The sequence below is a fragment of the Cetorhinus maximus genome, chromosome 6 (assembly GCF_964194155.1).
Source record: "Cetorhinus maximus chromosome 6, sCetMax3.hap1.1, whole genome shotgun sequence".
Taxonomy (NCBI): domain Eukaryota; kingdom Metazoa; phylum Chordata; class Chondrichthyes; order Lamniformes; family Cetorhinidae; genus Cetorhinus; species Cetorhinus maximus.
Genome location: NC_135884.1, coordinates 3321334 through 3392489, shown reverse-complemented (window position 1 = coordinate 3392489; position 71156 = coordinate 3321334). Strand labels below are relative to the sequence as shown.

At 46.9% G+C, this 71156-nt stretch overlaps 3 protein-coding genes across 3 annotated transcripts in view; 2 read left to right on the top strand and 1 right to left on the bottom strand.

The window, feature by feature from the left end:
- Positions 1-8495, top strand: part of tmem43 (transmembrane protein 43) — a 24347-nt gene extending 15852 nt beyond the window's left edge. Inside the window, exons 6-10 of the mRNA XM_078543003.1 lie at positions 2207-2328; positions 3763-3837; positions 5508-5609; positions 6624-6741; positions 7779-8495. Coding sequence (XP_078399129.1) covers positions 2207-2328; positions 3763-3837; positions 5508-5609; positions 6624-6741; positions 7779-7978 — 617 coding nt within the window. The 3' untranslated portion in view covers positions 7979-8495. The remainder of the gene's footprint in view (positions 1-2206; positions 2329-3762; positions 3838-5507; positions 5610-6623; positions 6742-7778) is intronic.
- Positions 8496-13164: 4669 nt separating this feature from the next.
- xpc (xeroderma pigmentosum, complementation group C) lies at positions 13165-47201 on the bottom strand. Its single transcript, XM_078543048.1, has 17 exons — positions 47137-47201; positions 46841-47037; positions 40400-40610; positions 39718-39809; positions 38532-38652; positions 37093-37177; positions 35041-35198; positions 33416-33536; positions 30764-30853; positions 27307-28314; positions 23430-23590; positions 21826-21907; positions 21217-21351; positions 20447-20616; positions 18300-18393; positions 16685-16774; positions 13165-15075 (listed from the first exon to the last, which is right to left on the bottom strand). Exons 1-17 carry the CDS (start codon positions 47184-47186, stop codon positions 14866-14868), a joined length of 3075 nt encoding a protein of 1024 aa, XP_078399174.1. The 5' UTR covers positions 47187-47201; the 3' UTR covers positions 13165-14865.
- Positions 45936-69373, top strand: lsm3 (LSM3 homolog, U6 small nuclear RNA and mRNA degradation associated). Its single transcript, XM_078543049.1, has 4 exons — positions 45936-47473; positions 60983-61093; positions 66331-66426; positions 69070-69373. The coding sequence occupies exons 1-4, from the start codon at positions 47453-47455 to the stop codon at positions 69148-69150; spliced, it is 309 nt and encodes a 102-aa protein (XP_078399175.1). The 5' UTR covers positions 45936-47452; the 3' UTR covers positions 69151-69373.
- The last annotated feature ends 1783 nt before the right edge of the window (positions 69374-71156 follow it).

Below are 71156 nucleotides of genomic sequence, written 5' to 3'. Positions count from 1 at the left end.
ACTCATTGGAGTTTAGAAGAATGAGAGGCGACCTTATTGAAACATATAAGATTCTTAGTGGGCTTGACAGGGTAGATGCTGAGAGGTTGTTTCCCCTTGTGGGAGAGTCTAGGACCAGGGAGCATAATCTCAGAGTAAGGGGTCACCCATTTAAAACAGATGAGGAGGAATTTCTTCTCTCAGAGGATAGTCAATCTGTGGAATTCTTTACTGCAGAGGGCTGTAAAGGCTGGGTCATTAAGTATATTCAAGGCTGAGATAGACAGATTTTTAATCATTAAGGGAATCAAGGGTTATGGGGATAAGGCAGGAAAGTGGAGTTGAGGATTATCAGATCAGCCATGATCTCATTGAATGGCGGAGCAGACTCAGTGGGCTGAATGGCCTACTTCTGCTCCTACGTCTTATGGTCTTATGGACAAAGCAGCCCCTTGATTGGCACCCCATCCACCGCCTTCGACATTCCCTCCCTCCACCACCGACGCACAGTAGCAGCAGTGTGTACCATCTACAAGATGCACTGCAGCAACTCACCAAGGCTCCTTCGATAGCACCTTCCAAACCCATGACCTCTACAACCTAGAAGGACAAGGGCAGCAAATGCATGGGAACACCACCACCTGGAAGTTCCCCTCCAAGCCATACACTATCCTGACTTGGAAATATATATCGCCGTTCCTTCACTGTCACTGGGTCAAAATCCTGGAACTCCCTCCCTAAAAGCACTGTGGGTGTCTCTACACCACATGGACTGCAGCGGTTCAAGAAGGCAGCTCACCACCACCTTCTCGAGAACAATTAGTTGTGGGCAATAAATGCTGGCACAGCCAGTGATGCCCGCATCCCATAATAAATTAAAAAAGCACTGTGGGACCTTGGTGTGTGACAATTGGCTGCCACTTACCCATCTGAAATACCCATTTGAAATGACTACATTTCAAAAGTACTTCATTGGCTGTAATGCACTTTGAGATGTCCTATGGTTGTGACAGGCACTTTATAAATGCAGTTCTTTCTTAACCAGAGGACACAGATTTAAGATAATTGGTAAGAGAACCAGAGGGGGAGATGGGGAGTGTTTTTTAAACAGATGAGTTGTTGTGATCTGGAAGGCGCTGCCTGAAAGGGTGGCGGAAGCAGATTCAATAGGAACTTTCCAAAGGGAATTGGAGAAATACTTGAGAAGAAAAAAATTGCGGATCTTATGGGAAGAGTGGGATTAATTGGATAGATCTTTCAGGGAGCCAGTACAAACTTGATGTGCCGAATGGCGGAGCAGGCTCGAGGGGCCAAATGGCCTCCTCCTGCTGCTCCTATTCCTTGTGTTCTGTAATACTGTTTTACGCTGATGTGGAGGTGGCAATGTAACTCGCGAGGCGGGTCCTAATCTGAGTCAGACAAGCTAAAGCTGATGCAGTGTCGCCTTCTAACGTTTCAAACATTTCCCTTCGAGAGGAATCCGGAACTCAGGGTCACAGTTTCAGATTAAGGGATCTCCGTGTATGATGGATATGAGGAGGAATCTCTTCTCTGAGAGTTGTTACTGTTCCCCAGAGAGCAGTGGAGGCTGAGTCATTGAATATATTCAAGGCTGAGTTAGACATCAACAAGAAAGTCAAGAGTTATGGGGGACAGGCAGGAACGTGGGGTTGAGGTTACATTCAGATCAGCCATGATCTTATTGAATGGCGGGGCAGGCTCGAGGGGCCGAATGGCCTCCTCCTGCTCCTATTTCTTACGTTCTTGTAAACGTTATTTAAATTTTATTCGGGACACTGCTAGTTGCCAGCACATGGGCTCTGGACTCTCCCCCGTGCTTTATAAACAGGCCACCCTGAAGACCGGAGCCTTGTTCTGTGAGCAGAGACTCAGACAGGTGCAGAATGAGGCCCATCTTGCTTGTGCCAGTGTGTGGGCCCATGGATCGTCACCTGAGGTGCAGCCAACAGTATAACTGCGATATGGCCATTGCATTCCATATCTGCTTATCTGGTGCTAGGTGGGTGCTCAGTGTCAGGGCTCAGTACATTGTGTGAACGGATTTCAACGTTTTTAAAATATGGTCAATGATGGTTTATGGGTCTCCAGTAATCAGTCTGGGGTCAATGGACCCGTAACCTCGTGGGTTTCTCAAGCCCCCATGTGAGTAGTTTGGGTTCCATGTTCTGAGCTTTACTTTGAGTCTCCCCTTTGTTTCTTTTTTAAGGTCTAATTGACAGAATCAGCACCTTTAAGAGGATCAGGCTGAACAAGTTTGAGGGCCCTCACACTGACATCATCGTCCAAGACGATTACTTTTATCATAGCAGCAACCCCAGGAACCCAGAGGTGAGCAACCCCCACCCATACTCATACCTGCGCTCTCTTTCATACCCTTCTCTCTGACATGCCCATCCCCTCTTAACCGTAGCTACATTTCAACAACAGCACTTAATTGGCTGTAAAGCACCTTGGCACATCCTGTGGTCATGCGGGCTCTGCGGAATGCAGGTTATTTGATTTCACAATGTGTTAATATCCATCTTTTAAAAATGGCTCCAAAACGTGGGCACCCATCAATCTACCGATCAGGTGAAGTGGGTGGGTTTGATTTGCGATGGCCTCGTGTGCTGCTAAAGGTAGGTGGTCAGAGCTGATACACAATAGCATCGGCTATGGCTCAGTGGGTAGCACCCTCGCCTCTTGGGTCAGAAGGTCGTGGGTTCAAGTCCACTTCAGAGACCTGATACAAAAACCGAGGCTAACACTGCAGTGCAGTTCTGAGGGAGTGCTGCACTGTCAGAGGTGCTATCTTTCGGATGAGATGTTAAATCGAGATCCTGCCTTCTTCCTCGGATGGACGTATAGGATTCTATGGCCACTATTTTGAAGGGAGCTGGGGAATTCTCCCCAGTGTCCTTGACAATATTTATCCCTCAATAAACATCTCAAAAATAGATTATCTGCTCATTGTCACATTACTGTTTGTGGGAGCTTGCTGTGTGCGATTTGGCTGCTTTGTTTCCTATACTTTGGAGTGACTTTACTTTATTGGGTATAAAGCGCTTAGACATCCTGTGGTGCTACAGAAAAGCAAGTTTATCTTTCTATTTAGAGCGGCGGAACAGGCTTGAAAGGCCCAAGGGGCCTCCTCTTGCATCTATAGGTTGAATCCTGACTGATGGACGTCCTTCACCCTGGCAGATTGTCACCAACTCCTCCCACGTAAACACCCCCATGCACAGCTCGCAGGCCATAGGCAGATCAAGAACAAGTTGGCAGTGCAACCTGAGAGTTCTCGGGGCCTCTCTGTGTGGGAGCCCTGGCCAGTAACCGTTGGAAGGATCCGCTCTCGCTGATGTCCTTGTTGAAGTGGAGAAGTGTAAGTGGGGTGATGGCAGAATTGGATGTGTTTCAGGAGAGATGGGTTGAGGGGGGTAGGGTGCGAATTGGTGAGAGGTTTTGACATGTGCCTCCTTGCCACACTCCTCTCTGTCTCTTCAAATCCCTGAACTCATCCGAGCTGCCCCACAAATGATGGGGGGGTTATGATCAATGTCCCCTCTAAGCTGCATGACCGCACACAAGTCCCTCCCTTTAAATTGCCGCACAGAAAAAATGTAAAGGGACTGCGCTCTGAATCGCCCACGTGCTTTGAGAAAAGTTAGAGGGAACCTTGGTTTTGCTCTGTCCGAAGGGACAGACTCCTAGTGCTGAGTGGCCTCTTGCTGTTCAGTTCAGTGGCACTTGCCGCTAACAATCTTTTAACCCTTGTTTTCCCAGGTTGGCGATCTCCGTGTTTCCTTCCATTATGCAGGGCTCAGCGGAGAATGGTCCTACCTGGGCCAGCCTGATGTGGTAGGTTCCATCTCTCATTCCTCTTTATTCCTTTCCTCTCTCTCTCTCACCCCCTTCCCTCTCTCTGCGACGTTGGCTCTTGGGGATACGGGCTCCATGGGCCCCAGTCTGGCCCATGCGAGTGGAGGGGTGAGTGCTAGCTTGGCTCAGTTGGTCACACTCATTGAGGGTTCACGTCCCACTGGAGGACTGGAACCCAGAATCTCAGCTGACTCTGAATCCCAACCACCCACTCCCTCTTGCCCTGGGGAAAAAAAACTCTCAGCCGAGTCATTTACAGTGACATTTGTTGAATTCCCAACTCTCTAGCCCTCGGCCCTCCATTAGCCTCAGTGCCTCTGATCTGTTCAATTGCATCCTCAGCTCCGTCTTTGTAATGTCCTTGTCCCTGAGGATGTTTTTTACACTCTCCTACCCCAGTCGCTGCTGACACGAGTCTAATCTTCATTCCCTCATGACCCTGAGCTGACCTGGCTCCATCTCCTCCCCATCCCCATCTTTAACACTGACCATCTCTGCCCCTGACTCAACTCATCTGCTCATCCGCGCTTTATTTACCGCCAGACATCATTCCAACATTCTCCTGGCCGGCCTGCCTTTTCCACCCTCCGTAAACTTCAGCTCATCTCAAACTCTGCTACCCGTGTCCTAATCTCACCAAGACCCATTCCCCACCTGCTGGACACCACCCAGTCCGCCCGCCCACCCCACCGTCCGTCCATCCACCCCACCGTACTCACTGACCTACATCGGCTCCTGGTCTGGCAACACCTCGATTATAAAACTCGAATCCTTGTGTTCAAATTCCTCAAACGGCTTCGTCCCCTCCCTATCTCCGTAACCACCTCCAGCCCCTACAACCCTCCCCACCTCGGGCATCACTCAGAGGGCAGTCAGAATGTAATGGGCTCAAGACCCACTCCAGAGACTTGAGCACATGATCCAGGCTGACGCTCCCAGTGCAGTATCGAGGCAGGAGGGATAACTTTCAACCGAGACATTAATCGGAGGCGCATCTGCCATCCTGAGTGGACACACAAGGTCCTATGGCTGTTAATTCAGAGAAGAGCAGGAGACTTTTTGCCAGCCTTGTGGCCAATATTTATCCCTCAATCTGTGTTACTAAAAGCAAATCCTTTGTTCATTATCACATTACTGTTTGTGGGATCTTGCTGTGTGCAAATTAGCTGCCAAATTTCCGACATTACAATGACTACATTTCGAAATTACTCCATTGTCTGTAAAATGCTTTGGGACGTCCTGAGGTTGTGAAAGGTGCTATAGAAATGCAAGTTTATTTTTCTTTCAACACTCAGCTCCACTGCTTATAACCTCTTGTGCATCTCCCTCCCTGTCCTCACCTCAACCCTGATAGCTGCACCTTCAGCTAGCTGACTGGGTGATCCGAGCTGATTCTATTGCCCCCTCGACTCACTGAGCTCGATTCTGGAACCTGGAGTGATGTCGTGGCCCAGACCGGAACATAACTTCTACAAACTCCAGCTCCCTGTGGTTTGGATGTTTCTCACCGTGGGATGGGGGTAAGGATGACCCCCTGGAGATTGTCCGTCTGAACCGGACACACACATGCAGAGAGAGAGCCTGTTAGAATTCCTGCTTTATGTTCAGGTGAGTTTGTTGACTGGTTGTGATATGGTTGCTCTCCGCAGGTCACCATTGTGGCTCGTCAGAAGGAGAACCAGCTGATTCCGTACCAGACACAATCCGGGAACGTTTTGGAAATATTGCACGAAGAGTCGCTGTCGGCAACGGTCAGTAGTGAAATGGTTAACAGACATGGGTTTAGCCGTTCTTGTTTCTGTTTCTCACCTGCTTTGGCACGGAGTGTGAGGCAAATACCACAGACCCCACAGTCCACACATCGAGTTCACAGGAACAGGCCATTTGGCCCATCTAGTCTATGCAGATGCTTATGCTCATTCAAGACTCCCACCCCTTTACGTCTAACATATGTCTATCAAAGAACAAAGAAAAGTACAGCACAGGAACAGGCCCTTTGGCCCTCCAAGCCTGCTCCGATCATATTGCCCATCAACTAAAACATTTTGCACTTCCGGAGTCCGTATCCCTCTATTCCCATCCTATTCATGTATTTGTCAAGCTGCCTCTTAAATACCACTATCGTACCTGCTTCCACCACCTCCTCTGGCAGCGAATTCCAGACACTCACTACCCTCTGTGTAAAAAAACTTGCCCCGCACATCTCCTCTATAGTTTTCTCCTCTCACCTTAAATCTATGTCCCCTAGTAATTGACTCTTCCACCCTGGGAAAAAGCTTCTGACTATCTAACCAGAATCCTTCTATTCCTATCTCCCTCATGTGTTTACCCAGCTTCCCCTTAAATGTATCCACACTATTCACCTCAACCACTCCCTGCGGGAGCGAGTTCCAAACTCTCCCCACTCTCTGGGTAAAGACGTTTCTCCTGAATTCCTGGCTGGATTTATTGGGGACCGCGTTATATTTATGGTCCCAGGTTTTGAATTGTACCCAGTAAGAATCGGTACCTTACCGTCCGGTGCCCTAGCGGGAGTGGGATGTGTTTGGTGGGCTCGGGAGGCCTGTACCTCAGCAGTGCAATCCGGACTGCAGGGAGACATGGGGGTACAGGCGGGGAGCAAGGGTGGGGGGTGGGGGGGGGTGGAAACGAGAGAGGAAATGCAACATAAAGAATTGGAGTTGGAGGCTCCTTAAACGGCTTATTATCAGTTTGTTAAATCCGCTGTCCAAATTGCTGACCGATTTCTCTCCCACACCCTGCAGGAAGTGTTTGAAAAGGAGCACGCTGCGAATTCTACGCTGACCTGGGCACTACGATTTGCTGGTTGGCTGCTGATGTTCGTTGGCGTGAAGCTCATGACGAAGATTTTCCACACACTGGGTGAGCCGGGATTTGCTCTCTCTGTTTTTGTCGCAGAACTTCCTCCTGTTGTGCCGATCCACCAGTTCACACAGATTGGTAATTCGATCCAGTCCCCACTGAAACCGGTGAGGGCTTGGAATTTTATTTATCCTCATGTCCTCTCACCTCCCTGCTTTAAAATTTGTCCTCTTGTCACTGAGTCACAGGAACCAAGAGGAGGCCTTTCAGCCCCTTGAACCTACTCCACCGTTCATGGCTGATCTCCATCCTAACTCGATTTACTTACCTTGGTTTTATATCCCTTGACGCTCTTGCCCAATAAAAATCGATCAGTCTCCATCCTGAAGAGAGTTCCTAGTTTCTATTCTCGGTACAGGGCAAGAATGTTTCTGGATGTTGTTCTGGAATATTCCTCAGCTCCGCAGAGTGTCCAGGTACGAGATTCTGAAAGTGTAGTTCTAATGCTCATCCCCATTGGGAACTGAGACAGCATTCTCTCTCTGTTTGCCCACTGGTAGGTGTGCGCATGCAGGCATTGACGAATATGCACCTGCCTTGGGCACTAATGCCAACTAAATACGCACATTTATAAACATTTGTGACAATCTGACTCAGGCCCCCAGTGGTTTATCGATTCGATGAGCCTGTTTTCAGCTTAAAGGTTATATACGCTAAGCTTTTTGGCAGTGCAGCATCTCATCTGGAATCTAGGCTGGTGCATCAGCCACATCATTACATCTCTGATTGGTAAATTTTAAAAATGGGTAATAGACGCTGGGTGCTGGTCATGTGATCTCAGTATTAATATTCGCACGGCCTTTGAATTTTAACCTGGTGCATTTGAAAGGTTAAATGGTCCTAGGACAAGACTGATACGTTTTGATCATTGTGAATGTTTTAGTCCTTGGCCCCTAATCTTGCTCCTGATTCGAGCGGGTGTGTGTGGCTGAAAGTGTCTCATTGCCACACCGGTGCTGGGATCTTCCAGGACTGGGCGGGGGGGTGAGTTTTGCTAGATTCAGTTTTAAACATTGTCACTTTTTTTCCTCCTGCAGTGGACTGGATCCCGATCGTCCGCAACTTGGTCAGCCTGGGCCTGACGGTTTTTGCCGCGTCCGTAGCCACCTCGCTGACCCTGCTGACCGTGGCCGTGGGCTGGATCTTCTACCGTCCCCTTGTGGCCCTCCTCCTGGGCGTCCTGGCTGCTGTCCCCGTCCTGATCGCAAGATCCCGTGACCGGCCGAAGATGCTCTGAGCTCTGCCGGAGGAACAATCCGTCCATGCGGGCGTGACCTTCCTTCCTGACCATCAGCCCGTCTCTCGCAGGATCCAGGCAGCCGGTTTGAAAAACCCAACGTTCTAGTTCACGTCGTTTCACCTACCTACGACAGGCCTGAGAGACATTGAAGTGAGTTTCCTGCGATGTTCCCCTTTCGCCGTCCTGTTTATTGTGGATGGCCCCGGCCACCTCCCTTTGAGCTCCTGGTTTAAACTGGTCAGACTCAGGTGCCTGAATCTTGGGTTTTGTGTGTGTACCTGCCCCCCTGGCACTAATTCTGAGTAAACGTGTTGAGTATTAAAATTTGAGACAACCTGAACGCTCGATGATTTATCGAGATGAGGCTATGATCAGTGCGAGGTCACCTGTGAGACACAATTTTGTTTTGACAATACAGGATCCAGTTGTGTTATTTTGATGGGGGCGGGGAAATGTGTTTCCCTGATGAACAAGTGTATTTTTAAATAAACAAAAAATATTCCCATGCAATCGCAGAAGGTGTATCACCTGTGCCTTTACCTCCTCCCTCCTCACCATCCAAGGCCCCAAACACTTCCTTCCAGGTGAAGCAGCGATTTATTTGCACATCTTTCCATTTAGTCCAGTGTTCATTGCTCACACTGCAGTCTCTACATTGGGAAGTCTGAACGTAGACTGGGCGACTGCTCTGTGGAACACCCTCGCTCGCTCAACGAGCGTGACCCCAGCCTTCCTGTCGCTGGCCATTTCAATTCACCATTTCGCCCCCGCGCCCACATTTCTGTCCTCGGTCTGCTGCAGTGTTCCACCGAAGATCAATGAAAACTGGAGGAACAGCACCTCATCTTCCCACTGGGTACTTTACAGCCTTCCGGGCTCAACACTGAATTCAACAACTTCAGACCAGGAACTCTGTCCACCATTTTGAAAAGCTCCACCCCCCTCAACTGCCAGTCTGTATCTTGTTCTCATGTTTTCCCTTTCACACAGCACTGACCCCTTTTTCTGCTATTAACATTCTGCTATTTTGCTTTAAGACAGCGCTGACCCATATTCTGCTATTAACACTTACTCTGGACCAAAGCTTTCATCCTTAATACTATAAATACCACTCCCGTTGTCTCGTGTTCCACTGACATCTTTGTCTTTTAATCTTCCCCTGCCCTCCAACCTGTCCCCCACCTTCTATTTTGCTCCACCTGACCCCCCTCCCCCTTTTTTTCAAAGCATAAAACCCATCACATTTCTGCCTCTCTTTTAGTTCTACACATTGGATTCAAAACATTAACTCTCTCCACAACTGGTGTCAGACCTGCTGAGTTTTTCCAGCATTTTTTTTTATATTTCAGATTTCCAGCATCTGCGGTATTTTGCTTCCGTTTAAGAAATCTACGTAACATTGGGTGATGTAGAGGATCACGGCAGGAGTTTAAAGGCGCTGCATAAATGCAGGTTGTTGTTGACTTCAACCATGGTATTATTCGTGTTGATTGAGCTCATTAACAATTTCATTTATATAGTGCCTTTAATATGGTAAAATGTCCCAAGATGCTTCACAGGAGGGTAATCAGACAAAAAGTTTACACGACCCAAAGGAGACAATCGGTCAGAAAGCTTGAGTCAAACTGGGACGTTTAAAGGAGCCTCTCCCATGGTGAGGCAGAGATGGTTAAGGGAGGATATTCCACGTATTTAGGTAGAGGTTTAGGGGAGGGAATTCCCTCGGTTTCAAGGGAATTGAGTGTATGTTTGAAAAGGAGGAAAAAGTACAGGGCTCTGGGGAGGGAAGGACGGGGGTGTGAGGCCACAGGTTAAGTGAGTGAGCAAAGATCTGGCAAATGGAGCAAAATGGGGCAAGTGTGAAATCGTCCATTTTGGCAGGATGAATAAAAAAGCATATTATCTAAATGGTGAGAGATTGCAGAGCTCTGAGACTCACAGGGATCTGAGTGTCCTAGTGCATGAATCACAAACATCACAGCAAGTAGTTAGGAAAGCTAATAGAATGTTACCACTTATTGTGAGGGGAATTGATTACAAAAGTAGGGAGGTTATGCTTCAGTTATACAGGGCACTGGTGAGACCACATCTGGAGTACAGTGTACAGTACTGGTCTCCTTATTTAAGGGAGGATGTAAATGCATTAGAAGCAGTTCAGAGAAGGTTTACTAGACCAGGAATACCAGGAATGGGTGGGTTGTCTTATGAGGAAAGGTTGGACAGGTTAGGCTTGTATCCACTGGAGTTTAGAAGAATAAGAGGCGACTTGATTGAAACCTTTAAGATCCTGAGGGGTCTTGACAGGGTGGATGTGGAGAGGATGTTTCCTCTTGTGGGAGAATCTAGAACTGGGGGTCACTGTTTATTAAAAAAAAGGGTTGCTCATTTAAGACAGAGATGAGGAGAAATTTTTTTCTCTGAGATGAGTCTTTGAAACTCTCTTCCTTTAAAGGCAGTGGAAGCAGAGTCTTTGAATATTTTTTAAGGCAGAGCTGGATAGATTCTTGACTAACAAGGGGGTGAAAGGTTATCGAGGGTAGGCAGGAGGTTACAATCAGATCAGCCATGATCCTATTGAATAGCGGAGCAGGTACAATGGGCCGAATGGCCTCCTGTATGATTCTGTGAGCAGGCCACCTGCTGACTGGAACTGGTTCCCCTCCCCCCACCGTGGTAGAGAAGGAAACTGGACAAGGATGCTGGCTTTGAGATGATAAGAACATAATGGATTTGGCTGTGTTTGGGATGGGTTGTTGCTACTGCGATCTATTATCAATATGGACGTGTCTCATGGATGAGGCCGGCTGGTGAGCACAGGGAAGGGGCAGGCACCCTTTGTGTGACAGAAGGAACATGCATTTCTATAGCGCCTTTCAAAACCTCAGGCAGTCCCAAAATCCAATGCAGTACTTTTGAAATGTAGTCAATCTTGCAATGTAGGAAATGCAGCAGCCAATTTTCACACAAGGCTCCCTCACAAACAGCAATGTGATAATGCCTGGATAAACTCATTTTTAGTGATGTTGGTTAAGGGATGAATATTGCCCAGGGAATCGGGGAGAACTCCCCTGTTCTACTTCAAATGGTACCACAGGAGCTTTTATGTCCAGCTGAGGGGGCAAACAGGGCCTCCATTTAACATTGTCAGAGATGCCATCTTTCTGGTACAGTGCAGCACTCCCTCAGTACTGACCCTCCGACAGTGCAGCACTCCCTCAGTACTGACCACCTTCCTGACAATGCAGCACTCTCAGTACTGACCCTCCGACAGTGCAGCACTCCCTCAGTACTGACCCTCCGACAGTGCAGCACTCCCTCAGTACTGACCCTCCGACAGTGCAGCACTCCCTCAGTACTGATCCTCCGACAGTGCAGCACTCCCTCAGTACTGACCCTCCGACAGTGCAGCACTCCCTCAGTACTGACCCTCCGACAATGCAGCACTCCCTCAGTACTGACCCTCCGACAGTGCAGCACTCCCTCAGTGCTGACCCTCCGACAGTGCAGCACTCCCTCAGTGCTGACCCTCCGACAGTGCAGCACTCCCTCAGTGCTGACCCTCCGACAGTGCAGCACTCCCTCAGTGCTGACCCTCTTCCTGACAGTGCAGCACTCCCTCAGTGCTGACCCCCTTCCTGACAGTGCAGCACTCCCTCAGTGCTGACCCCCTTCCTGACAGTGCAGCACTCCCTCAGTGCTGACCCCCTTCCTGACAGTGCAGCACTCCCTCAGTGCTGACCCCCTTCCTGACAGTGCAGCATTCCCTCAGTACTGACCCTCCGACAGTGCAGCACTCCCTCAGTACTGACCCTCCGACAGTGCAGCACTCCCTCAGTACTGACCCTCCGACAGTGCAGCACTCCCTCAGTACTGACCCTCCGACAGTGCAGCACTCCCTCAGTGCTGACCCCCTTCCTGACAGTGCAGCACTCCCTCAGTGCTGACCCCCTTCCTGACAGTGCAGCACTCCCTCAGTGCTGACCCCCTTCCTGACAGTGCAGCATTCCCTCAGTACTGACCCTCTGACAGTGCAGCACTCCCTCAGTACTGACCCTCTGACAGTGCAGCACTCCCTCAGTACTGACCCCACCGGACAGTGCGGCAGAGTTTTCTGCTATAAAATAGGTGGCAGGTTCCAGTTACAAACTCTGTAAAATGAAGACGCTGAGGGCCAGACTCAATACCAGTATATGGAGGGACTGACCTGTGTCTAATAAATACCTATTGATCTCCTGTATGAAAGGTGCAATTGTTCCTCACCACACCACTCAAAGAGTTCCACGTTTTCACTGACCTCACCCTGAATAGTCTGGCTCTAAGTTTAAGGTTACACCCCTTTCTCTGGACTCCCCACCAGAGGAAATAACTTCTTCACATCCACTGTATCACCCCTATCAATATCAAAACTACAGGGACTACTAACCAAATTTATGCAACTTGTCCTCAATATTTAACTCTTTAAACTTGGAATCTTTATGGTGAATCTGCATATCCCCTCAGCTTTCCAAGCCCAATATATCTTTTGCTTTGTATTTGGGTAGAGAGTTAATTCTCTTAGGCACTCAATCATTAACTGATCTAATTTAAAATGCAGATGTGGATATCCAACGTTGTTTTCTTTTCACTCAAGAAGCTCAACACCATCCAGGACAAAGTAACCTGTTTGATCCACCACCTTAAACATTCACTCAATCAACAGGGAGCAGATACGCACAATGCACTGCAGCAACTCACCAAGGCTCCTTCGGTAGCACCTTCCAAAACTGTGACCATCTAGAAGGACAAGGGCAGCAGATAGATGGGAACACCATCACCTGCAAGTTCCCCTCCAAGTCACTCACCATCCTGACTTGGAAATATATCGCCGTTCCTTCACTGTGGCTGGGTCAAAATCCTGGAACTCCCCAACAGCACTGTGGGTGTACCTACACCACATGGACTGCAGCGGTTCAAGAAGGCAGCTCACCACCACCTTCTCAAGGGGCAGTTAGGGATGGGCAATAAATGCTGGCCCAGCCAATGATGCCCACATTCCATGAAAGAATAAAAAAACCAGTGAATTGAAAATAACCAAACCTGATTACTCAGCCAAGAAACCATCATCCATCACACCTAAACTCCTGCCCCACCTACAGATCCTAACCAGGTAGATGTCTTTAGTTTGATTCAAGCACAGAAATGAGTTTCATTACAAATCAACACACTTTTATTTTCCATAAGAAATCAATAGTACAGAATATACACAGATCCCAAACTGGATTTGGTAATACTTGAAGAGGTATCAGATCAGACGGAGCCTGCAATATTTTTACGGGAGGGGGAGGGGGAGAGGAGGGGCACGGTGGAGTTTTGTTTTAAATTAAAAAACATGATCTTGCAAGAACTGGTTAACTTGCGGGCTAAGAAATAAACTTTGGTCCGTGTGTGGTTATCGAATCTCTTGTCTGGCTGTGACAGAACTTTAGCCCCTGTCAGGGGCTGACTGAGGGCAAAAGGGGATCATTTCCGGTTGGGGTTGCAGCTTCTGATTATCCAGTGATTCCTTTCAGAAATTGTCTACGTGTGGATTTTGGGTGAGAACAGGGAGCAGGGTCAGCTGTGAAGCTCACTATGGTGGAATAGCCCATCAGCATGCAGGCCCCAAACTCCAAGAATCAGGATGGTCTGTGAAGTCCAGGTGCCAGAGAGAGGCGCCTGAGCTCTGCGACCATGAGCAGCATCTCTGGGAGCACTGGGAGCAGCCACACATGTACACACATCGGGTAATGATCCCAGTGAGGGGTTGGAAAGATGCTAAAAGCCTCCAGTTAATTTTGTAAGGAAATTATACTTGTGGTTTATTTTGGGCCTGTAATTTTCCTTCTAGGGTTTAGAACTCTCTGCCCTCCCACTCTCCATGCCTTAGCCCCCTCCATTATCACACATCTTTCCTCAATCTTAACAGCTGCAAGGTTCTATGCTCTGGGACTCTGTCAACCAAACTCAGAAGCATCCATGTGCACAAGCGAGTGGGTCCTGTTCTGCACAGACGAATTGTTGGAGGTCCCTGGGGCCTGTTTTGCATGACTTGACTTATTAATGACTCCTCCTAATGTTCTGAGCAGCAGCCACTGACACACATCCCCCCCCCTCTCTCTCTCTCCGTAGGGTGACCACAGTCCATCCAATCCAAACCCCACCCGGCCATTTTTATCAAATCTAAACAGAAAGGGTCCGTGCGACCACAAACTGGCCCCAGTCCCACGTTCGCCATCCGCTCTGAGCGGCACCCAAACTTCATTCAAAAATTCACCAGAGTTTTTCAGCACCGCCCCCCCGTTCAAAAATAGTCACAGCTGTAGCTTGATGCTTTCCATAGAAATTTGGAAGGAATTAGAGAATCTGATCCCTAAAGGGTAGTAAAATTTTGGAATTCCATGCGAGAAAGAATTGGAATTTAGTTTTTCCCGCTCATGGTTATTGGCTTTGCTTTGGGCTCAGGGGTTCCCCACTGCGCCAGGTAATCGGGGCTGAGTTTTTCTTTTTCCCCCATCCCCGAGGGGTGCCAGTGATTGGGTTCAAACCTCTCCTCGCACCCACCCCCTACTCCCTTCCGCCAGCCCCTCACCCTGCACCGTCTCCCGGAGCCCAGGTTGTCCCCAGCTCCGTAACAACAAAGAGAAAAGAGGATCATCAGCCTAACTCGTGCTAACTATGACTAAATAACCAACCACAGGTGGCTTGTGTTGTGCGTTCTGTGATATACTAAACTATGGGGTATCCTGAGCAGTCACCATGGCAACCTGTCCCTTCAGGCTGGCATAGAAATCCCCCCCCGTTCATCTACTACCAAGCGAGACACGAAATGCTTGACTCTCAAACCGTGTTGTGGCAGTCACTCGGTATCAGAGCTTCTCAAATGGGAAGAGATGCTTCTCCTCCCCTCTCCTCTGCCTCTTGCTCTTGCTCTTCGTTGCCACCTTCGTTCCCACCTCCTGCCGGTTCAAGGGCCAGGAGGAGGTCAGGTCGCTGACTTGGGCGGAATCACTGCGGCCTTCATCCTCGGAGGAGCAGCCTGTTCCCAGCTCTTGACTCGAACCCAGGGCAGCATCATCCTGAATAAAATAACAGAGTGAAAAAGACATTAAGAGGTGAGGGTTTAAATCGAGAGGGACAGAATTGAATAAGTGTGTTGACGTCAAACTAAACTTGTATCGAACCTTAGTTAGACACTTGCAGCATTGTGCACAGCTCGGGACTTCATATTATCAAAAGGATACGGAACCACTGGAGAAGATGCAAAAGAGTGCAGCACTCCCTCAGTACTGACCCTCTGACAGTGCAGCACTCCCTCAGTACTGACCCTCTGACAGTGCAGCACTCCCTCAGTACTGACCCTCTGACAGTGCAGCACTCCCTCAGTACTGACCCTCTGACAGTGCAGCACTCCCTCAGTACTGACCCTCTGATGGTGCAGCACTCCCTCAGTACTGACCCTCTGACAGTGCAGCACTCCCTCAGTACTGACCCTCTGACAGTGCAGCACTCCCTCAGTACTGACCCTCTGACAGTGCAGCACTCCCTCAGTACTGACCCTCTGACAGTGCAGCACTCCCTCAGTACTGACCCTCTGACAGTGCAGCACTCCCTCAGTACTGACCCTCCGACAGTGCAGCACTCCCTCAGTACTGACCCTCCGACAGTGCAGCACTCCCTCAGTACTGACCCTCTGACAGTGCCGCACTCCCTCAGTACTGACCCTCTGACAGTGCAGCGCTCCCTCAGTACTGACCCTCTTACAGTGCAGCGCTCCCTCAGTACTGACCCTCTGACAGTGCAGCGCTCCCTCAGCACTGGCCTTCCGACAGTGCAGTGCTCCCTCAGCACCGACCCTCTAATAGTACAGCTCTCCCTCAGTACTGATCCTCTGGCAACGTAGCTCTCCCTCATTAATGCCCTTCCGAAAGTGCAGCTCCGACTCGGTACTGACTTTCCAACAGTGCAGCGCTCCCTCAGCATTGAACAGCTGACAGTGCAGCACTCCCTTATTTACCCTGGATCTGGACTCCACGAATTCACATACTTCAGAAGATTAGGGAAATAAAGAACAATTATATAAACCCCACTCTACTTATGATTGCTGATTATTGTATTCTTAAAAGGTCTGGTTAATGTCATCTAGAACAATAAAGTCAGAGGACACGGCCTGTCCTCTGGGGTTAAATTCAAATCTAATTTGGAGAAAAAATATTTCAGTGAAAGTGTTGTTACTCTAATGAACAGGTGGAAAGCGAGGTAGAGAATTTTAGGGAGGGAATTCTGGTGCTGAAGTTCCAGGCAGCTGCTCAGGAGACCTGAATTAGAGAGCTCAGAGATCTTGTAGGGTTGTAGGGCTGGAGGAGATTACAAAGAGAGGGGAGAGGCCATGGAGGGATTTGTAAAGAAGGATTAGCTTGAGACATGACAGGTGGTGAGCAGAGCGTGCTGGGGGAGGAACAGGAAGGTTTGGACCAATGTTTCCCAAAACTCTCCACCACGGGTGGGTTTTCCTCAGCTCAGGTCTGGCTCTGTTGTCGACTCACTGATAGAGATTGATCACTGTGATTAGTCAATAACTCCATTATTGCTGTGTCGTGTGACAACCAGGATGGGAGAAAGTGAATTAGTCCTTGGTCTTTTCCTGTGCTGAAACTGGGAAGGGGGATAAATGTTTGCAGTGATTACCTTTGTATTGTATCGTGCCTTCAACCTTTCCCTGATGAGCAGTCCTTTCACCAACAACTTCCAGTTTCCCATTACACGTTGCTCCCGTTTCTGTACAACAGACACAGTCAGCAGATTTCAGTCAAAACAGTTTTGAGAAGTTATAGCTATTTATTCTGGCATGTTCCAACCCAGAAGGAAAAAATAGTTTGGACCAGTAATCTTCTTTCCCGGGTTTATTGGTGTTCCAATTTAAAGTACACAAGACCAGTTTGGACCAGTACTTTTATTTCCCAGTTTTTACTGGTTTTTTCATTCTGGGAATCAACAAAGTGCAAGATGTCAGTGCTGGAGACCCTAATACTCACATTTCCCAAATCATCACAAAACAATCAGCTACAGCAGCTTGGACTGCAGCGGTTCGAGAAGGCAGCTCACCCCCACCTTCTCAAGGGCAATTAGGGATGGGCAATAAATGCTGGCCCAGCCAGCGACACCCACATCCCGTGAATGAATAAAAAAAAAAGCATGGGGTTAGATACAGAGTAAAGCTCCCTCTACACTGTCCCCATCAAACTCTCCCAGGACAGGTACAGCACAGGGTTAGATACAGAGTAAATCCTTACATATTTATCTATTTAATTATTGTTTTTATATATTCCCTGGCCTGCAGTGTTGTGCGAGACAGATTATGGGATCAATGACAAAAACGAAAAATGCTGGAAAAACTCAGCAGGTCTGAAAGAGTCGAAACGGACCCTAAATATTAACCCTCTCCCTCTCTCTCTCTCTCTCCAGATACTGTCAGACCTGCTGAGTTTTTCTAGCGATTTTTCTTTTTGTTTCAGATTTCCAGCCTGTGTTTTGCCGTTATTATATGAGATCAATGAGCTGGTGTAAGTTTTGAGCTGCAGGGCAGTGGGGCTGGAATTATTCAACTCATCTCACATCATCGCCGTAGCTCCAGCAGGGAAGAGCTCACCCCAGGAGGCAGGGAAAATTGGAACGCGATAACCAGCCTCTACTCCCCAATACCCCAGCAACCCCCCACCCCCACTCCACTCTGTCCCCCCCCCAACACCTTCTCCACTCTGTCCCCTCCCCACTCCCTCCCTGTCCTCCCCTCCCCGCCGCTCCACTCTGTCCCCCCCCCACCCCCACTCCAATCTGTCCCCTGCCCACTCCCTCTCTGTCCTTCCCCCCCCCCGCCCACTGCTCCACTCTGTCCCGCCCCCACCCCCGCTCCACTCTGTCCCCTCCCCACCCCCTCCCCCCCCACCCCCACTCCAATCTGTCCCCTCCCCACCCCCTCCCTGTCCCCCCACCCCACCCCCGCTCCACTCTGTCCCCAGCCCCGCTCCACTCTGCCCTCCCCCCTCCCCTGCTCCACTTTGCCCCCCCCCTCCCCCGCTCCACTCTGCCCCCTCCCCCCACCCCCGCTCCACTCTGCCCCCTCCCCCCAACCCCCACACCGCTCCACTCTGCCCCCCCCTCCCCCCCAACCCCCGCTCCACTCTGCCCCCTCCCCCCACCCCCGCTCCACTCTGCCCCCTCCCCCCAACCCCCACACCGCTCCACTCTGCCCCCCCCTCCCCCCCAACCCCCGCTCCACTCTGCCCTCTCAGGAATGTCTCACCTGTTGTTCTTTCTTTGCCATTTCTGCCTCTTCCTCCTCACAGGCTGCCAGCAAAATCTCCACATATTCTTCACAGACAACATACCCGTCAATTCTGGCATGGGAGAGGAGTTGTGGTGAGAAAATGAGACAATTTAGATCCCCCTTCCCTTACCATCTCACTTTCAAAATTTTCAGATATTTGCCAAGAATGACGTTCGAATTTACAGCAGAGAAACAGGCCATTTGGCCCATCAGGTCCATGCTGGTGTTTATGCTCCATGTGAGCCTCCTCCCGCCCCCTCTTCATCTCACCCTATCAACATATCATTCTATTCCTCGCTCCCTCTTGTGTTTATCCAGCTTCCCCCTTAAACCAACGACGTGAGTGGCCAAAGGTTAAAAAGGTCTGAAGTTTTTTGTGATAAGGAACTATGTAATTATTGCACTTTTTATGATCCGCAGTGAAATGCAAATGCTTCTAGGGGGCTTCTAATGGTTGGACTTAAGACTTCAAGTGGGTAGAAACGTTCGTTTTACCTTTGTTGATCTTCTATCACCATCAAGACTGCGGGACCAATGCACTTGTATAAAATCACCAAAGTGACCTCGACATCCAATGCAGTTTGTGCATGTAGTGCAGGATGAAGTCACATTTAGAATATTGTGAGCAATTTTGGGCCCCGTATCTCAGGAAGGATGTTCTGGCCCTGGAGAGGGTCCAGAGGAGGTTCACGAGAATGATCCCAGGAATGAAAGGCTTAACATATGAGGAACGTTTGAGGACTCTGGGTCTATACTCGATGGAGTTTAGAAGGATGAGGGGGGATCTGATTGAAACTTACAGAATACTGAAAGGCCTGGATAGAGTGGACGTGGGGATGATGTTTCCATTAGTAGGAGAGACTAGGACCTGAGGGCACAGCCTCAGAGTAAAGGGAAGACCTTTTAGAACAGAGATGAGGAGAAACTTCTTTAGCCAGAGAGTGGGTGAATCTATGGAATTCATTGCCACAGAAGGCTGTGGAGGCCAGGTCACTGAGTGTATTTAAGACCGAGATAGATAGGTTCTTGATTGGTAAGGGGGTCAAAGGTTATGGGGAGAAGGCGAGAGAATGGGGTTGAGAAACTTATCAGCCATGATTGAATGGCGGAGCAGACTCGATGGGCCGAATGGCCTAATTTCTGCTCCTATGTTTTATGGTCTTATGGTCTTAACAACAGAACATGACCTTGCTGGATCATGTACGTGTAAAGTGAAGCAAAGGACTATGGCGGTACTTTGCAAGCTATTTCCCAATGTGACCTCCATTTTAACTCACCACCACCTTCTCAAGGGGCAATTAGGGATGGGCAATAAACGCTGGCCCGGCCTAGCCAGCGACGCCCACATCCCGTGAACGAATATATTAAAAAAAGCTTGAAAATTAACATGACCCCAAACACTAGCAAAAACAAAACAGCAATAAAACAGTGTAGCAACATTCAGTGCGTAATTATTGAAGTCGGTGTATCAACATGGAATACATCAGGTAAATACGAAAATCTGTTTTATAGTCGTTTGTAAAAATGTAATTATTTTACGTCTTCGTGTAGGTTTCAGCCAATCTCTCCATATTCCCTGGTGACAGAAGACTTAGTGATGCCCCTCTCCCCAACCCCACACACCCCTCACATAGAATGTCACCAACCTTCAGAATTTGTTGGTAACTGTTTTGCACTCCTGGTGTATACTTGGAAGATTTACCTCCGTTTTATAACATCATCAATAGCTTTTATTATTATCATGTCCTTAATATTGTAAATAATCCCAAGTCACTACATACCTGCGTAATCAGATAAAGTTTGACACCGGACCACATAAAAGCTAGAGCAGGAAGGCAACTAAAGCTCAGTCAAAGAGGCAGGTTTTAAGGAGCATCTTAATGGAGGAAAAAGACAGAGGTGGAGAGGTTTAGGGAGGGAATGCCAGTGCGTAGGCCCCAAGCAGCTGAAGGCACAGCCGACAATGGCGGAGAGAGGGAAATGAGGGATGTTCGAGGGGCCAGGATTGGAGGAGGGCAGAGGTTTCGGAGGGTTGTGCAGCTGAAGAAAGTTACAGAGCCATGGGCGATTTATGGTGCATTTGCAGATGTTGCTGTGCTAGTGAATTGCAATGTACAACCTACATGGGATGCGAATGTCCCTTGTGGAAATCAAATCCTGTCACTGCCGCTGCACAGTCGATGTTCAGTTTCCGGGCCACTTTGTTGATGTTGGGAACCCTCAGGCACTTGCAGCCTACAGGAAGCATAGAGGGTTTGAAGAGATAGACGTTTCCAAAATCATTCCGGGGGACCTTAAAGATGACAGGAATGACGTGAGATTCACTATCTCCATTTAGCCAAAGTCTTTTTTAACAATGTTCTTCATCCCCCCCCCAACGTTTCACCCCGACCACACCTCCTCAAGGGATGTGTCTTCCTGGGAACATACCGGAGTCACCTAAGAGCATCTCAGAAGGCTGAGGGTTCAGGTCTCACTCCAGGGAAAATGAGCACAAAATCTAGGACGATATGCCCTGTGCAGTACTGAGAAAGTGCTGTACTGTCAAAATTACCATCTCTCAGATGAGACAGTAACCCGAGGCCCCATCTGCCCTCTCCGCTGAACCTAGAAGATCCCAAGGCCACTATTCAAAGACGAGATGGGGGAATTGATAAGTATAAATATTGATAATTATAAAGATACTTTTTTGCAAGTCAAGGGTGTTGAAGGTCATGGAGCCAAGGCACATGGAAGGAGTTAAGGTTCAGATCAAAGATGATATCATTGAATGGCAGAACAAGCTTGAGGGGCTGAATGGCCTCCCCCCCGGTTCCAATGTAAGAAATAAAATGTAATCAGGGATAAAAGCCCCAACCCCTCCCTCCCCGTTTGCATCTGAACGGTCCTGCACCTTCCCATTGACGGCACTCGGAGGGGAATAAGGCTCTGTTTGCCAGTGCCCAAACAGTCCCAGGTCATCCTTGTCTTGATCTTCCCAATTCGCCACTCGGGCCCGCCGCGCTCGGTTAGATTGGCTTTTCACCATCTGGTAAAAGAAGGGGAGAAAAATATATTGTTCATCAGCTTCTGTTTGTTCTATAACAACAACAATTTGCATTTATATAGCACTTTTAACATAGTTAAACATCCCCAAGGTGCTTATCAGAGGAGGAATTGATGTTGAGCCACATAAGGAGATGTCAGGAAAGGTGACTAACAGCTTGATCAAAGAGTTAAGTATTAAGGAGCATCTTGAAGGAGGAGACAGAGGCAAGAGGTTCAGGGAGGGAACTCCAGCGCTTAGGACCCAGGCAGCTGAAGGTATGGCTACCAACGGTGCAGCGATTAAAACTGGGAATGCTCAAGAGGCCAGAATTAAAGGAGCGAAGAGATCTCGGAGGGTTGAGCTTATAAAGCTAGGGAGAGGAAAGACCATGCAGAATAATTTAGAAGAAGGTGCTTAGGTTCCTGGGTACGATAGTAATGGGGGTTAAATCTAGAGAACTGAGATCTACAGTACCTTGCAGGGCACCTCTCCATCTTTCACCACACGGGCTTCCTTCAGCCAGAGGTCCTTGGAATGAAGTGCGTGTACGCAGTCTCTGAAACATTAAGCAGTAAACTGAATGGGTGAGAATGTAGAAGCAAAATACAGCAGGTGCTGGAAATCTGAAGAGTCGGTATGACTCTTCTTCAGTTTTGAAGACGAATCATACGGACTTGAAACATTAACTCTTGTTTCTCTCTCCACAGATGCTGTCAGACCTGCTGAGTTTTTCCAGCATTTTCTGTTGTGTGGGTGAGAATGTATGTTTGCATGGGGCTTGTGCACATCTGCAAGCGTTGCACTTCTGCGGTGATATGCATAGTGTTACCGACCACAAAAATTAACATACAATAGTTCAAGTGAAATTGTTCATTGAAAAGAGTCACAGGAGGGATTGGCTGACAAATATACTGCCCAGTGTGCGATGGAGAGAACTGTTAGACCAGAGGGGTCCCGAGTTCAACTCCTCCTCAGAGTTAGATGAACCAGGACTGGGTTAGGGAGGGAAAGAGGAAGAAAATAATCAGCTGTTGGTTCTTGGCCTCTATCCAATCACCTCAGCTTGAAGAGACAGGGAGAGAGAATTCACAAAGGCTCCTTCAACAGCACCTTCCAAACCCACGACCACCATCATCTAGAAGGACAAGGGCAGCAGATAGATGGGAACACCACCACTTGTAAGTTCCCTTCCAAGCCACTCACCATCCTGACTTGGAAATATATCGCCGTTCCTTCACTGTCGCTGGGTCAAAATCCTGGAATTCCCTCCCTAACAGCACTGTGGGTGTACCTACACCACATGGACTGCAGCGGTTCAAGAAGGCAGCTCACCACCACCTTCTCAAGGGCAACTAGGGATGGGCAATAAATGCTGGCCTAGCCAGCGAAGCCCACATCCCATGAATGAATTAAAAAAAAGAATTAGAGACAGAGAGAAAAAAACAAAGAGAATTAGAGAGACAGAGGGGGACAGAGATAGAAAGGGAAAAAAAGAGAGACAGACAGATACAGATGGAGATAGACTAAGATGGGACAGATTTCGAATGAGATAGAGGGTGAGAAATAAAAGGATAGAGAGAGGCAGAATCAAAAGAGAGGAAATTACGGACAGAGAGAGAATTAGGGAAAGATAGAAACAGAGAAAGAGAGTTGAAGGGAGAAACAGAGAGAATTAGAGAGAGAGAGAGACAGATGGAATGGAATTCACTCTTTTGACTCTGCCTCTATCTTTCTATTTCTTCCTCTACGTCTATTTCAAATTCTGTCCCTTCTTAGTCTTTCTCGGTCTGTCTCTCTCTCTCCTTTCTCCCCCTTTCTATCTCTCTCTCTCTCTCTGTATTGGAGGAAGACAGGAAAAGGGTTAGCTGTGATGCCCACACAGTTCAGTAGTCAGCCAACATTAGCTAATGAGGTTCATGCAAGAAGAGCAATTGTTTGGGTGAAGTATCAGAGAGCAACAACCCTATCCCGCCAAGGGTCTAAACCATCAGGAAAGACAATGGGAAACAGCGTTAACCATGAGTTTCACTGGTTTTTCACATGATGCAGTCAGCTAGCTGGGATGGCAATGTCCTTACCTTGAATAGACAGCCTCTGTTTTGCAGTAGCCCAGGATAGTCGCTGTCGGGGGATACAGGATCTCGTACTTCAACAGATGTCTCTTCAGCACGTAGAGAGGGTGGTTTTTATACTCACCCACAGAAGTGGGCAATGGTCGCTCAAGTAACTTGGCTTGCAACTGTGAAATACAACAGGAGGACTACAATATGTAGCACAGAATCAGGTCATTCGGACCAAGTGGTCCATGTCAATATTTATGCTCCGCTTGAGCCTCCCTCCACTTTACTTCATCTCACACTTTCACCATATCCTTCTATTCCTTTCTCCCTCGTGTGTTTATTTAGCTTCCCCTTAAATGTATCTATCCTATTCACCGCAACCACCCACTGTGGTAGCAAGTTCCACATTCTCCCCACTCTCTGGGTAAAGACGTTTCTCCTGAATTCCCAATTGAATTTATTAGTGACTACCTTATTGATGGCCCCCTAGTTTCAGAATCACAGATAGAGGAGAATGTTTCAGCTGGGCTGAATCCCATGTCTATTATTTTTATTCTTTCATGGGCTGTGGGCATCTCTAACAAGGCCAGAATTTGTTGCCCATCCCTAATTGCCCCTGAACTGAGTGGCTTGCTAGGCCATTTCAGAGGGCAGTTAAAAGTCAACCATACTGCTGTGAGTCTGGAGTCACGTGTAGGGCCAGACCAGGTAAGGACGGCAGATTTTCTTCCCGAAAGAGCATTAGTGAAATCAGATGGGTTTTTACAGCGATCAGTGATAATTTCATGGGCACCATTACTGAGACTAGCTTTATATTCCAGATTTACTAATTGAATTTAAATTCCCACCAGCCGTTGTGGTGGGATTTGAGCCCATGTAGGAACATAAGACCTAGAAGTAGGAGTAGGCCATTCAGTCATTAAATAGGATCATGGCTGATCTGATTGTGGTCTCAACACATTTTCCTAATCTGCCCCTATAACCCTTGACTCCCTTGATCAAAAATCTGTCTAACTCAGCCTTGAATATATCCAGTGACTCAGCTGTCACTGATCTCTGGGAAAGAGAATTTCACAGACTTTCCACTTTCTGAGAGAAACAAATTTCTCCTCATCTCCATCTTAAAAGGGAGACCCTCTTATTCTTAAACTGTGGGCCCTAGTTCTAGTCTCCCCCACAAGAAAACATCCTCCCAGTATCCACACTGTCAAGACCCCTCAGGATCTCAGATGTTTCAATAAGATCACCTCTCATTCTTCTAACCTCCAGTTGGTATGGGCCCAAATAGTTCAACCTTCATAAGATAAGCCCCTCATCCCAGGAATAAGTCAAATGAACCTTCTGTGAACTGCTTCTAATGCAGTTGTATCCTTTTACAATTAAGGAGACCAAAACTGTTCACGGTATTCCAGGTGTGGTCTCACCAAGCCCCTGTACAGCTACGTGAAACTTTCCTACTTATGTATTTTTTTATTTATTCACAGGATGTGGGCTTCGCAGGCTAGGCCAGCATTTATTGCCCATCCCTAATTGCCCCTTGAGAAGGTGGTGGTGAGCTGCCTCCTTGAACCGCTGCAGTCCCTGTGGTGTAAGTACACCCGCAGTGCTGTTAGGGAGGGAGTTCCAGGATTTTGACCCAGCGACAGTGAAGGAACGGCAATATATTTCCAAGTCAGGATGGTGAGTGACTTGGAGGGGAATTTCCAGGTGATGATGTTCCCATCTACCTGCTGCCCTTGTCCTTCTGGATGGTAGTGGTCGTGGGTTTGAAAGGTGCTGTTGAAGGAGGCTTGGTGAGTTGCTGCAGTGCATCTTGTAGATGATACACACTGCTGCTACTGTGTGTCAGTGGTGGAGGGAGTGAATATTTGTGGATGGAGTGCCAATCAAGCAGGGCTGCTTTGTCCTGGATGGTGTCGAGCTGCTTGAGTGCTGTGGGAGCTGCACTCATCCAGGCAAGTGGAAGGTATTCCATCACACACCTGACTTGTGCCTTGTAGATGTTGGATGGTGTGTATTCCATTTCTCTTGCAATAAACACCAACATTCCATTTGCCTTCCTAATCACTTGCTGTGTCTGCCTTTTGTGATTCATGTACCAGGACACCCAGATCCTTCTGTTCCTCTAAGTTCTACAATGTTTCTCTATTTCAATAATAATTTGCTTTTCTATTCTTCCTGCCAAAGTGAACAAGTTCACATTTTCCAAAATTATACTATATCTGCCAATATTGTCTATAATTCCTTTGCAGACTCTCTACCACCGCTTGATAACTTACTTTCCCACTTATCTTTGTGTCATCAGCAAATTTAGCTACCATACATTCGGTTTCTTCATCCAAGTCATTGATGTAGATTGTAAATAGTTGATCCCTGTGGCACTCCACTAGTCACAGCCTGCCAACCCAAAAAATGACCCATTTATCCCCCAATCTCTGCTTCTTGTTGGCCAGCAAATCCTTTATCCATATATGTTATCTCATATGTTACCCCCTACACCATGTGCTATTGTCTTGTGACATAAATTTTGACATGGCGCCTTATCAAATGCTTTCTGGAAACCCAAGTACACCACATCTACTGGTTCCCTTTCACCCACCTTGCCCGTTACTTCCTCAAAGAACTCACTGACTGCCTGATCCCATTATGATTTTCTAAATATCCTGCTTTAACCTCCTTAATAATAGATTCTAGCAAGTTCCCTGTGACAGATGTTAGACTAACTGGTCTACAGTTCCCTGCTTCCTGTCTCCCTCCTTTCTTGAGTAAAGGTGTGACATTAGCTATTTTCTAATGGGGCCACCAGGATGGTGAGAGGTGGAATCGATGGGCCTTGATTTTTTTATTGTCTAGCAGTTCCCCTAAGTTAGGAGAGGATAGGGGTGAGATATATCTGCCCGGGATCTTCATATTGCTGTATAGGGTCTCCTGCTGGATGTAAGGCAAGGAGAGGACGGTACTTGATTGAGATCATCACGGAATCAGAAATTGGTAAAATACGAGAGGCCATTTAGCCCTTCAAATCTGCGGCAGAAATTTCCACTTCTGAGAACCTGGCAGCTGGTTTGCCACGAGCTTGGTGGTCACCCTGTTCACGTTCGAGCAATTTTATTGACAGCAGCTGCTCTACACCCACTTTAGAAATGGAAACTGCCTGAAAACCCACAGTGTTGTATCAGTGCACTTTTAAGTTGACTCTTAGGAACCCAACACTACCACGCGACTGATGAACCTTATTCCTACAGATGATGCAGCTGCTGACGACAGTGTGCAGCTGCACACTACAAACCACAGCCCCAGGCACAATCCCCCGCCTCACCCCCCTCCCATGACAGGTTAGCTGATCGCCACTGGCCATTCTCATGGTCAAACAACCAGCTGGACTCCCTGTCCCGGCTGACACATGAAGAAATCCGTGTCATTAGAAATAAAACATCAAAAAGCAAAGCCAAGCTGCATTCAACTTGCTCCTAGCAACTCAGAGATGGCAGTCTGAACATGTTGCTTCCTGTCTCTCGAATCAAAAGTAACTGGAAGGGGAGGGGTGGGGGGGAAAGCTGAGCAAGTTTAACTTCTCCACTTGCTGAGGCGCAGTCCGATTCACAGAGAGGGAGAGTCTCAACAGCAGAGAACTGCAATTAAAGACATCCAAAGCAAGTGTTTTGCCACTGGGCACACATTATTGAAAGGAAAGGGCACAGATCGACCCTTTTGAGTACACAAGCCCTTTTGAACCATGCTCCTTTGTTAATGGCCGACAACGATTTGGCCACTTGGAGCAAGGAAGTGGGCAGCAAACAATAATCACCATCAGTACAGAGAACTGCTGAAGACAACACACCTCTTATCAGGGTCACCTCTCAGTATACACTGTTCCAAAGTAAATGCCACAAACCTCTAGGTCTTCCTCTTTCTGACGTTCTGTACAGTTGCTTTTGTACGCTGCCAAAGTTTTATCCCACCATTCAGGGTCAACGCGGTGTTTCCTCGTTATGGTCATCCAAGCCAGGTCATACCTCTGGGTAACATCTCTCACACAACTCTCATTGTCAAAGCTGATGATGTAGGAGAGTGGTTTGGAAGCGTGTTTGGCACAAAGTTCTGGCTGGTTCAAAATGTTGCGTACGCAGTCAACTGCAACCCATTTCTTCTCATCCTCTATGTAAACCTCAATCCACTGATCTGAAGCCTTCGAATTCAGAGACACCTCACTAATCAACCCCACTCTTTCATCTCTGCTTCTGGTCTTGTTGCACTTTGAGGACCTTCTCTTACCTAGATTGACTTTCCCTGGATCGCTCTCAAAGAAATCTTCCTCACTGTCCTCCTCGCATTTTGGAATCCTGAAGATTGTGCTTTTGCTCTTTGCTTGGGCTGTCTGTCTTCCTTGGGGAGTCTTTGTTCGTGAAGGGACTCTCTTGCTCCCTTCAGAAGAGGGATTATCTTCATCTGAGTCATTGCTAGTATCAGAACCATCAACAACTTCAAAATCAGAATCGCTGTCATCATCTCCATCAGTGTCCTCTTCCTTATAAGATACTTTCGAAGCGACTCTCCGTCGCCGGTCATTCTTTGGCCTTGGAGTCTCTGGTTTTTTGGACATCGAACACTCTTCATCCTCAAATCCAGATTCAGCAGAAGCTCCATCAACATTTTTGACACTCTTTCTTCCTCTAGTATTTCCTCTCCTGTTCACATGTTTAGCCTGGCTCCTTTTGGCTGCCTGTTGTGGTTTGTCTTCACCTTTAGTCAGGGTCTTCACTGAACCATCCTGCTCTCCCTCTTGCTTAATTACTGCATCTCCCTTTGCTCCTTTCTCAGACACAGACTCACGTTTCGTGTCGGGTGCTGAATTATGGGTTTGCCGGGAACTGTCTTTGGATTTGCTGCCCCTTGAGTTTTTCTAAAGAAAACGAAGAGTAAGTTTTAGATCTGGAACCAAGTTCAGATGCACATTTCACAACTCAAAGCTTGGGGGGGTGGGGTCAAGACTCAACATCAGCACAACCTGACTTCAACAACTTTAAACCTTATTTTCTCTGGGACGGTTGGTACTGGTGATGGAGGATGGCTACAGCAGAGACATTGGAGGGGGGATGCGAGCTGGTATGGAGGGTGGGGGAGGTCTCCTATCGGCACACCACCAATGTGGTGGGTCTGCATCTCTGGGGTGTCCCCCAATGTTCTCTCTAAGCCTCATGTGCGTGTGGACATGCAGCAATCAGGAATGGGCTGCTCAGGGGCCAACAAGGCAATGTTCACTTTAAGATGTGCACACGTGCGTGGGCATGATATAGAAGTTAGAAGGAACATTGGTCTCCCAGCTCCTTTTCTCCACCACATTCCCAGTCCATGGAAGGCCTTTCCTCTTTGCCTGGCCTCCTGCATTTCCCTCCGACTATAACCATTCACACATCCCCCACGCCGGTCTCCTTACTTGTCCTTTTACCCCTCTCTTTGTGTCCCCAAAGCATTAGCCTGGGCCTCTGAATTACTTGTCCAGTAACATCACCGTCACTGTCTCCCCTCTAACTTTTCTCAGTTCTGATGAAAGAAAAGTCATTGACCTGAAGGGTTAACAATGTTTCTCTCTCCACAATGCTGCCTGAATATTTCCATCTTTTTTCTGTTTTTGGAGCAGAATTTGGGTTTTGTAGTAAAGTTTGAGACGTTCTTTTATTAAACGGCTACAGTTGCATCTTTTGGTAAACAGACTCATGTCGAGTTCAGGACAAGGACACTGCCAGGCAAGAGAGGAAACAAGTTCAATCTCAGCAGAGGAGCTGAACAATTTCTGCAACGCGTCCAAATTGAGGGAAATGCCTCAGATACAGGGGAAAGTGTGAAGAAATGAGGAGCAGAGGCCAAAAAATGTCAGCCATGGCTCAGTGGGTATTACTGCCACCCGAGTCAGATGGCTGAGGGTTTAAGACCCACTCCAGAAACATCAGCACAAAATCCAGGCTGAGACTCTCAGTGCAGTCCTGAGGGAGCGCTGCACTGTCGGAGGGTCAGTACTGAGGGAGCGCTGCACTGTCAGAGGGTCAGTACTGAGAGAGCGCTGCACTGTCAGAGGGTCAGTACTGAGGGAGCGCTGCACTGTCAGAGGTTCAGTACTGAGGGAGCGCTGCACTGTCAGAGGGTCAGTACTGAGGGAGTGCTGCACTGTCAGAGGGTCAGTACTGAGGGAGTGCTGCACTGTCAGAGGGTCAGTACTGAGGGAGTGCTGCACTGTCAGAGGGTCAGTACTGAGGGAGTGCTGCACTGTCAGAGGGTCAGTACTGAGGGGGTGCTGCACTGTCAGAGGGTCAGTACTGAGGGGGTGCTGCACTGTCAGAGGGTCAGTACTGAGGGAGTGCTGCACTGTCAGAGGGTCAGTACTGAGGGAGTGCTGCACTGTCAGAGGGTCAGTACTGAGGGAGTGCTGCACTGTCGGAGGGTCAGTACTGAGGGGGTGCTGCACTGTCAGAGGGTCAGTACTGAGGGAGTGCTGCACTGTCAGAGGTGCGGACTCTCAGATGAGACGTCAAACCGAGGTCCTGTCAGCCCTCTCAAGTGAACGTAAAAGTGGATGGCACTATTACAAGGAAGAGCAGACGAGTGTTCTTCCTCATGTCCTGGGGCCAATATTTATTTCTCAACCAACATCACTAAAACAGATCACCTGCTGTACACAACCAGTGGTCAAGATTTGGAATGCGCTGCCTGATAGGGCAATGTATTCAATAATAGCCTTCAAAAGAGAATTGGATAGAATACTTGAAGGAGAAAAAATTTCAGGGATCCGGGGAAAGAGTAAGGGAGTGGGACTGAATGGGTTGCTGGTTGAAAGAGCCAGTGCAATCTTGATGGGCCAAATGGCCTCCTTCTGTGATGTACTGTTCAATGATTCTACGCAGCTCGAATCGCGCCACATAACTGTGGCTGGCGTCACTGGGTGAGGGCCGAGGAGAGGAGGCGGAGTCAGTCAAGCTGTGACAGCTTCCACAGTGGATTAGCCCACTCACCCTCACCGTGGCTTTCAAACAACAGGTGCTAGAGGTAGAAGAGTGTGACTGGGTGTGAAGAAACACTTCTTCACCCAAAAGGTAGTGGAAACCTGGAAATCCCCCCAACCCCCCCGCAGGAGTTGTTCAGGTTGAGGTCAAGTGGAAATTTCAAAACTGAGATTGCTAGACTTTGGTTGCACAAGAGTTTGAGGAGTTATGGGAGCAAGGCAGATAAACGGAGTTAAGATGGAGATCAGCCTTGATCGAACTGTGACAGGATCAAGCTGCTGGGGGATCTTTTCCTGTTCTGAAGATTCCGAGGGGAAAAAAGTGAAATGAGCATAACCGAGGTCGGTTTCTTACCGCTTTCAAACTTTCTTTAAATGGAACAGGTTGAAGTGAAATCACGAGGCGTGATTCCAAGGGCAGAGCTCGAAGGGTGATTAGAAGCAACTGTTAAAACAAGACCAGGTTGATAAATAAGGTTAAAGCGATTGGGAAATGCAGAATACAAGAGCGTGCAAATAGTGCAAACGTTCTAACTATCAATTCCTTTCATTGTTGGGGAATGCTCGTGTCTCTCCAATATCTCGACGCTAATCGATTTTTCTTGGTGTGTCTCATTTTCAAAATAGCAAGAAAAGCTCCAACACCCTTTTTCCTGCAAAGTGATTCCTGGGACTGGAAATGGAGGAATGTCACACTCAGGGTGGAGTGAGGGGAATGGAGGCCTCAGCTGGCAGGACAAGGTGGAGGTGAGAGAGAGAGACAGAGAGAGAGAGAGACAGAGAGAGAGAGAGAGACAGAGAGAGAGAGAGAGACAGAGAGAGAGAGAGAGACAGAGAGAGAGAGAGACACAGAGAGAGAGAGACAGAGAGAGAGAGAGACACAGAGAGAGAGAGACACAGAGAGAGACACACAGAGAGACACACAGAGAGACACACAGAGAGACACACAGAGAGACACACAGAGAGACAGAGACACAGAGAGACAAAGACAGAGAGACAAAGACACAGAGAGAGAAAGACAGAGAGACAGAGACACAGGGAGAAAGACAGAGAGAAAGACAGAGACAAAGACAGAGAGACAGACAGAGAGAGACAGACAGAGAGAGACAGACAGAGAGAGACAGACAGGGAGAGACAGACAGAGAGAGACAGACAGGGAGAGACAGACAGAGAGAGACAGACAGAGAGAGACAGACAGAGAGAGACAGACAGAGAGAGACAGACAGGGAGAGAGAGACAGGGAGAGAGAGACAGAGAGAGACAGACAGAGAGAGACAGACAGGGAGAGACAGACAGGGAGAGACAGACAGAGAGAGACAGACAGAGAGAGACAGACAGAGAGAGACAGACAGGGAGAGAGAGACAGAGAGAGACAGACAGAGAGAGACAGACAGAGAGAGACAGACAGGGAGAGTGAGACAGAGAGAGAGAGACAGAGAGAACGCATGCAAGGGGGGGCAGAGAGAGACAGAGTGGGGACTGGAAGAGAGAAAAACAGAGAACAAGAGGGAGGGGCAGAGCGTAAGGGGGAGATGGAACAAAAGAGAGAGGGCGAGAGGAGAAAAGGCAGAGTGAGAGAGTGAGGGTGGAAGACAGAGAAGAAGTGGGAGAGCAGGAGAAAGAGGAGAGTGAGAGAGGGAGAAAGTGAGAGGGAGAATGAAGCGACAGAGCAAGACAGATTAAAAGGGAGGGAGGGGGTCAAGAATGGGGCGAGGGAGGAGTAAGGAGGGGGTGGGGAGTAAGAGGCGGGGTGGGGAGTAAGAGGCGGGGTGGGGGGTGGGGGGTTGGGGGTCCATGACGACGAGGGGGTGAGGGGGAGCGAGACCAGATTCAGTGGGGTGGGGGAGGGGAGGGGAGGGGAGGGCTGGGGGCATAGAAAAATGATGGTACAAAGAGAGGCCATTCAGCCCATTGTATCTGCGCCAGCCAAAAGGAGAGAAAAGAAACTAGTTGCTCACTTTAATCCCACTTTCCAAGGCCTGGTCTGCGGCCTTGCAGGTCTCAGCGCTTCAGTTGCAGAACTGAGCGTTTCAGCCTCTGTTGTAAGGAAAACAACCCTAGCCTATCCAATCCCTCCTCAGAGCCGCAATCTTTCCTCTTGGCCGCCTGGATTTAATCTTTCCTGGTGTCTGATTGGCTCCTTTGGTTCCATGTTTCTGGAAACTGGGGCGAGAGAAACTTCAGCCACAACACAGACTTTTTCAAAAATTATTCTCTCATCGGATGTCAGCATCGCGGGCAGGACTATCCCTCATTGCTGCAGCCTTCCTTTAGTGGGATGGCACAACTTCTGTGGGCCACTAAGGGGCATTCGACCACGTTGCTGTGGGTCCGGAGCCACATGTAGGCCAGACCGGGTAAGGTCGGCAGATTTCCCTCCCTAAAGGGGCATCAGTGAACCAGATGGGTTTTTACAACAATCGATGCTAGTTTCATGGTCACCGTTACTGGTCCTGGCTTTCAATTCCAGATTTTATTCATTAATTGCATTTAAACTCTACCAGCTGCCAGGGTGGGATTTGAACCTGTGCCCCAGGGCATTAGCCTGGGCCTCTGGATCACTAGTCCACCACCCTCTCCCCCTTGATAATTCCCTCAACAAACAGCAATTAGAGTCACATCCCAAATCACTGCGATGAAAGGCAGAGCAATGGACGACCCGTCTCCTGGCTGGGGGCTCTTACAGGGAGTGAATTTGGTCCTGTGCAAAATACTGGCCCTAATCCTGCACTAAAATAGGCAAATCTCACACAGGGAGGCCGTCGGATGTGTGTAGGGGGAGGAAATGGAAGAAGGGGGTTTGGAGGGGAAGAGGGAGGGAAAGAGGAGAGTAGGGGAAGAGAGGAGGAGCCAGGAGGATGGGGAGGGTAACTGGAGGAGGAGGTGGTGAAGGGAGGGAAGAGTGGGTTTAGAGGATAAGGAAATCTTATTCAGTTGGGGCCTGTTGAGATGCAGAGTACAGGAAGTTCAGATAGACACAGTTGCCGGTTACACGCAGAATACACACGTGAACCATTTCTTGCTCATTCCTTGCAGAATGGCTGCTGAACCTCCTCTTCAGGACTGTGAGCAGAGAGTCCTTCTCATCATTGGGGAGGGAGGGATCAATCTCAAAGGCTGACACAAACCTGTAAACAGGAAAAGAGAGGCTGAAGTTAACAGGTGGTTAACAGATACTGAGCAACATCACTAGAGGGACAAAGCTGAAATGAAAATATGTTTGTTTTACTAGGCGTTGACCAGACACCTCATGGAGTCTAGTCAAAGGGACAGAAGGAGACCATTCAGCCCCTCAAACCTGTACCTCCACTCAACTAGATCATGGCTGATTTCTACCTCAACTCCAAATCCCTCAAAACATACACCCAACAAAAATCTATCCATCTCAGTCTTGAAATTTTCAAGTAACTCCCAACCTTAATCACTTTTTGGGTGAGAGTTCCAGATTTCTCCCCTTGGTGTGAAGAAGTGCTTCTTGACATCACCCCTGAACGGCCTGGCTCGAACTTTGAGGCTCTGCCCCTTATTCTAGAATATCCCACCAGAGAAAATAGTTTCTCTCCAACAACCCTAGTCGAATCTTTTAATCATCTTAAAGGCTTCAATCAGATCACCCCTCAACCTTCTAAGCCGCAGGGAATAAAAGGTTATTCTTTGCAATCTGTCCTAATAATTTAACCCCTTTAGCCCAATATAATTCTACTGAATCCAAGCTCATAATATCTGAGGTGAAGGGCCCAGAACTGAACCCAGTCACTCCAGTTGGAGTCTGACCAAAGCTCTTTACAACTGAAGCATCACTTTGTATTTAATCCCCCCAACGAGATAAAGGGCCAAGGGCCAAGTGGGAAGGATACTTCTGCATTGGGAAGGGTAGTGAAAGGAGTAACCATAACGATGCCCGTTATTTCTGGAGAAAGGCCAAGGAAACTCTTTCGAGTTATCAACAGTCACAGATTGCAACTCTTTAGAGTACAATCACAGTTCTTGGTTTCCAGGAGTGGGACATGAACCCACAACCCTCTGATTCAAAGGCGAGGGTGCTATGAACTGAGCCACAGCTGACACCTCCCAGAAAGGCCAAGGAAACTGGACTAATTTCTGACTGAGTTCAATGAGCTCAGCACAAACCGGGACTGGGTCATCTCCCAGTGGCTCAATAGTGGTCTCCCCTCAGTGAGGAGAGATGGGGATGTTCACAAACAACTCCCAGGAGAAATGGATTCAACAAGAACCAAATTCTAAGAACTGTTCAACTCCAGGTAGTGGAAAGATTGTTCACCACCCAACCTTCGTATGACTGGTCACTTTTGTGGTAGAAACACCTCGATTTTAAAATTCTCAACCAATTTTTCCAATCCCTCTATGGCCTCCCCTCTCTGTATCTCTGTAACCTCCCCCAGCACCTCAACCTTCTGAAATATCTGCGCTCCTCCGATTCCGGCCTCTTCAGCATCCCCGGTTTCAATCGCTGCACCATCGATGGTCGTGCATTCAGCTGCCTGGGCCCCAAGCTCTGGAATTCCCTCCCTAAACCTCTCCGACTCTCCACCTCTCTTTCCTCCTTTAAACTTAAGGCCGAGCTTTTGGTCACCTTGGGAGGTGATGGACAGGCCAGTCTCACTGGCTTACCACTTGAGCAGTTTAGAGATGTACGGAATCTTCACACGGCCGCCTGGCACCTTGGTGAGTTCGCTAGGCACCAGGGACAGCGCCATGGCCCGAAGTTCCGGCTCACTGCACGTCCTGTTCCGGAACAGACCATTGGCCAACAGACACAGAAGGTGCGCCTGCAACAGAGAGAACAACCAAAAGATCCAAGGTTGCAAATTCAACAATTGGTGCATCATAATATTTACAGTGAAGAAACACATCACTCGACCCAACAAGTCAATGTTAATGCTCCACAAGTGCCTCTTCCCACTCCATCAATATAACCTTCTACTCCTTTCCTTCTCGTGTTTATCCAGCTTCTCTCTGAAATGTATCGATACTATTCACCTCAACCACTCCCTGTAGTAGCAAATCCCACATTTTCACCACTCCCTGGGTAAAGAATTTTCTTCCAAATTCCTGACTGGATTTATTACTGGATAAACTATATTGATGGCCCCTAGTTCTGGTCTCCCCCACAAGTGGAAGCGTCTACCCTGACAAACCCTTTCGTACGTTAATGATCTCTACCAAGGCAACCCTCAATCTCTTATCTAGAGAAGAGCCCCAGCTTGTTGGATCTTTCCTGACAGGTGTATATAGAATCACAGAATGACGCTGCAGAGTAGGGGCCCATGTGACCCACGGTACACACGCTGGCTCTTCTTCATGAGGGTGGCCATCAGATCGTTTGTGTCCGCGTGGGGGGAGCAGATGGGGCCTCGGTTTAACGTCTCACTTGAAAGATGGTGCCTCCAACAGCGTCGCACTCCCTCGACACAGCATCAGAAGTGTTAGACTGGATTATGGTCTCTAGGGTGGAACTTGAATTCACAATCTCCTGGTTTGAGAGGCAAAGAGTGTGATCCGCTCCAGCACCATGCGGCAGCCAGCATGTGAAACAGAGGGGCCTCTTCTCCCCACCAAAGGGGCCTACTGTCGCTGGGGTGCATGTTCCATGGGCAACGCCAGTACCTCACCCTTGATCTTCATGCACAAGCTTAAATAAGAACGTCTGGTAGGCTATTCAACCATAAACAGCATCACAGCCTAACCCAATTAATGCACAGACACACGCGCATTTCAGCCCCGATTGCTGGATGGCAATCGGAAACAGGAACCCAAAATTAATTGATCCAGGGGCCCTGAGACATTGATAACAACAACTTGCACTTAGCACCTTTAACATAGTGAAATATTCCAAGGCACTTTACAGGACCATCACCAAACAAAATTTGAAACCGCTATTAGGACAGCAGACCGAAAGCTTGGTCAAAGAGGTAGAAGCATCTAGAAGTATCTTAAAGCAGGAGAAAGAGATGGAGAGATTTAGGGAGGGAAATCAGAGCTTTGGGCCCCAGACAGCTGAAGGCATGGCTGCCAATGGTGGAACGATGGGAATCAGGGATGCTCGAGAGGCCAGAATTAGATTAACGGTGAGATCGCGGACAGTTGTGGGGCTGGAGGAGGTTACAGAGATAGGGAGGGTTGTGGGGCTGGAGGAGGTTACAGAGATAGGGAGGGTTGTAGGGGCTGGAGGAGGTTACAGAGATAGGGAGGGTTGTGGGGCTGGAGGAGGTTACAGAGATAGGGAGGGTTGTGGGGCTGGAGGAGGTTACAGAGATTGGGAGGGTTGTGGGGCTGGAGGAGGTTACAGAGATAGGGAGGGGTGGGGCTGTTAAGGGATTTGAAAACAAGGAGGAGAATTTCAAAATTACAGCATTGCCGGACAAGGTAGGTCAGTGAGCACTGGCCGCTTTTCAGAGATCAGTTGACTGAGCCCAGGCCAATGATTAAGGTTAGTTCCCCAGATTGAACCCAGTATTTACAGATCTTGACCTTTGGCAAATCCCAGAAGTCTGCATTTTTTAAACTTCAAAAGTAAAGCACTGTATCCTGGTTTTTTTTAAATATTCATACAGATTATGCGGGCTTCACTGGCTGGGCCCAGCATTTAATGCCCATCCCTAGTGGCCCTTGAGAAGGTGGTGGTGAGCTGCCTTCTTGAACCGCTGCAGTCCATGTAGGTACCTTGTGAATGTCCACGCGCAGGTTCCTAGTGAAACGGTTTATCATTCGACGGAGATAGTCCTCAAATTCAACCCGCTTCTTCTCCCTGTATGGCACAAAGCAGCGGACTTAAGGTTACGGTACAAAACCGATAAGTTTGACTCATCATAAAAAGTTCAAATAACAAGAAAAAAAATTGCATTGATGTGGTGCCTTTCACAACCACAGGACATCCCAAAGCGCTTCATGCACTGAAATACATTTGAAGTGTAGTCACTGCTGTAATGTATGAAACACAGCAGCCAATTTGCACACAGCAAGATCCCGCAAACAGCAACATAATAATGACCAGATAATGTTTTAAAAATGTTGGTAAAGGGATAAAGGTGGGTGCAGGACACCGGGGAGAACTCCCATACTTTTCTTTGAAATAGTGGCCTAACTAGGCTGACAGGGCCTCAGTTTAACGTGTTATCCAAAACACGACACCTCCAGCAGTACAGCACGCCCTTAGTTTGGGCACTGGGAGTGTCAATGTGGGACCTGAATCCACAACCTTGTAGCTCAGAGAAAGACTTTAAGTTGTTTAAGGTTTGAAGAAGCGGGGTGGAAGGAGTCTGGTGTGGGTATTGAATAGTCTGTTACCGTGCAGTTGCTTCTATTTTCTCTGTCTGATTTGTCATAACTTTGGAAAGTTTCCTCATTAATTACTTTTTGAAGTAAAAGTATTGTTCATTAGCAAAGACATTTTGGGTGCTGTGGGGCCTCCCTGGGAAATTGGAGGCTGAACAGGTAGCATGTTCCAGGTATTGAGGGGGGGGGGGCGTCATGTTGTTCAGGACACCAAGGGGAAATCCCTGTCCTTTGTCCAGTAGCATCACAGGACCTTAAATTTCAAGTGAAACAAAAGACATTTTAAAATCTCATGCAGACACACGAACAGGAAGAGGCCACACAGCCCATCGAGCCTGCCTCAATCTTTCAGTGAGAACAGAGCTAATCCGAATCTCAACCTGGTTCCTTATCTCTTCATACCCATGACTAACAAAAATCTATCAATCTCAGTTTTGACATTTCCAATTAACCCCAACCTCAACAGCTTTCTAGGAGAGAGGGTTCAGGATTTCCAATACCCTTCACGTGAAGATGTGCTTCCTGACATCACCCCTGAACGGCCTGGCTCCAATTTTAACACAATGGCCTCTTGTTTTGGGCTCCCCTCACTCAAGGATAAGACCTGACGGTGCAGTGCTTCATCAGAACAGACCCTTGGGGTGGAGGCAGTGTCAGCCTAGATTATGGCCTGCGTCTCTGGAGAGTGACTTGAATGCAGGATGTTGTGTCTCAGAGAGGGTGCTAACCAGTTTGGGGGGTGGGGGTGGGGTGGCAAAGAGAGGCAAAGTCAGGCTGCATTATAAGAAGAACAGTAGTAAATTCTAAAGAGATTATAAGGCACCAGCCTTCTCTCTATTTTCTTGGCATGTGCTGGACTTTCGATTTCAATCTCCAGTGGCTTTGCAGGAAGGGTTGTTTCAGGAAAGGGAGAGGCCGATGGTCCCTCTGGCACAACACAATGCAGCTCTGTGAGGAAAGGGAAAGAGAGGATAGATTAAATTCTGGGCACTTTACACCATTGGGTGTCGCTCACTCAACTGTCTGATGAGGCCTCAAACTTCAAACAATATTTTGCTCTCTGGACCTGAGTGTTAAGCCACTATTACCCACACACAGTGCCAGAAGATGGGTCTATACCTGCATCAAACACTCCCAGGGCAGGGACAACACGGAGTTAGATACAGAGCAAAGCTCCCTCTACACTGTCTCCATCAAACACTCCCAGGACAGGTACAGCACGGGGTTAAATACAGAGTAAAGCTCCCTCTACACTGTCCCCATCAAACACTCCCAGGACAGGTACAGCACGGGGTTAGATACAGAGCAAAGCTCCCTCTACAATGTCCCCATCAAACACTCCCAGGACAGGTACAGCACGGGGTTAGATACAGAGTAAAGCTCCCTCTACACTGTCCCCATCAAACACTCCCAGGACAGGTACAACACGGAGTTGGATACAGAGCAAAGCTCCCTCTACAATGTCCCCATCAAACACTCCCAGGACAGGTACAGCACGGGGTTAGATACAGAGTAAAGCTCCCTCTACACTGTCCCCATCAAACACTCCCAGGACAGATACAGCACGGGGTTAGATACAGAGTAAAGCTCCCTCTACACTGTCCCCATCAAACACTCCCAGGACAGGTACAGCACGGGGTTAGATACAGAGTAAAGCTCCCTCTACACTGTCTCTATCACACTCCCAGGACAGGTACAGCACGGGGTTAGATACAGAGTAAAGCTCCCTCTACACTGTCCCCATCAAACACTCCCAGGACAGGTATAGCACGGGGTTAGATACAGAGTAAAGCTCCCTCTACACTGTCCCCATCAAACACTCCCAGGACAGGTACATCACGGGGTTAGGTACAGAGTAAAGCTCCTTCTACACTGCTCCATCTCGTGTTTCCAGGAGAGGTCAAGAAATGGACCACAAATTAATGTTGAGCGTAAACGGGGATGAATCTCAGTTGTTCCCACCTGGCGGGTCAGGTTGAATTACCTCCCATTAGTCATGAATTGGTAATTTACCTTCCACTTCTTCCCAGTCATCTTCACTGTCCTCTGTACTGTTATCCTCCTGCGAACTGCTTTCTTTCTCCTTCTTCAGTTGGTCGATCAAACTGACATGAACAGGAGATTGGAGAGAAAATGTGAATAACATTAGATCCAGACATGTTGTGAGGTAAAGCCCCATGTTTCTATGCCCTGCCTGTGTTGCGCTGATCACTTTGCTCTGGGCTGTTAGCAATGCTGTTAAAATAAACCTCAGGGCTTTAAAATCCAGCTGTCATTTAAGAAGTGGAGGAATGGTAACACTGAACACAGAGTGCTGGGTATCACTAGTTTTCATTGTGGAATGAAGGAACCGTTCTTTTTTCCCCACAATAATTGACTCATCTGGATGACAGGAATTATATTGATCTAAACTCCAGCCATCTAATATCTGGACACCTTAACGCCGATGATCTAACGCCTAACCGGTTTCAAAATTCTTCAGAGCTCCCTGTGCCAATTTCAGTTAAATCTGCTCATTGAGAGATATTAAATGTGCCAAGTTAAAGGTGCCGAGTTGTGTAAGTGAAGCTGAACAGATAAGCTGGTACACCAATACTCTGAACCTCGGAGAGAAATGGCGTGAATTTATTCCCCACAACCTTGAATTACGACCGTCTACAGTTCTGTTCACTCTAGGAAGCCGTGTAAAGCCTACCTCCCAGGGGCAGCTGCGCTGCATTTCGTCTCTTTACCAGCTCCTTTCTTGACAGAGGGGCATCTCTCGCTCCCCCTGGCCTTTGACGGTTTCTTTCCTCTGGTGCTTTTATCCCTGGGGGTCGGGGGAATTGCCGGACTCGCTGCTCCCGTTCTGCGGACTTTGCCTTTCGACAGAGGCTTTTCAGGTTCGAAGTCCTGGCTGTCGTCATCTGTTCACCAGCAGAACCAACAGGAGGTATCAGAGCACATGAAATATATCAGCTGTCCCAATAATCGGCTACAGGACTCAAGCCATCAGTGCCCACCTCACCAATGTCCCTTCAGCGAAGGGAACCTGGTGTCCTTAACCAGTCCAGGAGCAAGGAGGATACCCTCCATTTATGTAAAACACTGGAGTATTGCGAACAGTTCTGGACCCCAGCCTTCAGGAAAGATGCGAAGGCATTAAAGAGAGAGCAGAAAAGATTCACGTGAACAGTTCCAGGGATGGGGAGCTTCAGTTTTTATTTATTCGTTCATGGGATGTGGGTGTCATTGGCTAGGCCAGTATTTTTTGCCCATCCCTAATTACCCTTGTTTAGAGGGCATTTAAGAGTCAACCACATTGATGTGGGTCTGGAGTCACATGTAGTTCAGAACCAGGTAAGAACAGCAGATTTCCTTCCCTAAAGGACATTAGTCAGATGGGTTTTTACGACAATCGGCAATTGGCTGAGAGGCAGGAAGCAGAGGGTGATGGTAGAGGGATGTTTCTGTGACTGGAAGTCTGTTTCCAGTGGGGTTCCGCAGGGCTCAGGTGCTGGGGCCCTTGCTGTTTGTGGTGTACATAAATGATTAGGACTTAAATGTAGGGGGTATGATCAAGAAGTTCGCGGATGACACAAAAATTGGTTGGGTGGTAAATAGTGAGGAGGATAGTCGTAAACCGCAGGAGGATATCAATGGACTGGTCAGGTGGGCAGAGCAGTGGCAAATGGAGTTCAACCTGGAAAAGTGTGAGGTAATGCACTTGGGGAGGGCTAACAAGGCAAGGGATTACACTATGAATGGTTGGACCCTGGAAAGTACTGAAGATCAGAGGGACCTTGTTGTGTATATCCACAGATCCCTAAAGGTAGCAGGGAAGGTGGATAAGATGGTTAAGAAAGCATATGGGGTACTTGTCTTTATTAGCTGAGGCATTGAATATAAGAGTGGGGAGGTTATCCTGGAACTGTATAAAATGCTGGTTAGGTCACAGCTGGAGTACTGCGTGCAGTTCTGGTCACCACATTATAGGAAGGATGTGATTGCACTGGAGAGGGTACAGAGGAGATTCACTAGGATGCTGCCTGGGCTGGAGGGTCTGAGCTATGAGGGAAGATTGGATAGGCTGGGGTTGTTTTCCTTGGAGCAGCGAAGGTTGAGAGGGGGCCTGATAGAGGTGTATAAGATTCTGAGGGGCATAGATAAGGTGGATAGGAAGGCACTTTTTCCATTAGTAGAGGGGTCAATGACCAGGGGGCATAGATTTAAGGTAAGAGGTAGAAGGCTAAAAGAGGAGTTGAGGAGAAATCTTTTCACCCAGGGGGTGGTGGGAGTCTGGAACTCACTGTCTGAAAGGGTGGTTGAGTCAGAAACTCTCGTAACATTTAAGAAGTATTTAGATATTCACTTATGTTGCCATAGCCTCCAGGGCTATGGGCCAAGGGCTGGAAAATGGGATTAGTATAGTCTGATCTTTGTTGATCGGTGCAGACATGATGGGCCGAATGGCCTCCTTCTGTGCTGTAAATGTCTATGAGTTTCATGGTCATCATCAGACTTTTAATTCCACATTTTCATCGGTGGGATTCGAATCTAGGTCCCCAGAGCATTACCCTGGGTCTCTGGAATACTAGCACAGTGACAATACCACAACGCTACTGCCTCCCCTGTACGTAAATAGACCGGAGAGGTTGGGGCCACTTTCCTTAGAGAAGGTTGAGAGGAGATTTGATAGAGGTATTCAAGCCCATGAGGGGTCTGGACAGAGAAGATAGGGAGAAACAGTTCCCATTGGTGGAAGGATTGAGGACCAGAGAGACACAGATTTATGGTAATTGGCGAAAGAAGCAATGAGGAGAAACTTTTTCACGCAGCGAGTGGTAAGGATCTGGAATGTGCTGCCTGAGAGTGTGGTCGAGGCAGATTCAATTGAGGCTTTCAATTGGATTGTTATCTGAAAAGGAAGAATGTACAGGGTTACGGGGAGAAGGCCAGGGAATGGCACGAGGTGAATTAATCATTTGGAAAGTTGGTGCAGACACGAATCTCTCATGAGTCAGAGGGCCATGGGCTTAAGTCCTAATCCAGAAATTGGACATTGGATCTAGGCTGATACTTGCAGTGTAGTATTAAGGGAATGCTGTAATGTTGGAGGCACTGTCTTTCAGATGAGATATTAAAATGTCTGAAACAAAAACAGAATTACCTGGAAAAACTCAGCAGGTCTGGCAGCATCGGCGGAGAAGAAAAGAGTTGACGTTTCGAGTCCTCATGACCCTTCAACAGAACTATTAAAATGTCTGCCCTATCAGCTGGGCACAAAACAAATCATAGCCATTATTTCAAAGAAGAGCATGGCTTCTCTCTCTGACATCCTGGCCAACCTTTTCCCCCCCCTCAACCAACACCACTAAAATAGATGTTCTGGTCATTATCACATTGTTGCTTTTGGGAGCTTGCTGTGCGCAAATTGGCTGTTGCATTTCCTACATTACAATGGTAACTACACTGCAAAAACGCTTCATTGCCTGTGAAGTGCCTTAGAAGACCCTTCCATAGAATGGTTATAGCACAGGAGAACATCACTGGGCCCATCATAACCATACTGACTTTCTTCAAGAGCAACTCGCTTAGTCCCACTTTTCCCTATAACCCTGCAAATTTTCTCTTTTCAGGAAATTTTCCAATTCTCTTTTGAAAGCCACAATCCAATTTACCTCCATCACATTCTCAGACGTTGCAAAACAAAGATTTTCCTCATGTTGCCTTTGGTTTTTTTTAGCCATTTACCTTAAATCAATGTCTCCTGGTCCTCGATCCTTCTGCCAATGGGAACAGTTTTTTCCTATCTACTCTGTCCAGACTCCTCACGATTTTGAACATCTCTATCAAATCTCCTCCCAACCTTCTCTTCTCGAAAGAGGAACAGTGCCAGCTTCTCCAATCCATCCACATAACTGAAGTCACAGTCGCTTGTCCCTGGAACCATTCTCGTAAATCATTTCTCCACCTTATTTAATGCCTTCACACCCTTCCTAACATGTGACACCCAGAATTGGACATGATATTCCAGTTAAGGCTGAACCAGTGTTTTATAAAATATTCATAAAGGACAAAGCAGCCTGACTGATTGGCACCACATCCACAAACATTCACTCCCTCCACCACCAGCGCACAGTAGCAGCAGTGTGTACCATCTACAAGATGCTCTGCAGGAATTCACCAAGGCTCCTTAGACAGCACCTTCCAAACCTACGACCATTACCATCTAGAAGGACAAGGGCAGCAGATAGATGGGCACACTGCCACCCAGAAGTTCCCCTCCAAGTCACTCACCATCCTGACTTGGAAATATATCACCGTTCCTTCACTGTCGCTGGGTCAAAATCCTGGAACTTCCTCCCTAACAGCACTGTGGGTGTACCTACACCATATGGACTGCTGCGGTTCAAGAAGGCAGCTCACCACCACCTTCTCAAGGGCAATTAGGGATGGGCAATAAATGCTGGCCCAGCCAGCGAAGCCCACATCCCATGAATTAATTTTTAAGAATTTGTTGAAAAAAAGAGACATGTCGAAGCTTTTTGTCTTGCACTCATCAGGACACTTTGCAAGAATATCAATAGAAGGGGAAAATAACAATTCCACAATCTCAATTTCAACAATCTCGCAAACATCTTTGTTGGGTTCCATGAGAAACGTGTCTTCGATGGAATGGCACCTAACCTCTTACCCCTCACATATTTCCGATATGTGGATGATAGGTTCCCTATATTTAAATCTGCAGCTGCATGTAACAATTTCTTTACATGTCTTAATGATATCCATTATTCAGCTTTGAAATGGAGCAGTCAAACGAACTCCCTTTCCTTGATGTGCTAGTGGAGAAATCTGCCGGGGAGATTCTGTACTATGGTCTACTGCAAGTCTGCCGTCACTGGTCAATATACACATTGGGAATTTTACAGTTCCAAACGCTATATGATTGGCCTTATTGGCAACCAGTAAATAGGGCCCAAGCCATTTGCTCACCATGTAAACCTGATGCTGAAATACGGGCATCAGAGGCGGGATAATGTCTACGCTGATCAGATCATTTCACGCTGTATATCAGGAAAACTCATGAACTTTTGGCCCTGAAAAGTGCCCAGTCTACCTCAGATTACCCTGGAAGGGCAAGGTATCTCAAAAATTTGAGCAACAGGTGAAGCTAGCCATTTCACGATGCTACTGTGCAGTAGCAACATGAGTGGTATTCACCACTAACAGGATGCTGCCGTCAAGCCAAAAACATGTTCTGCCTATCACACAAATGAGTAATGTGGTATATGAATTGCAGCGCTGGTGTGATGCCAGGTATGTAGGCTGTATGCCCCAAAGACAAGCGGATTGAATCAAACAGCATGTACCTTCCAGTATTTGCAACGGACAGGATACAGACCGTACCCAACCAGCCTGTGCTTGCAAAACTCAAAACACGGTATCCAACATTAGATTTGATTCTGTGATTGGACACCATTTGCTAAATAATCCTCAGTGCGCTAAAAATTACACTGAGAACCAATTTAAGATTGTCAGTCAGACTCGCAATGTGGCACATGTGTGTGTACTGGTAGCTACATATATTAATACACAGGGCCCTGTTCTTTGCAGATAGAAAGAACACGTGCACATAATGCACATGTTTCAGCTAAACAAAATAAGTGATAGCCATTCACTGGTTCATTCCTCAGGGTAATGGCTTGGCCAATCAAATTCAAGCTGCCTAGTGTAAATTCCAAACAATGCTCAGCAGTTAACTGTCAGTCAACATCAACTGGTGCATTCTCCACAGCAATGCCTCTACTAATCAGAGTCTACTTGCCAACCAGTCAGCACTCTACAGTATAAAGTTGTTGCTTCCCCTAACATTGGTATTCTGAAAATTGTCCTGATGAGTGCGAGACAAAAAGCTTTGACAAAATGTCTTTTTTCAGCATTACTCAAGTTCTGTACGATCAACGAACTACTCCCAGGGCAGGTACAGCACAGGGTTAGATACAGAGTAAAGCTCCCTCTACACTGTCCCCATCAAACACTCCCAGGACAGGTACAGCACGGGGTTAGATACAGAGTAAAGCTCCCTCTACACCCCCCCCATCAAACACTCCCAGGACAGGTACAGCACGGGGTTAGATACAGAGTAAAGCTCCCTCTACACTGTCCAATCAAACACGCCCAGGACAGGTATAGCACGGGGTTAGATACAAAGTAAAGCTCCCTCTACACTGTCCCCATCAAACACTCCCAGGACAGGTACAGCACGGGGTTAGATACAGAGTAAAGCTCCCTCTACACTGTCCCCATCAAACACTCGTATGCCAATAGAAAAGTTTTGGTCTTGTCTCATACTTTCTTTTTGCTTCTCATTTCTTTTCTCACTTCCCCTTTGAATTCTCTATATTCAGCCTGGTTCTCTATAATACTATCATCCCTTTTTCTGCTTCATCTTACCCTGTCAATTTTGTGATCCAGGGACCTCTGGCTTTGTTTAGCCTATCTTTCCTCTCTAGGGAATGTACCTCAACTGCACCTGAGCTTTCTTCCCTTTAATATTCCATAATATATTTGCCTGCCAATCTTCAATTCCAATTTACCTGGGTTAGAACTGTTCTCACCCCAGTGACATTGGTCCTCCCCCGCATTGACTATCTTTACTCTGGATTGCTCTTCATCCCTTCTCAAGGCTAATCATTATGATCTTATGATTATTGTTGCCTAAATGTTTCCCTGCTGAGACTTGACCCACTTCATTCCCCAGAACCACATGCAGCAATGTCTCCTTCCTCGTTAATGCCAATCTAGAAAATTCAGAATCTCTTCCCCTCTCTACCCTTTAGGCTATTGCTATCCTGGTCTATATTAGGATAATTAAACATCACGATGCCTCTACACGATAGATTTTTTTGCACCTCTCTGTAATTTGAAGCATATTTGACCCTCTATTATCTTAAGGCCGTGAAAGGCACTACATAAATACAACTCTTTATTTCACAACGTTGGGACGTCCCGAAGTCTTTTACTGGAGATGAAGTCACTATTGTGAAGTTTTGAATGAATGGCATAAACTTAGTACATTGCATTTGATTAATAATGTTGCTTGTGATTTAGTTAAAATCTGTAAAAATAAAAAGCAACTTTTAGGTATAATTACCAGGTGGCAGCTGCTTGGTGGCTTTTGCACACTTGGCTGGACGCCCTTTGGTAGCTCTGGTTCTGTTGCTTTCCTCCTTCAATCTTTTGCTGCAAGTTTGGGCTGAAGCCTGGCTTGTTGACCCTTTCCTTTTGACCATCTTCGAGCCTCCTGCAACTTTGGGAAGGGTGCAGTCAGTCCCAGATTTTCCCCGACCCCTGTTATGCAAAGAGTTATACAAGCAGGGTTATACAACAGCTGCTTCCCCCGGAAGGGGTGATGCCTTTGCTGCTTTACAATGATACCACCACACTCACCTCCCTCTCAGTGCTCCCTCAGAGCTGCAGCCTCCCATGGTACTGGGCATGCGCGCGGCACTGCGCCCTCCCAGCCGCCGGGGGGCGCAGCACCGGGAGGACCAGGGTTTCCATAACGACCGCGGCCCCTTCGGTTGAGGGAATAAAGACTACTTTCTCCCCACCTTCCCCTCCCCCTCTCTCTCTCTCTCTCTCAATGTGTTTATTTCTGTGAGAGATTCAGGTTCCGATCACTCCGCCTCCTCAGCATTAACAAGGGCCGGCGGCCGGCAGCAGCGGGGGCGCATGCGCGGGGGGAGTGACCCGGATTCGAATCATGGCGGAGGAAGGAGAACAGGTAAAAAAATAGTGAATATAAGAAATATGGACAGAAAATACAGAGGGAGACAGAGGGAAAGGGAGGAGGAAGAGGGATAGCGGGAGAGGAGGGGAAAGGGAGGGTGATAAAAAATAGAGAGGAAAGAATACAGAGAGAGAGATGGAGGGAGGGAGAGATGGAGGGAAGAAGGATGGAGGGAAGAAGGATGGAGGGAGAGATGGAGGGATAGAGAGGGAGGGATAGAGAGATGGAGGGAGAGGGAGAGATGGAGGGAGAGGGTGGGATAGAGAGATGGAGGGAGGGATGGAGGGAGAGATGGAGGGATAGAGAGGGAGGGATAGAGAGATGGAGGGAGAGGTGGAGGGAGAGGGTGGGATAGAGGGAGGGATGGAGGGAGAGATGGAGGGATAGAGAGGGAGGGATGGAGGGAGAGGGAGGGATAGAGAGATGGAGGGAGAGATGGAGGGATAGCGAGATGGAGGGAGAGAGGGAGTGATAGAGAGATGGAGGGAGGGATGGAGGGAGAGATGGAGGGAGAGGGTGGGATAGAGAGATGGAGGGAAAGAGAGGGAGGGATAGAGAGATGGAGGGGGAGGGAGAGGGAGCGGGTGGGATAGAGGGGGATGGAGGGATAGAGGGGGATGGAGGGAGAGAGGGGGATGAAGGGAGAAGTAAAAATAGAGAGGGGCTGGGTGAAATGGAGGGAGGGGTCGAGAGGGATAGAGCCGGGGAAAGGGATGGATGAAGAGCGGAGCACAGGAGAAGTTGAGGGAAGGGGCAGTGAGGGAGGGAAGAAAGACAGAAGGAGAGTGGGGTAGAGGAATGAATGGGTCAGAGACAGATGGAGAGGGGTAGAGAAAGAGCGAGTGAGGATAGGTTTGACAGACTGGGCTTCTTTCCACGAGTTTAGAAGAGTGAGGGGTGATTTGATTGAAGTATATAAGATCCTGAACGGTCTTGACAAGGTGGCCGCGGAAGGGATGTTTCCTCTTGTGGGTGAGTCCAGAACTAGGAGGCACTGTTTTAAAATTAGGGCTCACCTCCATAGGACAGAGATGAGGAGAAATTTTTTATCTGAGGGTTGTGAGAGTTTGGAACTCTCTGCCTCAGAAGGTGGTGGAGGCGGGGTCATTAAATATTTTTAAGGCAGAGGTAGATAGATTCTTGTTAGGCAAGGGAATCAAAGGTTATCGGGGGTATTTGGGAATGTAGAATTTGCGACACAAACCGATCAGTCATGATCTTATTGAATGGCAGAGCAGGCTCGAGGAGCCAAATGGCCTACTTCTGCTCCTATTTCGTTTGTTCATATGTATGTTCAAGTGATTGATGGAGGGAGAGATAGAAACAGGGATAGGAAGAGAAACAGATGGAAGCGGTTAGAGGGAAGAGGGATAAAGGGAAGGAGGCATCAGAGGTAGAGGGAATGCGAAAGAGATAGTGATAGAGCTAGAGAGGGAGGGGTAGAAAGAGATGAGAGAGAGATACAAATATGAAAACAATGAAAGACGATGTTTAGTCTTGCAGTTGGATGAAATAACTTTGCAATAATTGTATTTCCTTTATAGAAAATATTTGAGAGGTATGAAAGTTTCATGATTTAGCCATGATCATATTGAATGGTGGAGCAGGCTCGAAGGGCTGAATGGTCTACTCCTGCTCCTAGTTTCTATGTTTTCATGAGCTGATTCTTTGGCTTGTGAAAGAGGGGCAAACAGGTCTGTCACTCTGGGCTATTTTATCAAAAGTCATCTGTTTGAAATCTGGCTCTGCAATCTTTCTAGCTGCACAACTGGGCAAGGTAGTGTAATTCTTTGAAGAAATAACAAAAGCTATGGATTGTGGGGAGTGGGGTGGGTGGAGGGTGCAATATACTGAGACTTGTCATGAAGGATGGGTCCATGCTGTTAGGTGAAATGATGAGATAGACAAAAATATGACTCAAAGAAGAGCTGCATTTAAGGATATGTTTTAAGAATTAAGATGTAAGATGAAGTGTCCCAGAGATCTGTTTTGGACTCTTCTCTTGTCCATCCCTGCCAATGTTTATTCAACACACGAGCTTCCTCCCACCTCGGATCATCTTACCCCACCACCATATCCACCAATTCCTTTCTCCCTCATACTTATATAACTTCCTCTCAAATGCATCTATGTCGTCCACACTCTCATCGCGCTCTGGGTAAAGAAATTTCTCCTGGGTTCCCGCTTGGATTTACTAGTGACTCTCTTATGTTTATGAGCCCTAGTTTTGGTCTCCACCACAAGTAGAAACATCTTTTCTTTGTCAACCCTATCAAAACCTTGCATAATTAAAAATATCTTGCAAAGCCCTCCTTACTAATATCTGAGGGCTTGGGCCAAAATTGGGAGAGCTGTCTCACAAACTAGTCAAGCAACAGCCTGACATAGTCATACTCACAGAATCATACTTTAAAGATAATGTCCCAGACTCCACCATCACCATCCCTGGGTATGTCCTGTCCCACCGACAGGACAGACCCAGCAGAAGTGAAAACAAAAAACTACTGCGGATGCTGGAAATCCAAAACAAAAACAGAATTACCTGGAAAAACTCAGCAGATCTGGCAGCATCGGCGGAGAAGAAAAGAGTTGACGTTTCGAGTCCTCATGACCCTTCAACAGAACTGAGTAATATTAGGAGAGGGGTGAAATATAAGCTGGTTTAAGGTGGTGGGGTGGGGGGAGAGAAGTTGGGGGCGAGCTGGTTGTAGGGACAAGCAAGCAGTGATAGGAGCAGATAATCAAAAGATGTCACAGACAAAGGGACAAAGAGGTGTTGAAGGTGGTGATATCTAAACGAATGTGCTAATTAAGAATGGATGGCAGGACACTCAAGGTACAGCTCTAGTGGGGGTGGGGTGGAAGGACTGACAAGGCATTAAAGGTATAGATTTAAAAATAATGGAAATAGTTGGGAAAAGAAAAATCTATATAAGTTATTGGAAAAAACAAAAGGGAGGGGGAAGAAACGGAAAGGGGGTGGGGATGGAGGAGGGAGTTCAAGATCTAAAGTTGTTGAATTCAATATTCAGTCCGGAAGGCTGTAAAGTGCCTAGTCGGAAGATGAGGTGCTGTTCCTCCAGTTTGCGTTGGGCTTCACTGGAACAATGCAGCAAGCCAAGGACAGACATGTGGGCAAGAGAGCAGGGTGGAGTGTTAAAATGGCAAGCGATAGGGAGGTTTGGGTCTTTCTTGCGGACAAACCGCAGGTATTCTGCAAAATGGTCGCCCAGTTTACGTTTGGTCTCTCCAATGTAGAGGAGACCGCATTGGGAGCAACGAATGCAGTAGACTAAGTTAGGGGAAATGCAAGTGAAATGCTGCTTCACTTGAAAGGAGTGTTTGGGCCCTTGGACGGTGAGGAGAGGGGAAGTGAAAGGGCAGGTGTTGCATCTTTTGCGTGGGCATGGGGAGGTGCCATAGGTGGAGGTTGAGGAGTACGGGGTGATGGAGGAGTGGACCAGGGTGTCCCGGAGGGAACGATTTTTACGGAATGCCGCCAGGGGGGGTGAAGGGAAGATGTGTTTGGTGGTGGCATCGTGCTGGAGTTGGAAGAAATGGCGGAGGATGATCCTTTGAATGCGGAGGCTGGTGGGGTGATAAGTGAGGACAAGGGGGACCCTATCATGTTTCTGGGAGGGAGGAGAAGGCGTGAAGGTGGATGCGCGGGAGATGGGCCGGACACGGTTGAGGGCCCTGTCAACGACCGTGGGTGGAAAACCTCGGTTAAGGAAGAAGGAGGACATGTCAGAGGAACTGTTTTTGAAGGTAGCATCATCAGAACAGATGCGAAGGAGGCGAAGGAACTGAGAGAATGGGATGGAGTCCTTACAGGAAGCGGGGTGTGAGGAGCTGTAGCCGAGGTAGCTGTGAGAGTCGGTAGGCTTGCAATGGATATTGGTGGACAGTCTATCACCAGAAATTGAGACGGAGAGGTCAAGGAAGGGAAGGGAAGTGTCAGAGATGGACCATGTGAAAATGATGGAGGGGTGCAGATTGGAAGCAAAATTAATAAATTTTTCCAGGTCCCGACGAGAGCATGAAGCAGCACCGAAGTAATCATCGATGTACCGGAGAAAGAGTTGTGGGAGGGGGCCGGAGTAGGACTGGAACAAGGAATGTTCCACATACCCCCTAAAGAGACAGGCATAGCTGGGGCCCATGCGGGTACCCATAGCCACACCTTTTATTTGGAGGAAGTGAGAGGAGTTAAAGGAGAAATTGTTCAGTGTGAGAACAAGTTCAGCCAGACGGAGGAGAGTAGTGGTGGATGGGGATTGTTCGGGCCTCTGTTCAAGGAAGAAGCTAAGGGCCCTCAGATCATCCTGGTGGGGGATGGAGGTGTAGAGGGATTGGACGTCCATGGTGAAGAGGAAGCGGTTGGGGCCAGGGAACTGGAAATTGTTGATGTGACGTAAGGTGTCAGAGGAATCACGGATGTAGGTGGGAAGGGACTGGACAAGGGGAGAGAGAAGGGAGTCAAGATAACGAGAAATGAGATCCGTGGGGCAGGAACAGGCTGACACGATCGGCCTGCCGGGACAGTTCTGTTTGTGGATTTTGGGTAGGAGGTAGAAGCGGGCCATCTGAGGTTGGGCGACTATCAGGTTGGAAGCTGTGGGAGGAAGATCTCCAGAGGAGATGAGGTCAGTGACAGTCCTGGAAACAATGGCTTGATGTTCAGTGGTGGGGTCATGGTCCATGGAGAGGTAGGAGGACGTGTCTGTGAGTTGACGCTCAGCCTCCGCGGAGTTGAGGTCAGTGCGCCAGACAACAACAGCACCACCCTTGTCAGCGGGTTTGATGACAATGTTGGGGTTGGACCTGAGAGAACGGAGTGCAGTAAGTTCAGAGAGAGACAGATTAGAATGGGTGAGAGGAGCAGAGAAATTGAGACGGCTAATGTCACGCCGACAGTTCTCAATGAAAAGATCAAGAGAAGGTAAGAATCCAGAGGGAGGGGTCCAGGTGGAGGGAGAATATTGGAGGTGGGTAAAAGGATCCGTTGAAGGGGAGAGGACTCCTGCCCAAAGAAGTGAGCACAGAGACGAAGACGGCGGAAGAAGAGTTCAGCATCGTGCCGAGCCCGAAATTCATTGAGATGAGAGCGTAAGGGTATGAAACTAAGTCCTTTGCTGAGCACTGAACGTTCAGCGTCGGAGAGGGGAAGGTCAGGGGGTATAGTGAATACACGGCCGGGGCTGGGATTGGAAGATGGGGTGGGGACTGTGCCAGCAGAGGTGGCGGCACAGTGGTGTACAGTCGCGAGGGAGTTGCCCTGGGAGTCTTCAACATCGACTCCGGACCCCATGAAGTCTCATGGCATCAGGTCAAACATGGGCAAGGAAACCTCCTGCTGATTACCACGTACTAACCCCCCCCACTCCGCTGATGAATCAGTGCTCCTCCATGTTGAACACCACTTGGAGGAAACACTGAGGGTGGCAAGGGTGCAGAATGTACTCTTGGATGGGGGACTTCAATGTCCATCACCAAGAGTGGCTCGGTAGCACCACTATTGACCAAGCTGGCCAAGTCCTACAGGACATAGCTGCTAGACTGGGTCTGCAGCAAGTGGTGGGGGAACCAACAAGAGGGTAAACGTACTTGACCTCATCCTCACCAACCTACCTGCTGCAGTTGCATCTGTCCATGACAGTATTGGTAGGAATGACTACTCCACGGTCCTTGTGGAGACGAAGTCCCGTCTTCACATTGAGTTTATCCTCCATCGTGTTGTGTGGCACCACCACCATGCTAAATGGGAAAGATTTCGAACAGATCTAGCAAATCAAGACTCGGCATCCATGAGGTGCTGTGGGACATCAGCAGCAGCAGAATTGTACTCGAACACAATCTGTAACCTCATAGCCCGGCATGTCCCCCACTCTACCATTACCACCAAACCAGGGGACCAACCCTGGTTCAATGACGAGTGTAGGAGGGCATGCCAGGAGCAGCACCAAGCATACCTAAAAATGAGATGCCAACCTGGTGATGTTATAACACAGGACTACTTGCATGCCAAACATCATAAGCAGCAAGTGATAGCAGAGCTAAGCGATACCACAACCAACGGATCAGATCTAAGCTCTGCAGTCCTGCCACATCCAGTCGTGAATGGTAGTGGACAATTAAACAACTCACTGGAGGAGGAGGCTCCATAAATATCCCCATCCTCAATGATGGAGGAGCCCAGCACGTCAGCGCAAAAGATAAGGTAGAAGCATTTGCTACAATCTTCAGCCAGAAGTGCCGAGTGGATGATCCATCTTGGCCTCCTCTGGAGGTCCCCAGCATCACAGCTGCCAGTCTTCAGCCAATTCGATTCACTCCACTTGATATCAAGAAACAGCTGAAGGCACTGGATAGTGCAAAGTTGTGGATCCTGACAAAATCCTGGTAATAGCACTGAAGACTTGTGCTCCAGAACTTGCCGTGCCCCTAGCCAAGCTGTTCCAGTACAGCTACAACACTGGCATCTACCTGGCTATGTGGAAAATTGCCCAGGTATGTCCTGTACACAAAAAGCAGGACAAATTCAACCCGCCCCATCAGCCTACTCTCGATCATCAGTAAAGTGATGGAAGGGGTCATCAACAGTGCTATCAAGCGGCACTTGCTTAGCAATTACCTGCTCACTGACGCACAGCTTGGCTTTGGCCAGGGCCACTCAGCTCCTGACCTCATTACAGCCTTGGTTCAAAAATAGACAAAAGAGCTGAACTCCCGAGGTGAGGTGAGAGTGACTGCCCTTGACCTCAAGGCAGCATTTGACCAAGTGTGGCTTCAAGGAGCCCCAAAACTGGAGTCAATGGGAATCGGGGAAAACACTCAGCTAGTTTGAGTCTTAAGTAGCATGAAGGGAGATGGTTGTGGTTGTTGAAGGTCAGTCACCTCAGCTCCATGATATCACTGCAGGAGTTCCTCAGGGTAGTGTCCTCAGCCCAACCATCTTCAGCTGTTTCATCAATGACCTTCCTTCCATCATAAGGTCAGAAGTGGGGATGTTGGCTGATGATTGCACAATGTTCAGCATCATTCACGACTTCTGAAATACTGAAGCAGTCCATGTCCAAATGCAGCAAGATCTGGCTTGGGCTGACAAGTGGCAAGTAACATCTGCACCACACAAGTGTCAGGCAATGACCATCGCCCCTTGACATTCAATGGCATTTGCATCGCTGAATCCCCCACTATCAACATCCTGGGGGGTTACCATTGACCGGCAACTGAAATGGACTAGCCATATAAATACTGTAGCTACAAGAGCAGGTCAGAGGCTAGGAATCCTGTGATGAGTAACTCACTTCCTGACTCCCCAAAGCCTGTCCACCATTGACAGGGCACAAGTCAAGAGTGTGATGGAATAGTCCCCACTTGCCTGGATGAGTGCAGCTCCAACAACACCCGAAGCTTGACACTGTCCAGGACAAAGCAGCCTGCTTGATTGGCACCTCTTTCACAAACATTCACTCCCTCCAGCAACCATGAACAGTGGCAGCAGTGTGTACCATCCACAAGATGCACTGCAGGAACTCACCAAGCCTCCTTAGACTGTACCTTCCAAACCCACAACACTACCATCTAGAAGGACAAGGGCAACAGATACATGGGAACACCACCACCTGGAAGTTCTCCTCCAAGTCACTCACCACCCTGACTTGGAAATATATCGCCGTTCCTTCACTGTCGCTGGGTCAAAATCCTGGAACTCCCTCCCTAACAGCACTGTGGGTGTACCTACACCATATGGACTGCAGCGGTTCATGAAGGCAGCTCACCACCACCTTCTCAAGGGCAATTAGGGATGGGCAATAAATGCTGGCCTAGCCTGTGACACCCGCATCCCATAGATGTTTAAAAAAGAGGTCACCACTCAGCCTGACCGCCGGCCTGTTTAATTTTCCTGATAGTGATAACCCCCGTGCTTTGTTTTTTTTCCACAGCCTTATTAACTTTGTTGTTACTTTATTGATTTGTGTAACCATATCTCTTTGCTTCTCTACCTTATTTTGACTCTTTGTCCAAGGAGTCCATTGCCTTTACCCTCCTAGCAAAGTGCATCACTTCACACAACTATATTGAAATTCACATTGAAATTAATTTGTCAATTGCATGTTCGTTCTGTAGCTGTATTGATGCCATCTTAGTGTTTTGCTGCAGTCCTTCTCTATTAAACACAACAATGGTTTGGAAATGAGCATGGAGGCATGATATCGGGAGGCTTGGCAAACTGAAGGCATAGACAAGTTGAGAGAATAGACAGGTTCTACAATCATACGATATATGTCTCCTCTTGTCACCCTGTTCCTATTTATATGCCTATAGAAGACTTTTGGATTCCCTTTTATATTAGTTGCCAGTCTCTTCTCATACTCTCTTTTTGCACCTCTTATTTACTGCTTCACTTCCCTTCTGAATTTTCTATCTTTAGCCTGGTTTTGACATGTATTATCTATCTGATATCTTTCATGTGCCCGCCCCCCCCCTCAACTTTTCTGCTTCATCTTTCTCTCTCTCTCTCTCTCTCTCTTTCTCTCTCTCTCTCTTCTGTGTCAACATTGAGGGAGCTCTAGCTTTGTTTATCCTACCTTTCCCTGTTCCATCCCCACTTCCTTTCCGATCCTCCCCCTTTTTTTCCCAAAAATTTATATAGATTTTTCTTTTCCGACCTATTTCGATTATTTTTAAATGTATTTCCATCCATTGTTTTATCTCTACCTTTTAGCGTTTTTGGATTGCTTTACACCACACCACCCCCACTAGGGCTATCTGTACCTTGCTCGTCCTGCTTTCTACCCTTAATTAGCACATTCCTCAGATAATATCACCACCTTCAACACCTCTTTGTCCTTTTGTCTGTGACATCTTTTGGTTATTTCCACCTATCACTGGCTCTACTTGTCCCACCCCCCTTAAACCAGCTTATATTTCACCTCTCATCTATTTTTACTTAGTTCTGTTGAAGGGTCATTCGGACTCGAAACGTTAACTGTGTTCCTCTCCGCAGATGCTGCCAGATTTGCTGAGTTTTTCCAGGTATTTTTGTTTTTGTTTTTGTTTTGGATTTCCAGCATCCGCAATTTTTTGCTTTTACCAGAAAAGAAGACACTAGCTCAGAGATTCATAGAGTGCTTGCAGAACAGAAGAAGGCTATTCAGCACATTGAGCCCATGATGGCTCTCTGCAAGAGAAACTTAGCTAGTCCCACTCTCCCCACCCCCCCACCACTTTCCTCATTGTATTGCAATATTTTTCCCTTCAGATCCTTTTCGAATTCCCTTTTGAAAGCGACAATTGAATTAGCTTTCAGTTTTTCAAGCAGTGCATTCCAGATCCTAACCCCTCGCTGTTTAAAAAATGTTATTCCTCATGCTGCCTTTGGTTCTTTTGCCGATCACTTTAAACCTGTAAATGTCAAACAGCAGCTGAAACTATGCCTTAGTGCGGTATGTCTGCAGGATTACTAGTTACTGTGAAAGGTTTGTGGTGTTATCCTTCACACTGATTCGCCAATAGGAACATAGGAGTTAGGAGCAGGAGTAGGCCATTCGGCCCTTTGAGTCTGCACTGCCATTCAGTAAGGTTATGGTTGATCTGCTTGTGGTCTCAACTCCACTTTCCTGTCCGATCCCCCATAACCCTTGACTCCCTTGTCTATCAAAAATCTGTCTAACTCATCCTTGAATAAATTCAATGACCCAGCCTCCACTGCTTCCTGAGGAAGAGAATTCCACAGACTAACGACCTCTTATTCTTAAACTGTCAATGATTTCTCAAATGCAGTACAGGTGACTTCAATTATTAAACATACGAACGTATGAAATAGGAACAGAAGTAGGCCATTCGGCACCTCGAGCCTGCTCCGCCATTCAACATGATCATGACTGATCTGTTTGTGTTTCGAGTTCTACATTCCCATCTACCCCGATAACCTTTGATTCTTGGTAGACAAGGGAATCAATCTAGCTCTGCCTTAAAAATATTCAATGACCCTGCCTCCACTGCCTCCTGAGGCACTGAGTTCCAAAGTCGCACAACTCTCTGAACAGAGTAAATGACAGCAGTTCCTGTTCAACATTGCAAATGGTACCTGTCCCAGGCTTTGTGTCACGTGACTGACCCCACAAGAGTTATTTCCTTTGTATTTGCAGTGGTATCAGTTACCAAGCGTTAAATTTATCTGCATGATAAGTCACTGCTATATATAGTACTTCCTGAGCTGCAATGGTATGGGCTGCTTTGAATGTCACGACACCACATCAGTTGAACTGGCATGAGGTGATCTGAAAATGGGTTTTATAATAGTGAATATTCTGCAATTGTGTGTATGTACATTTGAGTAAACTTTGCCTCTTGGTGGTGCTGTAGACTAAAATGTTAGACCAGCACGTGGAGCTTTGATAAGCACTCAGTTGCATGTTACCAAGATATCGCAGAATCTCTGGACATGCATTGACTTTATTTAGATAGCATTTTATCACATGGCTACAAACTGTTGGCATTAAGGAACTGTTATGTTAGCACACCTAATAGCAGCAGCTTACCAACTGGAATGGGGAGATAAACCATTTAATTTGTTTCTTTAAGACTTGTGCCTTCCTTTATCGAACTGCAGCTTTGAAAGAAGCTCAATGCCAATTGTCGATGCAAAGACTGATGCAGATTGTAGGCTGATGGGCTCAATGTTTAAAATGATGTGTGGTGGGAGAGTGGATCAGCAGAGCACTGTTGTTTGCCCCAAAGTGCGTTCGGTACCTTGCACCCAGGCCCATACTGGTACTAAATTGGATTCCAAGTGGAAGAAGAGCCAGTGATACAGACTCATGTCAAACAGGTCTTCTGCTTGTCTTTCTCACCCACTCCCCTATATTCTCCACTGTAGGTGCTGTGACCTGAGCTCGAGTTACTGGCAGTCTTTTGAGCTCTTGCTTGAGTTCAGTTTGTCATTTTTAAACCTCTAATGGCTAAGTGGGTACCTGACCACACCCAAGACTGACCTTACCCTCGCTGAATATCCAAAACAGGCTTTCCAGCAGGAATCACTTGGAGGGGATGGGAGACATGGCTAAATACCCTGTCTCCCACTGGGCTGTCCCCAGTGCAGAGCGCTGTAATTGGTGGTATCACCCTTGTTGCTGGTCAATATTGATCAGCTAAACTTGTTGCTTTCCTTGTCTAGCTCAGTCTCGTGTTGAACAGTGCATATAACCACTGAGCTGCCAAGAAGGAATCCCTTGAGTGCGCAACTCTGAACATGTCATTTGTTTATTTTTATTTTGAGAAATAGCTTTTTGCATTTCTCTGGGATTTTATTTAAAAAGAGAATCCCGAGCTTGATGCTTTAAATTTTTATCTAATAATCTAATGCTTCATTAATCATTTAAACACACCAGCTTTTGTTCCTCCTTCAAACTGAAGCTGTCCCAGCTGTGTTGTCACTGTAAGTAAGTAGACCAAAAACCAAGCCTGGACTAACCAAACTTTTTCAAATACATAATGTGAATATTTTGTTTTTGCTGCAGAGTTTGTACACCAGGTGTGTTCTGAGTCTCAGAATCACAGCTGTGTTCTGCAGTAAATAATTTTATTTAAATGTTACCAGTGAATCTTGACAGTTCATCAGTCTTGATCACAAGCTGTTTAAATATTCAGATATTGTGATTTAGCATGTTGCATGTCAGCCACGTGTTCCTCATATGATTCTCTTACCAATAACTCACCTCATGGTCACTGGTTCCAGCTCTACCTCACTCAACCCCCCCCCCCCAAGTGCTTTGTGTTCTCAGACTAATTGCCCCATATCCAGTCCTGGATGTGTCACTATATACTGCAGTTAAACTTTGGGAAGACCAAACCCATCATCCTTCGCCACTCGTTCTCTCCCCCTCCCCAACCAGAGTCTTGGTTTGTTCCAGACTGTTCACAACCATGGTGTCCTCTTTGGCCCTCTGTCAAGTTTCAAATGCCATATCCTCTCCATAACCTCCTTATCCTTCCACCCCCGTGGCAATTCCTGCCCATCACTTAGCAGCTGCACTAACACTCACCCATGCTTTTTGTCTCCTCCCGACTCAACTACTCGGCGTTCTCCTGGTCAGGTGCCCAACCTCCACAAATTCCAGCTCACCCAAAACACTCTGACTCATAGCCTACCCTGCACCAAGTCTATGCATCCATCATCTTCTGCTTGTTGATCTGCATTGGGTTCCAGTCCACCAACGTTTTGATTTTAAAAATTCTCATCTTCGTGTTTCAATCCCTTCACAATCTCACCACTTCCTTTGCAGTTTTACGAAGGCTCTACAGCCCCCTGGGAATTCTGTGTTTCTCTAAATCTGCCCTCCTGTTTATCCTCCATTCGTTTGCCTCACTGTTAGTGGCTGTGTTTTCAGTCACCTCGGCCCTACACTCTGGAATTTCCTCCCCACCTCTCTCCGCCTTAAACCAGCTCTTTAGCCAAGTTTTTGGTCACATTTCCTTACCTCTCCTCCTTTGATTATGCATCTCTGAAGCAGTTCAAAATATTTTCTTGTGTTAATGGCACTATATAAATGCAAGTTGTTGTTAAATTGCCCCCCCTCTGTGTTTGACTTGTAATTGCAGTATGCACTAATGCTACATGGTTTAATATTCTCTGTCTAAAGAGAGCACTGGTAACTCACACCTGAACTATCTAGACTTGTGTAAGTTGGATACGTCCCTTAGGGGGCTGCATCTGCACTGAACGTTAAACAAATAGAAGCTTCACAGGTGGTGCAGATTTCCCAATAGTTTAACTTATAAACCCTTAAACGTAGTGTTGGGCATCTGCACCTGTTATACACTTGGCTGATCAGGAACAACAGTGTGGCACGTAGATATCATAAATTAATCTTCAAGAGACAGTCACCCAATGCAGGCTGCTTCTGTAGCCTGAAGCTATTCCAACCTGCGAAGTTCACTGACTGAATAATTAGAATCTTAGCCTGTTTATTTGTGGCTAGGTTAGACTTTCCTGGCTGCAAAGAGGGCCAACTCTACCTTTGCAGATGGCACCTAAGCCCCTCCAGCCTAACATCCCTCCGAGAACTCTGCAGTCCCCCAGTTCTGGCCTCTTGTAATCGCTCCACCATTGTTTGTCATGCCTTCAAGTGCCTGGACCCTAAACTCTGAAATTTCCCCTCCAAATCTCTCTGCCCCTTTATCCCCTTAACACTCTTTGACCAAGCTTTTAGTCACTTGCCGTAGTATCTCCTTTTGTAACTTGGTGTCAACTTTGTTTGCTTCTGTGAAGTGCCATGTGATATTTTACTATGTTAAAGGTGCTATGTAAATGCAAGTTGTTGCTTTGTGCATCATATGGTAGAATGCCCCTGTCCTTTATAAAACCATGCAAAACCTGACTTGCCATGAGCAGCACTTTACTGAGATCCTAGTGACAACAGTGTCATTTAAATATGTTTCTCTAACAATGTTTCTCTTGTGCTAAGATTCTGTTTTCCGCTCCCTCCCTGTTAGCCGCAAACCACCAACACAGTCGAGGAGCCTCTCGACCTGATCAGGCTTAGTCTGGATGAGCGAATCTACGTGAAAATGAGAAATGACAGAGAGCTTCGAGGAAGACTACACGTGGGTAACCAGCTGGATTATTTCAGTCCCGTATTCTTAATCATTGGAATCATACGGCAAAGGAGGCCATTCAGCTCATCATTGCCTATGCCAGCACTTTGAAGCAATTATCCAATTAGTCCCAGTCCCCTTGCTCTTCCCCAATAACCCTACAAATATTTCCTTTCAAGTATTTATCCAATTCCCTTTTCAAAGTTACGGTTGAATCTGTTTCCATTGTCCTTTAAGGCAATTCTTTCCACATCAAATAACTTGCTGCATAAAAACAATTCTCCTCATTTCCCAGTTGGCTTTTTTGCTAATTATTTTAAATCTGTGTCTTCTGGTTACTGACCCTATAAATATTTCCTTTCAAGTATTTATCCAATTCCCTTTTCAAAGTTACTGTTGAATCCGTTTCCATCGTCCTTTAAGGCAATTCATTCCACATCAAATAACTTGCTGCATAAAAACAATTCTCCTCATTTCCCAGTTGGATTTTTTGCTAATTATTTTAAATCTGTGTCCTCAGATTACTGACTCTCCCACCAGTGGAAATATTTCTTCCTCTCTATCAAATCCCTCTGTAATTTTTGAACGCCTCTGTTAAATCTCCTCTTAACCTTCTCTGCTCTAAGGGGAACAATTCCAGGTTTTTGTTTATTTATTCATTCATGGGGTGTGGATGTTGCTGGCTACACCAGCATTTATTTCCCTTGAGAAGGTGGTGGTGAGGAGGCTTGGTGAGTTGCTGCAGTGCATCTTGTCGATGGTACACATGCTGCCACTGTGCGTCAATGGTGGAGGGAGTGAATGTTGAAGTGGAACCTTTGCTGTTTGTAGTATACATAAATGATTTGGAGGAAAATGTAACTGGGCTAATTAGTAAGTTTGCAGACGACACTAAGGTTGGAGGAGTTGCAGATAGTGAAGAGGATTGTCAAAGGATACAACGGTATCTAGATCGGTTGGAGACTTGGATGGAGAAATGGCAGATGGAGTTTAATCCGGACAAATGCGAGGTAATGCATTTTGGAAGGTCTAAAACAGGCAGGAATTATACAGTAAATGGCAGAACCCTAGGTGTACAGGTCCACAGGTCACTGAAAGTGGCACCGCAGGTGGATAAGGTAGTCAGGAAGGCATATGGCATGCTTGCCTTCATTGGCAGGGGTATTGAGTATAAAAGCTGGTAAGTCATGCTGCAGCTGTATAGAACCTTGGTTAGGCCACACTTGGAATATTGCATGCAATTCTAGTCACCACATTACCAAAAGGATATGGAGGCATTGGAGAGGGTGCAGAGGAGGTTTACCAGGATGCTGCCTGGTCTGGAGGTTATTAGCTATGAGGAGAGGTTGGAGAAACTCGGATTGTTCTCACTAGAGCGACGGAGATTGAGGGGCGACTTGATAGAAGTTTACAAAATTATGAGTGGCATGGACAGAGTAGATAGTCAGAAGCTTTTTCCCAGGGTGGAAGAGTCAATTACTAGGGGACATAGATTTAAGGTGAGAGGAGAAAACTATAGAGGAGATGTGCGGGGCAAGTTTTTTACGCAGAGGGTAGTGAGTGTCTGGAATTCGCTGCCAGAGGAGGTGGTGGAAGCAGGTACGATAGTGGGGTTTAAGAGGCAGCTTGACAAATACATGAATAGGATAGGAATAGAGGGATACGGACCCCGGAAGTGCAAAATGTTTTAGTTGACGGGCAATATGATCGGCGCAGGCTTGGAGGGCCGAAGGGCCTGTTCCTGTGCTGTACTTTTCTTTGTTCCTGGGCCTCTGGATTACTATTCCAGTGACATTACCACTACACCACTGTCTCATCATTTTACTGACACCAGATTTTATTTCCAGAATTTTTTTAAACTGAATTTGAATTCTCAATCTGCCATGGTGGGATTTGAATACAGATTTTTTGGATTATTAGCCCAGTAATTTAATCTGTACAGTAATACGTACCAGAAGGAAGACCAGGAGAAGTTCCTTCTTGCAGTGAGTTGTGACCTGGAACGCACTACCCATTAAGCAGATTCAATAATAACTTTCAAAAGGGAATTGGATAAATACTTGAAAAGGAAAAATTGGTAGGGCTATGGGGAAAGAGCAGGGCGCGTGGAACTAATTTGATAGCTCTTTCAATGAGCCAGTACAGGCCCGATGGGCTGAAAGGCCTCCTTCAATGCTGTATGATTCTATGATTATTTGATGAAAATAAATAACTGACTGGAACTTTTAAAATTAGAATGCATTTAGCCTGCGCCTTGACCATCCCCACTGCTTTCTGGAAAGTTGTCTAAAGTCTGTAGGATGGAGACACTGATTTTCTGTTACAGACACTGGTGCAATTGAAAATTCCTATCCCAGATCATCAGTTTAAAAACCCTGGAAGTTTGTAACAAAAATAGAATTTTATTTGTTTCTGTAAATCGGTGGCCCTGATTTATTAGGAATAGTAATCTGCATGTTATGAGCAATGCCTCAAGTTTTCCATTTGGATGGGAAAGTGGAATATTCTTCAAAACGCTAGTTAAAAGCCCTGGAGTCCCATGTGACCCGGTCACTGGATCAGTTTCCCTGTTTTATGACTATTGGAAGAAGTTGTGTGTCAGATGCCAGAAGCACATTTTAATTTTACTGCCATTTCCTGTGTGGATTGGTTTATTGGAAACTTCTCATAAAATGATATATTCAGAAAGAAACATCTCAAGTTTAAAAGACACATCTCATCTCATGGGGGAATTGAGCATTTAGGGAAAAAAATGCAGGTATCCGATGTTTTGGAATATTAAATTCCACATGGAGTAGGGGAACCATGACTGCAACATTGCACTGACTGCAAGAAGCAACATGGTAGCAGGGTGTAAAACAGTAAAATGTTCATCGGTAGGGAAAGAATATTGCCTGGAATGCAGAACGAAAGTGCTTTACAGCCAACGAAGTACTTCTGAAGGGTGGTCACAGTTGGTGCGCAACATGTTCCCACAAACAGCAATGTGATAAATGACCAGATGTTGAGGGATACACTTTGACCAATATTCTGGGGAAAACTTCCCTCCTGTGAAGCAGTGGCCTTTCATGCCCACCTGAGAGGACCTGGTTTAATGTCTTACCTGAAAGACAGCACCTCAGAGCTCAATACTTGTTTTTTTTTAACTTCATGGGATGTGGGCATCGCTGGCTAGGCCTTGTTCAGGTGGCATTTAAGAGTCAACCACATTGCCGTGGGTCTGGAGTCACATGTAGGTCAGACTGGTGACGACAGCAGATGGATTTTTACAACAATCGATCGACAATGGTTTCATGGTCATCATTAGACTTTCAATTCCAGGTTTTTATTGGATTCAAATTTCACCATCTGCCGTGGTGGAACTCGAACTCGAACCCGAACCCGGGTCCCCAGACCATCACCCTGGGTCTCTGGAATACTCGTCCAGTGACAATACCACTATGCCACTGCCTCCTTCCTGCACTAGGAGTTTCAGCTAGAATATAAGCTGATTCAGGGCCTGAATCCACAAGTTTTTGACTCAGAAAAGAGTAATAGCGACTGAACTATGGTTGATACCTGAGGATTCTACTTTATTTGAGTTTCGGAAAAATAATTTCTTGAAAAGAAAAGGCGTTAGGTTCCACTGGTATGAGAAATGTTAAATAAATGTTGGTAAAAGAAAACATTATGCGTGAGGAGGTGTTATATAGAATGTATTACTGCAAGATGCTATTGAAGTTAAGCTAATTGCATTAATGTCAATTAGAAAAATCAAAGGAAAAGTTTGAAGGGAAAGGGCAGCAAAGTGGGATTTTAATAGATAGTCATTGAAAGTTAGCAGTTACACAGTGGGTAAAAGTCTGTTTCAAGAAAGAGGGCAAGGTGTCTTTATGGAAAGATATTTTTTGTATGTAAAAGCAGCTTATTCAGTCCCCATCAGGGAGTTATTACTTATCAGGAGTCGAGCCCAAGGTGAAGCCAGGCAGTGGATAATTTGACCAGACGTTATTCTGCATTCTGTCCATTAGTTTTACATTTTTCCATTAGAAATTCCTATGTCCATACATATAATGGAAACTGCCTATGTAAACTTGTCTGCTGTAATTGCACCCTCCGACCAGCGGTGATGCAATAGCATCTTCACCAGTGGGAGGGTGTGATTGCAGCATGACTAATTTACGTATGGAATTGGAATTTATCATGAAATAAGTTCAGAAGTGTGTGCAGATATAAGATTTATAATTAATATAACAATGTGCAAAATGCTTTCATTGCGTTTTCTCAGTAGGTTTCATGTTGTCCCTTGCAGTGTTATGACCGGGATGGGAGGAGTGCGCGAATTATCAAGCCCCACTACTTTGCAGGCTATACTATTAATTTAAATGTTTAATTCTCACCAAAATGGCCAATTGTTTACCTATACTTCTAATACCCAGAAGAAAAGAGACACTGACTAGGTTTCTTTCAAAGAAACTCAATGATTAATTTATTATAAAACAAAACTCCTTTTCAACAAGTTTCAAGAACTGGTTGACACACAGTTGTAATCTGGAAATGTGACTAACTAGCCCTTTTAAACTTCCCCAGCGCGCGCACGCAGACACATTCACACAAAAGACAACAGGTAGTCTCTGCAGAGACAGGCGGATGGAAAAAAACTTTCTTAGGGAAAAGAATTTAAATTTCACGGAGGTTTGATGCTGTCGGTCTGAAATTCCCTCGGGTGAAGATGTAGTGAAGACCCGCTGGGCCCAGTAGACGTCGGGAAGTTCACCGATGATGCTTCAGCGTGGAGGAGAGTTTAGCTGGACCAATTATTCCTGCCTCAGCTATCAAGTCCAGACTTAAGCAGACAAAGTACATTCAGATGAGGATTATCAGGCTATAGGTTGAGAACCACACGGTTTCACAAAGCAGAGAGAGCGAGCTAGTCAGGGTAGCCTCCTGTTCTCAGCCTTTCCCCAACAAGACTGAAAGTAAAACCACAGGTCAACCTTAAGGTTTGCCTCTGCCATGTGATTGCCATTTTGTCTTCCAGCTTTTTGTTACTTAAAGTGTTTTGCAGTTTAAAACAAACAAACAACTCCTCAAGTACCATACAGCTCAGGTCAATTCTTGGAAGAGGTCTGCTTGTTGACAGTTCGAAGGTGAACTTATGACCCAAATGTCCAAATACTGCAATGTCCTTCTGTATTTTAAAAAAAGAAAATTCCAGTTTAAAGAGATATGATTCTAACAAATGCGTGTTCTCTATGTAAATGTAGGCCTATGATCAGCATTTAAACATGATTTTGGGAGATGTTGAAGAAACTGTTACGACTGTAGAAATTGATGAGGAAACGTATGAAGAGATATACAAAGTAAGTGTGGATGCCTTTTCTCTCCTCTTTCCCCTGTGTTTAAAGAGTCAAACCTGTGATTATATTGTACTTCTCTATCAAATCTCCCATCGGTCTCCTTTGCTCCAAGGAGAACAACCTCAGCTTCTCGAACCTAACCTTTGAGCTAAAATCCCTCATCCCTGGAACTGTTCTAGTAAATCTCCTCTGCGCCCTCTCAAGAGCATTGCATCCAGGATGTGAGGATGAGGGTCCTAATTGTGGCCTAACCAGAGATTTATAAAGATTCAACATAACTTCCTTGCTTTTGTATTCAATAGCTTTACTTATAAAGCTCAATATCCCATATACTTTGCTAATTACTCCCTCGGTTACTCCCATGAAAGAATTAAGAAATGTCCTGCCATCTTCAAGGATCTATGCACATGGACCCCCGGATCCCTCTGTCCCTGCATATTGTTTAGACTGTGCCATTCAGTCTGTATTGCCTCTTCCTGTCCCTGCTGCCAAAATGTATCACCTCACGCTTCTCTGTATTAAATACCCTCTGCCGCTTGTCTGCCCATTCTGCTAGCTGATCCACCTCCGGTTGCAGTTGATTGGTATCATCCTCACTGTTTGCTGTAACTCCAAGTTTGGAATCATTGGCAAGTTTTTAAATTTTACTCTCTATTCCAATATCCAAGTCATTTATATATAGCAAAAAAATTGGCAGTGATCCCAGCATTGACCCTTGATCCTGATCCTGAACAGCACTGTCTACCACCCCTCCAGTCTGAAAAATAACCATTTACCACGGCTCACTGTTTTCTATCCTTGTGCCAATTTGTTATCCAAGCTGACACTGACCCTCCTATTCCATGAGCTTTAATTTTGTTAACCAGCTTTTTTCGTGGCACTTTGTCAAACGCTTTCTTAAAATTCATACAGACAACATTGCATTCCTGTGCATGGCATCGCGCTAGTTGAGAAGAGTTGTACTTTGTAGCATGGGCACTGGGACTTTGGCCTGAGTTCAGAGTTGGACAGTGTTCTCCAACCCCCTTATCCCAACACTTTGCACCTAACCTCTGCTGCATGAATATGGAAGATGCCAAGTGAATGCTGAGCCCTCTCCAATGATAGGGGAACGGGGTGAGGGAGGGACTAAACAGTCAGCACTTCTCTCACTTCTCAACCGGTGAAGACCTGGGATCAAGGCACCCAGGGGCTAGACTCAGTATCAGCAGTGTGCAGAGTTTTTTTTAATTCTTTCACGGGTTATGGGCTTCACTGGCTAGGTCAGCATTTATTGCTTTTATTCCTGAAACATTACATTTATTACTGAGACGTTTAAAAATCTTAAGAGGTCTCGACAGTAGACAATGAGAGGCTGTTTACCCTTGGCTAGAAAGTCTCCAACAAGAGGCTTATAGCCTCGGGGTAAAGGATCAGCCATTTAGGACTGAGATGAGGAGAAATTTCTTCACTCAAGGGTTGCGTCTCTTATTCATTTGTTCATGGGATGTGGGTGTCGCTGGTTAGGCCGGCATTTATTGCCTATTCCTATTTGCCCTTGAGAATCTTTAGAATTGTCTATCCCAGAGGTCTGTGGATGCTCAATTGTTGAATAGATTCAAGACTGAGAGTAATAGATTTTTGGACAACAAGGGAACCAAGGGATATGGGGAGTGGGTAGGAAAGTGCAGTTGATTTAGCAGATCAGCCATGATCGTATTGAGTGGTTTAGCAGCCTTGAAGGGTCATATGGCCCACTCCTGCACCTATTTATGTTCTAATGTCCATCAGAGTCCCAGCCAGTGCAAGAAGCAGTGTTATCCCAGGGTCTTTCATCTCACTTTGTGTCTCTAGTGGTTTAACCCCACTTTAATTCTCTGATGCCAATGTGTTGATGCACTGTTTAAAGGCGGCAGGCAAAGGGAGTCAAGCATTCCAGCTTGCATTCCAAAGCTGCCTGTGGATCAGTGTCACTCATGAATGTTTTACTAAGGGTCACAACGAGCATTGCATCCAAGCACCACTCTGTGGCACTCTGCACCACCATAGAATAATGTCACGAGACCTGGGCCATTGTTTTTGTGCAGCTATGCCATGGAGGGCATTTGCTGTGTACAAACCAAACACATCCTGTGTGGAGAAAACTCTCGGACAAATATTTATATTTAACAGTCACTTCCACTTACTGTTTGCGAGTTTGAAAAATGCACAAGTATGAGCATTTTGTTGCTGCCTTTTGCTGAAGAGCGTAGAAAGGAGGCTGAATCCCACCTTGGGTGAGGAAGGCAATGAATGAAGCCTAGGAAGCAGCATACCACAGGTGAAAGAACAGTGGAATATAAGTGGCTCCCATGTTACATGTACCTCTGACTTTGTCTGGTTTAAATTGGCATTTCTGTAAGTGGTAACAAAAGGATTGCAGCAATAACAGCACTGCAACATGTTGATCAAACTCTCCCAGCCAATGCCACCCATTGCACTGTTAAAACAAAGGAATCCATAGCTTTAAATGTCCAGTGTACTAGGTACACCTGGCTAGGTAGATAAATAGCAACAGGCAAGTAGCCACTGCTCCCTGCAAGTAAATGTCTTTATCCGTCAACAAAATGATCTTAACTTTTTATTTAATGTTTTATTCTCAATCAATGCTATTCTTTCTCTCCCCAGTCCACCAAGAGAAACATCCCAATGCTGTTTGTCCGTGGTGATGGTGTTGTTCTTGTGGCTCCTCCGCTAAGAGTCGTTTAAACCCAGCCAAACTGAACATTATGGACTGAACTTCAACCTGTGATTATATTTTTCAGTTGATGGAGAGAATGGTCTGATATTTTTATAAAACGTACCTCAACACTAGGATGCGAAGGGCTCGTGTCTGTAGTTTAATTTTAAGTGGAGTGTTCAGCTTGGACTCTTGTGAGAAGTAAATAAAGTATTTTTGTTTGATTTAATAAAGATTGACCTTCAAATTCTACACTTTAATTTTCAGATACACTTTATTATCTACTGAACTTGACTTCTTGCTATTTAACCCAATGTTTGTCATCCAGTAGAAGCCACTGACTAACCACAGGTAAGGTAATGGCTGACACATTTTTAATCTCTTGTAGTAATTTTAGTAGAAAGGGTCTCGTGCACAAATAGGTAAACATACCTAACACATGGATATTTACTGAACAAACATCTCTTGACACTCAGTAACCAGGGAAGTAAAACATTTGCTCCTTCTGCATTTTGTGTCTCGGGTGTTACCAGCAAACACAGAAAGGTTAAAGCTCATATACACTGAGTATTGAGCTCACCTGACCAAGGACGATGTCTATTACTCATTTTTAATTTATTAATTAGCCACATGCGTTTAGCGGTTAATATATTGGGCTTCACTGATCTTACAGATGGGTCTTTTAATTTTTATTTTGAGTTTGCATCTTCCCCAATAGTCCACATGTTACCCAAATGAAACCGAAGCTAGCAGACTGGGCATGTCTCTGTTTCAGTGCCTGGGGTGTCCTGGAACAGCTCTGGGTCTTACAGCAATCTTCAGCACTTGTGGGCTGGAGAGAAAAACTTTGGTCACTGTCCCTTGTGTGAATTTACAGCACAGGGACAGGCCATTCAGCTCAGCTGGTCCGCATTAATGTTTATACTCCACACGAGCCTCCTATCCCTCCTCTTCGTCGCACCCTATCAACATAACCTTCTATTTCTCCCTCCCTTGTGTTTACCTAACTGCCTCTTAAATATATCTCTACTATTCACCTCGACCAATTCCTGTGTAGCAACTTCCACATTGTCACCACTTCCTTGGTAAAAAGTGACTATCTTGCGTTTTTGACCCCTGGTTCTGGTCTCTCCTGCAAAGGGTAGATGTAGGGAAAAGTTTACACATTTAAAAAAAAATCTTTATCAGATCACCCCTCAGTCTCTTTTCTAGATAGCCCCAGGGTGTTTGATCTTTCCTGATCAAAAGAGGATAGGTATAACCCCATCAGTTCTCTTTTAACCTTAATTATTTTGCATCGTACGACCTGTTCTTTTTGATAGCTGCGAGTTATTTTTAAAAATTCATTCGCTGGCTAGGCCAGCATTTATTGCCCATCCTTAATTGCCCTTGTTCAGAGGGCATTTGGAGTCAACCACATTGCTGTGGGTCTGGAGTCACATGTAGGCCAGACCAGGTAAGTACAGCAGATTTCCTTCCCTCCCTGAAGGACATTAGTGAACCAGATGGGCCTTTACAACAATCGACAATGATTTTGTGGTCATCAGACGTTTAATTTCAGATGTTTTTTTTGTATTGAATTCAAATTTCACCATGGTGGGATTCAAACCCGGGTCCCCATTGCATTATCCTGGGTCTCTGGAATACTAGTCCAGTGATGGCAACACTGCCACCACCTTGGTTACTGAATGCAGTTAGATGTAGGTATCTACATCTGAAGTTCATTTGCCTGTATTGTGTGTAAGATGAGGATTGGACCTGGTTGTCATGCGTGCCCACTGTTCAATACCCTGTTGACACACTGTCTGAACCCCCAGAAGAGTAATAGTCACTTGGCACAGACAGGTGGCCATGTAACAGTTCCTAGGAAAGGTGAGCAGCTACAGGTGAGGTAACTTGGTGGGGAGGGGAGAGGAGTTTTTGCTGGGTGAGTTGCAGTTCCTTGATTGGCACCAATGGATCTACTGCAGACTGAGGGGCACAAGGAAGATGGTGGTGTAGTAGTAATGCCACTGCGCTAGTAACCCGGAGACGC

Excerpts from the sequence above, each read along its gene's own strand:
- xpc (XM_078543048.1), bottom strand. The coding sequence starts at position 47,186 with ATGCCCAGTACCATGGGAGGCTGCAGCTCTGAGGGAGCACTGAGAGGG. Across the intron at positions 21,908-23,429 it reads ACAGAGGCTGTCTATTCAAG|AGACTGCGTACACGCACTTC; the intron begins GTAAGGACATTG and ends TTAATGTTTCAG. Across the intron at positions 18,394-20,446 it reads AAGGGACATTCGCATCCCAT|AATTGACGGGTATGTTGTCT; the intron begins GTAGGTTGTACA and ends CTCCCATGCCAG.
- lsm3 (XM_078543049.1), top strand. The coding sequence starts at position 47,453 with ATGGCGGAGGAAGGAGAACAG. Across the intron at positions 47,474-60,982 it reads TGGCGGAGGAAGGAGAACAG|CCGCAAACCACCAACACAGT; the intron begins GTAAAAAAATAG and ends CCTCCCTGTTAG. Across the intron at positions 61,094-66,330 it reads AGCTTCGAGGAAGACTACAC|GCCTATGATCAGCATTTAAA; the intron begins GTGGGTAACCAG and ends ATGTAAATGTAG.